The sequence below is a fragment of the Meriones unguiculatus genome, chromosome 18 (genome assembly GCF_030254825.1).
Source record: "Meriones unguiculatus strain TT.TT164.6M chromosome 18, Bangor_MerUng_6.1, whole genome shotgun sequence".
Lineage (NCBI taxonomy): Eukaryota > Metazoa > Chordata > Mammalia > Rodentia > Muridae > Meriones > Meriones unguiculatus.
Genome location: NC_083365.1, coordinates 29,826,220 through 29,898,308, shown reverse-complemented (window position 1 = coordinate 29,898,308; position 72,089 = coordinate 29,826,220). Strand labels below are relative to the sequence as shown.

At 38.5% G+C, this 72,089-nt stretch overlaps 4 protein-coding genes across 4 annotated transcripts; 1 reads left to right on the top strand and 3 right to left on the bottom strand.

Annotated features, from left to right (window-relative positions):
• Positions 1 to 11,476: 11,476 nt before the first annotated feature.
• LOC110543329 (olfactory receptor 4K3-like) lies at positions 11,477 to 12,441 on the bottom strand. Its single transcript, XM_021629687.2, has one exon. The coding sequence runs from the start codon at positions 12,436 to 12,438 to the stop codon at positions 11,500 to 11,502; it is 939 nt and encodes a 312-aa protein (XP_021485362.2). The 5' UTR covers positions 12,439 to 12,441; the 3' UTR covers positions 11,477 to 11,499.
• A 29,100-nt stretch (positions 12,442 to 41,541) lies between these two features.
• On the bottom strand, positions 41,542 to 42,483 carry LOC132648960 (olfactory receptor 4K3-like). Its single transcript, XM_060371553.1, has one exon. The coding sequence runs from the start codon at positions 42,478 to 42,480 to the stop codon at positions 41,542 to 41,544; it is 939 nt and encodes a 312-aa protein (XP_060227536.1). The 5' UTR covers positions 42,481 to 42,483.
• A 15,780-nt stretch (positions 42,484 to 58,263) lies between these two features.
• Positions 58,264 to 59,423, top strand: LOC110544730 (olfactory receptor 4F4). The gene is made up of 2 exons (XM_060371558.1): positions 58,264 to 58,320; positions 58,452 to 59,423. Exons 1-2 carry the CDS (start codon positions 58,264 to 58,266, stop codon positions 59,421 to 59,423), a joined length of 1,029 nt encoding a protein of 342 aa, XP_060227541.1.
• Positions 59,424 to 67,200: 7,777 nt separating this feature from the next.
• LOC110563963 (olfactory receptor 4K3-like) lies at positions 67,201 to 68,130 on the bottom strand. The gene has a single exon (XM_021661223.2). It carries the CDS (start codon positions 68,128 to 68,130, stop codon positions 67,201 to 67,203), a length of 930 nt encoding a protein of 309 aa, XP_021516898.1.
• Positions 68,131 to 72,089: the final 3,959 nt, after the last annotated feature.

The window sequence follows — 72,089 nt, the reverse complement described above, 5'->3', positions numbered from 1 at the left end:
TTGGAAAGTCGTCTTCCAACCCTTTACCCTCAGGTAATGTCTATCTTTGTGTCTTAGGTGTGTTTCTTGTATGCAACAGATTGCTGGGTTTTGTTTACGTATCCATTCTGTTAATCTGTGTCTTTTTATTGGAGAGTTGAGTCCATTGATGTTGAGAGAGATTAATGACCAGTGGCTGTTAGATCTCTTGATTTTGATGTTGGCTGTGGTCATCAGGTTGTGTGCTTGGTTGCTTTTTGTTTTACTGAACTGAGGTTATTTATTTCCTGTGTTTTCTTGAATGTAGCTAGCTTTCTTGGGTTGTATTTTCCCTTCCAGTGTCTTCTGTACTGCTGGATTTGTTTGTAGGTATTGTTGAAATTTGTTTTTGTCATTGAATATCTTGTTTTCTCCATCTATGAGGACTGAGAGTTTTGCTGGGTATTGTAGCCTGGGCTGACATCTGTGTTCTCTTAGGGTCTGCATGATATCTGTCCAGGCCCTTCTGGCTTTCATAGTCTCTGTTGAAAAGTCAGGTGTGATTCTAATGAGTTTGCCATTATATGTTACTTGGCCTTTTTCCCTTGCAGCTTTTAGTATTTTTTCTTTGTTCTGTATACTTACTGTTTTGATTATTATGTGGCGGGAGGATTTTCTTTGCTGGTCGAATTTGTTGGGTATTCTGTAGGCCACATGTATTCTTTTTTTTTTTTTTCTTTTTTTTTTCAATGCAGTTTATTCAGGAACCTTGAACAATCATCTGACCCTGGGGAAAGCCAGCCCACAGCTTACATAGCCTCTGGGTAGCCAACCCCAGCGTGCCATGTGGGCAATGCCGATAGGTCCACATACATGGAAGCAAGCCAGATCCTTGGCTTTAGCAAAATGTGGAGTTGTTCGTGACAGACAGCACTCACCATCGGGAAGGTGGAAGGCAGAAACCAGTTCCATCTTTAAGGCGCAGCATTACGCAGCTCTCTACAGTTCCCCCTTTTTGTTTTAGATGCATCAGGCAACAGTAGAGGTCTGATCTCTGATATTAGAAATAAATTGGGACTTTGTACTGATGTTCATTTAGGTGTCATCCACCCAAAGAGCATCAGACCAATCTGATACCTATTTCTCAGAGGCTGGACCTGGGGCATCAACTCGCATGCAATCAGACATGCTCGTTTCTGGGTCAAAAGCAGCTGACCCTGAGTGCAGTGCTTAGCCTCGCATCCTGAGCGTAACATTTTAGCTTTTTATGGTAGCCAACCATGCTTGGGGAGACTGTCCTGCTTCAATGGCTGTAAAGGCCTGAATGGTCATGGCTGCATTACACTGTTGTGAGACTCTAATCTTGCATATATACCACAGGGAAACCAAGGAGACCAACACCAGAAGGCCTGCTAACGCTCCCATGCCTGCCCATTCCTTCAGATGATTCATGGCTGCAGCAATCCATGATGATAATCCTGTGGCTAGTCCTGCGTCCACTCTGGTAGAATTTACTGTGACAATGGCCACTCTCAGTTGCTCCATCGTAGTATTGAATTCTCCAGTCCAATTACCTAAAATATAGCTAGACAATTGTTTAGACAGATTTGCAGCACAGGAAAAATTCTCATGTTGTATGCTAGTGACTCAAAGTCCAGCATACTTTCATTGACAGCCAAGTTGAGTGATTTGCCATAGGGTATCAATTTGCTCCTGCACGAGATCAATCCTCTGATTTAACACCATCAAGTCTCCTTTTAGTTGAGCATTAATTCCTTTTTGTACATCTAAGGCATGAGGTACATTGGCTAAAAGATTATTCGGGGTCTGAGCAGTCTACACAGTATGACTCATGGCTAATGCCGATGTGGTAGCTCCAACAGCCGCCAATGAGATGGAAGTAACAATGGCGGCTGTAATTCCAAGATCCCTTTTCTGTCTGACGAGAGTCATAGTGTGAGGGACATCAACGGGCACAAGCACCCAGCGAGGCATGCGAGTAACCAGGGCATGCCTAAATTTACTAGCATTCCAGCACTGGGCAAAAAAGCAAGTATCATTACCAAAATTACTTGGATCTTTCTGGCTAATCCTGAGTGAATTGTCCCAGAAGCAAAAAGAAACACATGGTGAGAAATGGGACCATCCCAAATTAGAAAGAAAAACAACTGGACCTTGAATAAGGGCCAGCTAATAAGAAAGAAGAACAAGTCAGGCAATTTAGGGGAGGTCTGTCCTTGGAGCTGTAAGTGGCCAGCTACAGAATGAAGAGATGGGAGAAGAGGGGAGGACTGTCCTTGGAGCTGTGAACTCCCCGCTACAGCTGCCAGCCTGCATTACTGCTATCTTTTCTGCTGACTAATCAATGTAAAGGTCTGATTTTTTTAGGTATACAAACTCTGTGCTTAGTATGCTTGGGGTCATTTCCTGCTTTGAAGGGATGACCCCCATCGCGATCGGAATAAGCTGCCTCTTGCTTTTGCATTGAACAGAGGTCTGTGAGTCTCTTTGGGGGAGGGAGCGGTACAGACCCTGCACCGGGAGTGCAGGTTTTGCAATGGTATATACTCACTCATATAGACATACAACATAGGACAAACCCACTAAAACCTGTACATCTAAAGAAACTAAGCAAGAGAGAGGACCCTAACTAAAATGTCCAATCCCCATCCGGAAAGGCAAAGAGGATGGGCATCAGAAGAAGAAGAAAACAGGAAACAACCTAGGAACCTACCACAGAGGGCCTCTGAAAGCTTCTGCCCTACAGACTATCAAAGCAGATGCTGAGCCTGATGGTCAACTGCTGGGCAGAGTGAATGGAATTTTATGTAAGAAGTGGGAAATAGTAAGAGCTGGAGAGGACAGGGTCTCCACAAGGAGAGCAACAGAACAAGAAAATTTGAACACAGGGAACTTCCCAGAGACTCATACTCCATCCAAGGTCTATTCATGGAGATAACCTAGAACCCCTGCACAGATGTAGCCCAGGGCAGTTCAGAGTCCAATTGGGTTACATAGTAATGTGATGAGGGATTGCCTCTGACATAATCTGATTGGCCTGCTCTTTGATCACCTGCCCCTGGGGGGGAGCAGCCTTACCAGGCCATAGTAGAGGACAATGCAGCCACTTTTGATGTGAACTGATGAACTAAGATCAGAAAGGAGAGGAAAACTTCCCCTATCAGTGGACTTGGGGAGTGGCATGCATGCAGAGGGAGGAGGGACGAGGGAGGGTGGGATTGGGAGGGGAGGAGGGAGGGGCTCATGGGGGGATGCAGAATGAATAAAGTGTAATTGATGAAAAATTTAAAAATAAAAGGGAAAAAATATTTTAAGAATCCTAAATGACTTTCAAAAGTGGAGGAAAACATGGAGTTAGTCAATTTACATGAAGCATGTTTCGCCCCTGGGGGCAATGATCTCCTGAACCTACTCAGACCTCGGACACCACCACTGCTAGTTCTAGAACTGATGCAGGATGTTACAACGAGAGGGTTAAGGCTTCCCATAATATTTCCTATAAGCCCACACCTGTTTGTTTATAGCCTCATGTATTCTTATTGGCCTCTACTTTAACTTGGAGAAATTTTCTTCAATGATTTTGTTGAAAATATTTTCTGGGCCTTGGAGAAGGGAGTCTTCTTTTTCCTCTATACCTATTATTCTTAGGTTTTGTCTTTTCATATTGTCTTGGATTTCTTGGACGGTCTGTGTCAGGAATTTTTTGGATTTAACATTTTCTTTGACAGATACATCAATTTCTTCCATTGTGTCTTCTGAGATTTTTTTCTTCCATTTCTTGTACTCTGTTGGTTATGCTTACCTCTGTAGTTCCTGTTTTCTTCCCTAAATTCTTTCTCTCCATTATTACCTCCATTTGTGTGTTCTTTAATTTTTCCAATTCTATCTTCAGGTCTTGAGTTGTTTTGTTTACTTCCTTCACCTGTCTGATTGTACTTTCCTGTTTTTCTTTTAGTTCCTTCAACTCTGTTTTATATATATACATATATATATATATATATATATATATATATATATTTCATTCAGTGCTTTAACATTTTCTAAAGGCCATAAACTGTTTGGCTGCAGCTTCCTCTATTTCTTTATGGATGGCAATATTCTGTTTGAGTTTATCTTCCTTTATGTCTTTATGTATCTTATTTGTTTCCTCTGTTATCATCTTCATGAGCATAGTTGTTAGGTCATCTTCTTGGATCTCAGTTATGCTGGGGTGTCCAGGGCTACTTGCCCCTGGGTAACTGGGTTCTGGAGATGTCATATTGCTTTGTCTTTTGTTGCTTGAGCTTGTATGCTGGCCTCTACCCATTTTGCTATTTTAGGTGTTTGGGGTTATTTTCTTGTGGTTCCTGGGGATCCTGTGGTGAAGAGAATCCCCTTTGCAGAAAGCTGGTTTTTCCTGAAGGAAGTCTTCTCAGCTTTTTGGGTATAGTCCCTGGATGGGTGCCGTTTTTTCAGGAGTTGCTGCTGCTCACCTTAGGGATAGAGACCTGAGTGGTAACTGTGGTCTCTGTTAGTCGAGAGGGTTCTCCTCTCACCCAGGGAAGTCCTGAAGACAGCTGCCCTATTTCTGGGTTTCTTGCTGTAAATTTAATGATCAGCTGCTGTGACCCATTTGGACATCTGGCACTCAGTAACTGTTTGTGCCTGTGTCTGGAGCACAGCTGTGGAGCTGAGTGATGGCAGCTAGGCCCCACCAGTCTGCTAGACTTTTTCCAGGGAAGGACTGGGTGATTTAAGTCAGTACAGCTTCCTTTCTTCCCTGTGGATTCTCTGGAGACAGGGACTCCCAGTCTCTTGTTTGCCCTGGTGCGCACTGCTCAGTCTCCACCAGCTGGCTGGCCTCAGAAACTGCCTGTGTCTGGAGCACAGCTGAGTGATGGGGGCTCAGTCTCTGCCAGCTGTCTGGCCCGCAGAAACTGCCTGTGTCCTGTGTCTGCCTTTCTGGCCTTTGGGAGCCTGGGCGTCTGCCTAAACTGGGTAATTTTCCCAAGACCTTTTCGGGGTGGGTGTGTCGGCTGAGTGCTCTGAGATCAGACCAGCCATTTCTCTCCCTGTGTGTTTGCACCAGACAGTGAAACTCATTCACTGGTGCCCTGGTGCCCACAGTTCTATCTCAGGCAACGAATCAGGCGCACAGGCAGGCAGGGCTCTGTGCCAGAGCCTGGGTCTCCAGCTCTGGCTCTGGGCTGGCTCCTGGTGCACCCATGGAACCTGAGTTTATCTGGTCACCCAGATAAACCTGCACCCCATGGTGCAGGAAACGATTGCACCATGGGCTTATCTCTCAACTGAAAATTCCAGTCTCTGATAGTGTGGTGCTCAAGGTTCAGTCTGGGACCATGACCAGAGACACTGGCTTGTGGCTCTGGGATGGCGTGGGGCTGGCGGTTGGCAGCCAAGCATCTGGTAGAACCAGGATCTCTTCCGAGGTTTAGCAGGGTGAGTTAAAAGCTGATTGAATCCCCACCGTGGGGTATCCTCTCACCTGGGAAACACAATCACTGTGTTTTATGGCCGCGAGTTCTGATTGCTGGTCACTGTGCTGATCCTGCCATGCTGCTGGTCAGAATGAGAGTCCTCCCGGAGCTGCCATCTTGCCCCTCCCAATAATCACAGATAAACTCTTAATGGAATATAAGCTTGCAAGCCCAGAAAAAGCTCCAAGCTCAAAAACTTGGCATTAGTCAAACACACCACAACCCAGAGAGTACTGAAGCAAGGACATGAAGAATACAGTCTTCTAACTCAAACTTAATTATCTACTGAGTTTGTGACATACAAAATCGTTTATTTCTGTCTGTATTACATCCTCAATACACTCAGTAGTATTATGTAATTTACATACTATTGTTTTGTCAAAGATGGTCATGAGATATTGATATTATAAACATTAAGTTCTACTGCTAATTGTATAGTTATATACAATTTTAAATTTTCATATTCTACACTCTTTCTGAAATAATTCATTGTATCTAGTAATTACTGTTTGGATTATTCAATATTTACTAATCAAATATTTATGACACCTACCAATATAATGAGTTTTATGAGTTTTAATTCTTGTTTCCTTTTTAATTTTTTACATTGTCTAAGACTTCATGTACAACAATGAATAAAAATGAAAGAAATGGATTTTTGCCTTACACTAAATTCCAAAGGAAAGCTGTAATTTTTTTTTGACAAATTCACCTATTTCCTCTAAGCTGAGAAATAAAAAGACATAAAGCATTCCATATTATGTTATGGACTTTAATGTTATTAAGATCACAGACATATTCTTCCCTAATTATTTAATTTTATTCTATTTTACTGTCAGCTTAATTGACATTTTAGCAAATCCATTCAAAATTAAACACTTTAAAAATTCAACTTTTGACTTGATAGTAATCATTAATTTTATGTGTAGATTGCTAACCCCAATAAAGAGCTGTTTGCCAAATGTTAGTGTAGGTATGTCTATAAAATTTGCCAAATGGTAGTATAGGTATGTCTATGAAATTTTTATTTTATGTCAGTACATTTTTGACAAAATTAATTATCATCTATAGTTCAAGGTCTTTCTTCAGCCACTAGAAAGTATTAAGAGAAAACAAGTAAAATTCTGCCTCCAGATAGTGTTAGAACTCATCAACTCCAAACATCAACCATGTCACCTCTTCCCTGTACCCAACCTAGATAACCTGCTAATTTTGTGATTCACAGCCTTTTATAGGTCCTTTTTGAGCCAACTTTTTCATAGTAAATGTGCACAAAATTATCTTTGTTTCTGCTTTAATACATTATCACCTGTTTATTGGTCTATTTTTTTTCATTGATTTCTGATCTTATTTGGTCAGAATTTGTTCTTTTGGCTTATTTGAAATTTTATACTTGGGCATCATTTGGATATAGACATAGGAGTGGTAAAGCTGGATCTTCAGGTAGCAAGAAAGTACACAGATGGTAGTTCAGTGTCCAAGTGGGTTCCATAGTAATGGGAACAGGGACTGCTTCTGACATGAACTGATTGGCCTGCTTTTTGATCATCTCCCCGTGAGGGGGGAGAAGCCTTACCAGGCCACAGAGGAAGACAATACATCCACTCCTGATGCGACCTAATAGACTAGGATCAAAGTGAAGAAAAAGAAACCCTCCAGTACCAGTGGACTTTGGGAGGAGCATGCGTGGAGAAGGGGGAGGAAGGGTGGGATTGGAAAGAGAGGAGGAAGGGAACTAGAGGGAGGATACAAAGTAAATAAAGTGTAATTAAAACTAAAATAAAATAAAAATTAAAGAAAAGAAAGTGCCATATTGATTTCCAAAGTGGTTGTACAAGTTTACATTCCCACAAGCAATGGAGGAGGGTTGCCCTTTCTCCACATCCTTTCTAGCATGTGGTGTCACTTGAATATTTAATCTTGGCCATTCTGTTGGATATAATATGAAATCTTAGGTTCCTTTTGATTTGCATTTTCCTGATAACTAAGGACATTGAACATTTATTTACGTGTTTCTCTGCCATTCAATATCCCTCTGTTGAGAATTCTCTGTTTAGTTCTGTATCCCACTTTTTTTGGGGGGAGCGACTTTTTTTGTTTTTATTTTTTACAATTTATTCCTTTTATATCACAACTGTAGCCCATCCCTCTTATCCTCCCGGTCCCACCCACCCTTCTTCATCCCCCCATCCCCTTCTTCTAGTCCATTGAAAGGGGGAGTTCTCATCCCCTGCCATCTGACTCTAGCTTATCAAGTCTCATCAGGGCTGCCTGGATCCTCTTCCTCTGTGGCCTGGCAAGGTCACATAGCCAGGGGAAAGTAACTAAAGAGCAGTCAACAGAGTGAGTTCATGACAGAGGCAGCCCCTTACTCAGCAACCCACATAGAGACTGAGCTGCCTATTGGCTACATCTGAGCAGGAAGTCTAGGTCCTCTCCATGCATGGTCCTTGGTTGGTGCATCAGTCTCTACAGGGCCTGCTGGGCTCAGATATTTTAGCTTTGTTGGTCTCCTTTTGTAGCTCCTATCCCCTCTGGGTCCTTCTATTCCTCCCTTCTTCCATAAGATTCCCTTCTCTCTGCTCAAAGTTTAGCTGTGAGTCTCAGCATCTCCTTCAATCCCTTGTTGGGTGGAGCCTTTCAGAGGACCCTCTATGGTAGTTTCCTGTCTTGTTCCCCCTCTTCCACTGCTTCGGGTGTCTATCCTATTTGCCATTTTGGATGATATTTACATATCCTCCCTAGAGTCCTCCTTGTTGTTTAGTTTCTTTAGGTATGTAGATTTTAATATGATTATCTTAATGTTATATAGTTAATATCCACTCATAAGTGGGTGCATACCATTTGTGTTTTTCTGGTTGTGGGATACCCCACTCAGGATAATCTTTTCTAGTTCCTTTCATTTGCCTGCAAATTTCATGATTTCCTTGTCCTTACTGTTACTGGCAAGTTCATCTATCCTGATGCTGGGGCATTCCTTCCTTCACTGAGGGCATTCCCTCACTTAGGGATTCAATGTAGATAGAAGACCAGCAGCTCTCAGGGATCCACAGGGACTCCAGCATTAGACTGGGACTGCTGAGATATCTAGTCTCCTGGACTGTACAAGCTACTGAGTCCTTGGCCTTTCCATCAAGAGACAACCATTGTTTGACTGGCTGAACTACAACCAGTAAACCATTCTACTCAAACACGCACGCACATGTGAACACACACATTCATTTTATTTTTTATATTCACTGGTGTTTTGCCTGTCTGTGTGATGATGTCAGATCCCCTGGAACTGGAGTTATAGACAGTTGTGAGCTTTCATATGGGGTTGGGAAATGGACCCAGGTCCTGTGGAACAGCAGACAGTGCTCTTAACTGCTGAGCCATCTCTCCAGCCCCCACACATTATTTTTTTCCACTTGTGTTCTTATACAGAACCCTGACTGAAACAGAAGCCAAGGTAGGTAGGGCATTAGGAACTAAGTCCCTTCAAATAGCCTGAACACTACTGTGGAATTCCATACCACAGTTGCAGGAAAGCAAACTCGTACAACCCCTCTGGATATCAATCTGGCACTTTCTCAGACAACTAGGAATAGCGCTTCCTCAAGATCCAGCCATACTACTCCTAGGCATATATCCAAACGAGGCTAACGTACACAAAAAGGACATTTGCTCAACCATGTTTGTAGCAGCTTTATTTGTAATAGCCAGAAGCTGGAAACAGCCCAGATGCCCCTCAACTGAAGAATGGATGCAGAAATTGTGGCATATCTACACAATGGAGTATTGCTCTGCAATGAAAAAGAAGAAAATCATGAAATGTGCAGTAAATGATGGTACCTGGAAAGGATCATGCTGAGTGAGCTGTCCCAGAAGCAGAAAGACACACATGGTATATACTCACTCATATAGACATAACATAGGATAAACCTACTAAACTCTGTACATCTAAAGAAACTAATCAAGAGAGAGGACCCTGACTAAAATGCTCAATCCCCATCCCGAAAGGCAAAGATGATGGACATCAGAAGAAGAAGAAAATGGGAAACAACCTAGGAACCTGCCACAGAGGGCCTCTGAAAGGCTCTACCCTGCAGACAGTGTATCCCACTTTTTATGAAATTTTTATTTTTTATATTAATTACAGTTTATTCTCTTTCTATCCCAGTTATAGCCCCTTCCATCATTCCTTCCCAACCATACCTTCTCTCCCTCATCTCCTCCCATGCCTCGCTCTGAGTCCACTGATAGGAGAGATCCTCCTCACCTTCTATCTGTCCCTAGCTTATCCGGTTGTCATCAGTATAGGCTGCATTGTCCCCCTCTATGGCCTGGCAACAGAGCTGCCCCCATCAGGGAGAGGCAATCAAAGAGCCAGCCACTGGGTTCATGTTAGAAACATTCCCTGTTCCCCTTACTAGATACCTGCATAGATACTGAGCTGCCATGGGCTACATCTGAGCAGAGGGTCTAGGTTATATCCATGAATGGTCCTTGGTGGGAGTATCAGTCTCAGAAAAGACCTCTGTGCCAGAGTTTTTTGGTTCTGTTACTCTCCTTGTGGAGCTCCTGTCCTCTCCAGGTCTTACTCTCTCACCCTTCTTTCACAAAATTCCCTGCACTCTGTCCAAAGTTTGGTTAAGAGTCTCAGCATCTGCTTTGATACACTGCTGGGTAGAGTCCTTCAGAGGCCCTCTGTGGTGAGCTCCTGTCCTGTTTCCTGTTTTCTCCTTCTTCCAATGTCTATCCCATTTGTCTTTCTGGGTGAGGATTGATCATCTTACCCATGGGCCTCCTTCTTGCTTAGCTTCTTTAGGTGTACAGATTTTGGTATGTTTATCATATATTACGTGTCGAATTTCCACTTATAAGTGAGTATATATCATGTATGCCTTTATGCTTCTGGGATACCTCACTCAGGATGATCTTTTCTATATGCCACCATTTGCCTACAAATTTCATGGTTTCCTTCTGTTTAATTGCTGAGTAATATTTAATTGTGTAACCGAACCACAACAGTATGGTACTGGCATACTTGTATAACTACATATAAATGAATAAAATATACTAGAAAGACTTTACTTAACTCTACACAATTAGAGTGACATGATTTTCACCAAATATACCAAAACTACATACTGGAGGAAAGAAAGAATCCTAAACAAGGAGAATGAGATGTGCACATGAAGAAGAATGAACTTCAACCTTTATTTGCATCCTTTAAAATACAACCTAAATAAAAAATACTTAATATAAGATCTGAAATTCCTAAAGTGGTCAAATAGCTATGGAGTTTTAACCAACATTATAAACTCTATCTTGTGGAAAAAGCATCCTAAACATAGTTTGTTACCCTATGAATCAATCAATTTATGAAAACAGACCTCATGGAGATTCTATTTCAGGATATATGATATTAAATAATAATTTAGAGTACAAATATTAGTATCAGATTGAGATAACATAGAAATCTCAGTAAACATTGTTGGACATTTTATTATGATACATATTCATCTGGCTTAAAATAAAAAACACAAAGTATAATAAAATGCTGCCTTGTTGAGTCTATAACTTGTTTGATCTTCTCTTAACATTTTCTGCCCACTCCTTTAGTTGTTTTTGTTTTGTTTTGTTTTTTTCTTGATAGCTGTGATCAGGCAAAAGTGATGATATTGGCCATTTGGCAAAGAAATAGAATTTTTGGGGCATGTGGTAATATACAGAATTATAATCAGGTAAATTTTACTAAGATGTTATTTATAAAGATAAACATATGAGTTTGGTCAACACACATTAAGGTAAACTCTATTAAAAACATAGAGGAACAGTTTTATGATATCCCTACAAGGAAAGAACATTCAAATTAGATTTAGAAAGAAATTTTAGAAAGAGGGTTGGTCAGTAAATGTCATATTTTTTTTAATTAGCAAGTTATATCTATATTAGGGTATTTGTACAAATTTTGAATATCAACTATATTTTCTGACTTAAAATCTATTTCAAACAGTCAGTTTCACTATGTTCAGTAATTCGGACATATATCTGGATATTAGAAATTTCCTTTGGGACCAAAGTAGTTGCTTATAAATCTTTTCATGGCATTTTTCATTTCTTTATTTCTCAGAGTATAAATACCTGGGTTGAGGAGAGGTGTGAAAACAGAGTAAAATACAGCAAGAAATTTATCCAACCAGGTGATATTGAGAGGCCACACATAGATGAAGATGCAAGGTGCAAAAAAGATGATCACCACTGTGATGTGGGCAGTGCACGTGGACAGGGCCTTATGAGCCCCAGCTTTAGAGCTCTGTCGTACAGTGATTAGGATATAAGTGTAGGATATGAGCAACAGAATAAAGCAGGTTACAGCCACAACCCCACAGCCAGCATTCATTAGAACATCCAAATTATCGGAATCTATGCAAGCTAGCTTGATTACCAATGGCATATCACAGAAAAAGCTGTCTATTTCCTTAGGTCCACAAAATGGCAGTTCCACAATCACTACCAGGTGACTCATGGCATGTACAAATCCAGTTGTCCAGGAAGTCAACACCAACCCAGTACATCTTTTCAGGTTCATGATGGTAAAGTAATGCAGTGGCTTGCAGATGGCCACATAGCGGTCATAAGCCATTACCACCAACAACACCATCTCTCCTGCAGCGATGCAGTGAGCAAAGAAGACCTGAGACATGCAGCCTGAAAAGGAAATAGTCTTGTTTTCCCTGAGAAAGTCTGTGATCATTTTAGGAGTGGTGACTGAAGAAAGCCACATATCAACAAAAGACAGGTTGGCCAACAGGAAGTACATGGGAGAATGCAGATGCGGGTCAGTGATGATTAAAACCAGAATGGCAATATTTCCAGAAACAATGAGAAGATAAATCATTAAAAATATCACAAAGAGTGAGAGCTGAATATTCCATGAGTTGGAAAGTCCCCAAAGTATAAATTCTGACACCACAGACTGATTGCCTTCACCCATTTTTCTCAGTATGTCTTCAGAAGTAACCTGCGAAGAAAGAAAAAAATATTAACTAGAGGTATGCTATAGGCAACTTTCTTTGTAGAATTAGACATTCGTATTGAAACTCATCTGAATAGAATTGGATAAATTGAAGATAAATCTAAGCCAAGAATGCGTAACATTGTGCTGCCTGAGGTGAAAGCTAATGAGTCAAGTGCAAGAAGAGAAGCATCATGTGTGACTGTTATTCACATGCTCTATCAGCAATTTCTTTTTAAGAGAGCAGTGAGTAAAGCAAGAGAGCAACGTAAAAACCCCAAAATGGATGCTGTTTCATTGAGAAAAACTGTCCAAATTTGTTACTAGCGTTCATGAAATTCCGAAAAAAAAAAATGCGGATTAAATTTGGCAACTGAAGGGGAAATACACCAAAATTCAATAAAAATGGTATTATAAGACATTACCATTTTGTCAGACTGTATAATGATTTCTTTGAGCATCAGTAGAATAATATCTGTGTCTTCTCTTGGATGGTGGAGGCTCCTGGGAGTCTATGGTGGTGACCCTAGCTGAGACTCCTAGAAGCAGAGGTTATGGAGCATGATGTGGCCCCCTATTGTGGACAGGTAGATTTACAGTAGAGGAAGAGAAACACCAACCCACCCATAAAACCTTCCACCTACCCAATCACTGACTTTCCTAATTTAAGTCCCATGCAAGGAGAGAGAGCCCACTCATGACAGTATTAATAATATTTTGCTATACTTACAGGCAGGAAACCGGCATAACTGTCATCTGAGTGGCTTCACCCAGCAGCTGATGAAAACAGATGCAGACAACCACAGCCAAAGAGTTGGCAGAGCTCAGAAAGTCTTATGGAAGAGGGAGAAGAAGGATTAAAAGAGCCAGAAAAATCAAGGATACCACAAGAAAGCCTACAAAATCAACTAGCCTGGGCCCAAAGGGGCTCATAGAGACTGAACCACAAGAAGAGAGTGTCTATGGGCTTGACCTAGGCCCCTCACACATATATAAAAGATGTACAGCTTAGTCCTCATGTGGGAACTCTTACAGCAGGGTCCCTGGCTTTCTCTGACTCTGCTGTCTTCCCATGGATCCCTTTCCCCTAACTGGATGACATTGTCTACCCTCAATAGAAGAGAATAATACCATTCCTACCACAACTTGATATGCCAAGGAGGGTTGATATTCTTGGGATGTCTCCTCTTCTCCTAGGAGAAAGGGCGGGTGATATTGGGGAAGTGGAAGGCAGAAAGAGGCCCTGGGAATAGAGGTGGAAGGGGGAGTGCTTATTGGGATATAAACTAAAGTAATTAATTAATTAATGAAAAATACAATTTTAGCTTAAAGCTCGAAAGAGCATGTTGAAAAAACCTTAGTTGGGGAGCATACAGAAGGTGCTATAACATACACACTGGCATGAGATATAAATACAAAATATAGGTTCACAGTTATTCATTAATAAATACATATAATAGATTTTGTTTGCTCAACTAAACTGATTAACAAATACTACTACAAATACCAGTGTAAATGGATTGAAAGCACAAGGCAAGTTAAGTCAGACCTGATCACTGCAAGTCACATTTACTTCAGTCTCAGCCATTTCTGACAGGAACTCAATGGCAGGCTCTTTGACCTCCCCACCTCTCAAGGGAGGAGCAGTCCTGCTAGGCCACAGAGGAGGACTTTGCAGCCAGTTTGAAGATACCTGATAAAACAGGGTCAGAAGAAAGGGGAGGATGTCTTTCCCAATCAGTGGACTTGGAAAGGGGCAGGGAGGAGATGAGAGAGGGAGGGTGGGATTGGGAGGAAATGAGGGAGTGGGATACAGCTGGGATACAGAGTTAGTAAAATGTAACTAATAATAAAAAAATTAAATTAAATTAAAAAAATTTAGCATAAGAAAGCCAGTAAGAAACACTCAAAAAAAAGAGAAAATATTAATCTTAAATTGCATAAACTAATCTTGAGACCACTTCAGATTTTGAAATACTTTAGTTTCATGACATAAACAACACCTATCATCATCCTATCACTAGTATGTATTTCCTTATTGTTTTGCTTTTCTACTGATCATCTATGTTATTGTAAAGAACAGAATGAACTACATAAATATGTCAACAAGGTTGTCCTTTGACTATCAGCCTTGGATGAATTGGAAGTTATACTTCCAGTGAGCAGCAGTTATTCCCCTCAAGGCAGGGTGCTTATGCTAATATAGTGACCAATACTGAAACCAGATGGTAAACAGTCATTGACCACTTTTTTTTTTCCCTTCAATAATTCTCATGGTGCTTTTCAACTTGGGGTCTCATTTTATCCCAGAGCAGGCGAACAATAAAATCCTTGATGCCATCATCAGAATTATTTTAAGTTCCTGATTTCTGTCATCACAAAAGTGTAGAGAAGGAATGCAAGACAAGTAAAAGTTATGAAGGCATCAGGCAGCACATCCATCTGCTAAAGAAAGCTGATGGAATAAGTAAATACACATGCCTTACAAAGATATGCCCAATATCTAAGCAAAATACGCTGATCATACAATGAAGAATTAGTATTCCTTGATATATATTTAATTTTGTTACATATCATAAAGTTTAGGGTCAAGTTGAACTTTTTGTTTATTTTTTGTTTGTTTTTTTTAAGTTATAATATAATGAAAATATTTCTCTCCTTTCTTCCCTCCAAATTCTCCCATATACTGTTCCTTGTTCTCTGTCAAATTCGTGGGAAAACAAGGTACCTTAAATCAACAGAGTGAAGCTCATAGGAATTCAAAAATAATGAAGAAGAAAGCAGAGGGCTACATGTGTCTTCACCAAGTCTTCAGCATGTAATAGTAGAGATTTCATTTTAATAATTATATGAGATTCTTGAATAGATGTGTGAGTTTCTGATTCTTATGCATTCTCTTGGGGCTCTTTAATTTTACAGTTGGCTTCTTTTATCCTACTTGGATATGAAAGTATTTGGTTTATCTTAATATTTTTTATTTTGTTATGCTTTGTTGTTATCTCTTAGAAGCCTGTCCTTTTTTTTTTTTTTTTTGTAATGAGAGACACAAAGGGAGAGGATCCAAATGAGAGACAATGTGGGTAGGAAGTCAGAGAAAAAAGGGAAGGGAAAAAGCATATTGAGACTATATTGTATGATTAAAAAAAATCTGAGTAATAAAAAAGGAGAAAAAGAAAATCACAGCCTACCTTTTATTAATAGTTTTATACATACAAATTATTCAGCCTGTGTAATGATACTTTTAAGTATGTTCTCAGGATGACCACTTGGTACTAGATATCCAGTTGGCGTGCTCTTTCCTGGGACACACTGCTTCTTATGCTCTCAGGAATCTTTATTTGGCTGTGATTTTTTTTGCATAGAATTAAGGATGCCTTGGATTTCACTCCTTCCACTATACCATGTCTCTTGGTGTTGGCTTTACTGAGCTCAATTTTTACAGTCATGGTAGAATTATGGCACTACCAAAGGAAATTATTAAGAAAGTGCATTCATTTACAGAGCATTGTCAAACTGTCCTTTGGGACCTCTGCTGCAAAGCAGAACCAAGTCTCAAGCAATGCCTTTTAAAGTGTCTCCTCAGCTGGGCACAGTGGTGCATGTCTGTGTTCCCAGCATTCAAGGAGGAAAAGGTCAGTGGGCCTCTGTGAGTTCGAGGTCAGACTGTTCTACAAAGTGAGTCCAGTATAGCCAAGACTACACAGAGAAAACCTGCCTCTAAAAAACGATGATAGATAGATAGATAGATAGATAGATAGATAGATAGATAGATAGATAGATAGTCTTCTCTAGTATTATAGAAGTAGGACAGTATTGTCATCAGATCTCTGTGAACGTAAAAATCTTACATAGCTGATACATAGTAGTGACTGTACATGATCAGTTCTGTTTTAATGCTGTTAATCAGGATGTTTTATATCCACATGATTTTTGAGAAGCTAGTAAAAATGATGCCAGATATTACAGGAGCTTAAATAATATTACACACTCAATTTAATGTGCTGTGAAATCATAGAATAAAATACACACATGGGCATTACACCTCTCTAATATCCAGAGCAAAATGGTGCACGAATTGTTCCCTTTAATCTTATTTCCTACTGTGTCTTGAAACAATATGATTCATAAAGTTATGGCCAATATTCTGATGTTCAGCTGAACTCTGTTTAAGATATACATGCTCATCTATATGTATATATAGTATATTTGAACATATGTATTTATATCTGAAAATATTTTTCTATTTGCACATACATATTGTACATATGGAAATGCATTTTTATAAATATATAAATATACATACATATATTTAACTTATTAGCAAATTTCCTAAAAAATCTAATGTTAGCTTTTACATTAATTAACATAAAAATTAATGAAGGTAAACAAGCTGAATTATCTCTCTAAAAATCTAAAAGCAACCTATACTATGTATATGTGAAATATACAAATGCATGATTCATATTTGATATTCAATTTTTTTCAGGAACATAATAACCACTTCACCCACTCCTCTTTTGCCCAGGACTTTTTTATCACGACTGTCAAAGACCTATTGAATACAATCATTTAAAGGGACTCTGCAATTTTTGCATTTAACTTAGTAGAAATTCTCTTAGAATATCTAATGTTTTTATGTTGAGAAATACAAAAAGAAACTGATTGAAGAAACTTGAATTATCTTTTTAAGATTCTAGAAGCAAACTGTTTATTTTCTTGTATTTTTCCATGCATTTCTGTACTGAATGCCCTTTTGAGCTGATTCCCACAATAACCACTCAGAATGCTTTTCTTTTTATGCCCAATTCTATTCTGAAAGTTTTCTTATCTGCTATGCACTCCTTGACTCAAAACTATTCTGTCTGGTTAACTTGAAGTGAATATTTGTGAAATGTTAACTGTATACTACTCTAATAGATTATCTGATTAAAAATGGCGAGCATCTGAGATAGAATCGAGCATTCATGGAACAGAAGTGGGGAAAAAAAACCCACAATATTGGACTCAAATAGAAGAAAGTCAAAAACACATTCTGAACTTAATATGCAACATATAATGGTAAAAAGAGATAACTAGAAATATTTTATTAATTACCTAAAAGAAGGATATCAGAGAGCTGACTTACCAAAATCACAGCTTTCTCTTGGGTCACATTTTCTTCCCATCTGATGTGGGTTTATGAAGACATTCATGCATATCAAGACGTCTTTCCACCTGACCCAAACCTTCTTCACTTCACTGTCCCCTGTGTGTTCCATGTCACCTTTTCTGTTTCCCGAACAAAATGAGAACCTAAGAAATAATTATCTTGGACATCCTTAGGGATTTCTCCATTAGCAATGATACTGAGTACTGCAAATTTGTGAAAATGGGAAGAATGACGAGTAAAACTTCCTATTAGTCATCTCAGCACTGATAATTTTAGTGAACTTTTTGAAATTATTCACTTCATTTATAAGGAATTTAAAAAACAGCTTGCAGCTGCCTGGTCTGTTCCTGTAACAATATAATCTAAGTGACTAAAGAATTTCAGATTTTGAGACCACGTGCTAATCATGAGAGATATGTCAAGAACAAAACCTGTGCAGTGAACATAATTCCCTAAAGCATAACCAAACCTTCAGCAGAGTGCAGGGAATCGTATGAAAGGGGCAGTTAGTATGACCTGGAGAGGACAGGAGCTCCACAAGGACCAAATGTACCTGGGCACGGGGGTCTTTTGTGAGACTGTATCTCCAACCAAGGACCATGTATGGATATAACCTAGAACCCCTGCTGGAATGTAGCCCATGTAGCTCAGTATCTAAGTGGGTACCCTAGCAAGGGGAACAAGGACTATTTCTAAAAGGAACTCAATGGCTGGCTCTTTCTAGGCCACAGAGGAGGACATTGCAGCCAGGCCTGAAATACCTGATAAGCTAGGGTCAGATGAAAGGGGGAGAGGTCCTATCAGTGGACTTGGAAAGGGGCAGGGAGATGATGAGGGAGGGAGAGTAAGATTGGGAGGGTACAAGTGAGAAGGATACAGCTGGGATACAAAGTTAATAAACTGTAACTAATATTAAAAAATTAAAAATTTAATATAAAAAAATAAAAGAAACAACCCATGGTGAAAAAATCTGGTCACATTACTGATGAAGCATGATCTGTAACTGTATGTGATATTAGCAGGTATGAACTGATGCAATAACTATGAACGCTATGGAATATAAACATTTCCTTTGTTGATTTTAGAAAATTGACTTGATATGGGGTTACAATAAATCCTGCTGATTGTAAAATAAAAGTACTACATGTGGATTTGTTTTTGCCTGTTAGGTAAAATTTATATTAATTAATTAATGTATTTATTTATTTATTTATTTATTTTTATAATTATTTTATTTACCCCCCCATTCGTTCCGCTCAGTCTTGCCACACTTACCCTTCTTCCTCCATCCCCTCACTATTTTTCATCAGAAAAGTGGAGCCCTCCCTACCCCATATTAACCTTCCCCAGCACATCCAATCACATCAGGTCTGAGCATATTTTCACCCCCTGAGGCCAGGCAAGGCAGCACTGCTAGGGGGAAGTGATCCAAAAGCAGGCAACAGAGTCCCTGTTAGAAAGAGCCCTCACCCCTCCACTTGCCAGGCATCCATATGAAACCCAAGTTGCTCTAGGTCCAGATCATGCATGCTCCTTAGTTGATGTCTCAGTCTCTGCAAGACCCCATGGGACTGGGTTAGTTGTCTCTGTTGGTCTTCTTGTGAGGCTCCTGTCCCCTCCATCTCCTTCCATCATTCCTCCTACACTTCCACAGGACCCCCAGATTTCCCCCACGTGTTTGGCTGTAAGTCCCAACACCTGTCTCCATCTTCTGCTGGCTGAACCCTCCCAGAGGACAGCCATATTAGGCTCCTATCTGCAAGTATAGCAAAGTATTCTTATTAGTGTCAGGAGATGGCTCTCTACAATCGAGTGGGTCTCAGGTTGGGCCTATTATTGTTTGGATTTTCCCTCCATCATTGTTTCCTCCTTATCCCTGCACTTCTTGTAGGCAGGGTAAGTTTTGGATCACAGATTTTGTCTGTGGGTTGTTGTCTTGCCTGGCTAGGAAGTGGTCACTTTCAGTCTTCTTGTCCACTCTCCCCCCTGTTAGGAGTCTCACCTAGAGTCACAACTATATCCTGCCAGGAGCCTACCCTGTCACAGGCCTCCAACTTGACAAAGAGATGACCCTCCCTCCAAGTTTCCCTTCTTTTTCCCAGCCCTCTTTCCTCCCACCCCACTTCTCCCCACATCTGATCTCCACCCTTTCTTTTCCTCCCCATTTCATCACCTGCCCAATTCCCTTATGCTATCTGTTCTACTTTCTGCTCTCTAGTCTATTTTTGTGTGACATTTCGGCACCCTCCCTTACCTATCTGTGAACTGTAGTGTGATTATCCTGTATAGGTCTAATATCCACTTATATGTGAATACATATCACGTGTGTCTTTCTGAGGTGTGTTACTTCACTTTGGAAGATCTTTTCTAGTCTCATCCACTTGCCTGCAAATTTCATGATTTCTTTGTTTTTGATTGCTGAGTAGTGTTCCACTGTGTAAATGAACCACAATTTCTATATTCATTCCTCAATTGAAGGATACTTAGGTTGTTTCTAGATTCTGGCTATTATTAATGGAGCCACTATGACCATAGTTGAGTAAATGTCCTTGGTATATGGTAGAACATGTTTTGAGTATATGCCCAAGAGTGGTACAGCTGGGTCTTAGGGTGGGTGGAACTTTCCCCAATTTTCTGAGAAAGTGCCAGATTGATTTCCAGAGAGGTTGAACAAGTTTACAGCAATGGAGAGTGTTCCCCTTTCTCCACATCCTCTCCAGCATGTGTTGTTACTTGAGTTTTTTTTTTTTTTTTTAATATTAGCCACTCTGACTGGTATAAGATGGAATCTTAATAATTGTTTAGATTTGTATTTCTCTGATGGCTAAGGACATTGAGCATTTATCTGTTTCTCAGCCATTCAAAAATCTTCTGTTTTGAATTCTGTGCGTGTGTGTGTGTGTGTGTGTGTGTGTGTGTGTGTGTGTGAAATCTTGGTTTAGCTTTGTATTCAATATTTTAATTGTATTATTTGATTTGTTGGTTTTAGATTTCTTAAATTCTTTCCATATTTTATATATCAGCCCTCTGTCTGATATAGGGTTGGTGAAGATCTTTTCCCAATTTGTAAGCTGCTGTTTTTTATTTCTATTGACAGTGTTCTTTGACTTACAGAAGCATCTCAGTTTCATGAGATCCCATTTATTAATTGTTGAGCTCAGAGCTTTTGCTGTTGGTGTTCTGTTCTGTTCAGGAAGTTGTCTCCTATGCCAGCGAGTTATAAACTTCTCCATGTTGCATTCTAGTAGGTTTAGAGTCTCTATTTTTATGTCAAGTTCTTTGATTTACTTGGACTTGAGTTTTGTGCAGGGTGATAAATATGGACCTATTTGCACTTTTATACACGCAGAAATCTGGTTAGACCCGCACCATTTGTTGAAGAAGCTTTCTTTTTTCCACTGTACGGTTTTGGCTTCTTCGTCAAAAATCAAGTCCCTGTAGGAGTGTGGGTTTATTTCTGAGTCATCCAATTTAATTCCATTGATCAACCTATCTGTTTCTATGCCAATACCATTCAGTTTTTACTACTATTGTTCTGTAGTATAGCTTGAGATAAGGGATGCTGATAGCACCATAAGTTCTTTGATGTTACAGAATTCTTTTAGCTATCCTGTGTCTTTTTTTTTAAACATGAAGTTAATAGTTACTCTTTGTAGGTCTATAAAAAATTGTATTAGAATTTTGATGGGAATTGCTTTGACTCTGTAGATGGCTTTCCGCAGGATGGCCATTTTTACTATACTAAGTCTACTAATCCAGGAACATGGAAGATATTTTCATCTTCTAAAATCTTCTTTGATTTCTCTCTGCAATGTCTTGAAGTTCTTGTCATACAGGTCTTTTATTTGCTTGGTTAAAGTTACACTAAGACATTTTATTTTATTTGTTGTCATTGTGAAGCATGTTTTTTACCCTATATATTCTCATCCCTTGTGTTGCGAGTATAAATGAGGGTTACTGATTTATTGAGCTAATTTTGTATACACACACTTCTATGAAGGTGTTTACCAGCTGTAGATATTATCTGGTAGAATCTTAGGGGTCACTTATGTACACTATTTTATCAGCTATGAATAGTGATACTTTGACTTCTCTTTCAATTTCTAGCCCCTGATCTCCTTTTCTTGTGTTATTGCTCTAGCTAGAACTTCAAGTACTATACTGAAGAAATATGGTGAGAATAAGCAACCTTGTGTTGTTCCTGATTTTAGCAGAAACACTTTAAGTTTCTACATTTAACTTGGATGTTGGCTGTTGGCTTGATGTATATTGTTGTTATTGTGCTTGGTGTGTGCTTGAATCCCTGATATCCCCAAATAGTTAAACATGAACTGGTGTTGGATTTTGTCAAAGGCTTTTTCAACATCTAATAAGATCATCATAAGATCATCGTGTGTGTGTCTGTATGTGTGTGTGTGTGTGTGTGTGTGTGTGTGTGTGTGTGTTTGTGTGTGTTGTTTATATGATGGATTATTTTGAAGGATTTTCTTATGTTGAACCACCCCTGCATGCCTGGGATAAAGCCTGCTTGATCATGGTGGATGCCATATTGTATGTTTTCCTGGATTTGGTTTGCGAGTATTTTATTGCGTATATTTTCATCAATGTTGATAGGGAGATTGGTCTGAAATTCTCTTTTTTTTTTGTGGGCTCTTTGTTTGGTTTAGGTATCAAGGTGTGTGTGGATTCATAGAATGAGTTTGGTATGTTCCTCTGAGGAGTATTGGTATTAGTTCTTATTTGAAAGTCTGGTAGTATTCTGCTCATAGCACAGTAGTTCTTTTGCTCTTTGGACATTGCATCTTCATTTATGCTTGGCCCTTTCCCATAAAGTCATTAGATAAATTCCTTGCTGTGTTTTATTCTGTGGTCACTGCTCTCTTGAATCCTATTATATACACATTGAGGAACACAGAGATGAAAACAGCAATGAGATGTCTAAGACAATGGAATTTAAACTTTGGGGTAAAGTCTTAGATCTTCTGTAACCATATGATTGAGATAATGAAAAGAAGTTACTAAATTCTCCAGCAGACCTTGTATCAATTATAAAATTCCAATTTACCTCACATACAAATTGCTAAAGAGGATCTAATAGTGCCTCAATTTATTGTATACGATCATAGCTTATAGTTTTAATATAGTTTCAAAATTAATACCATTAGTTCAAAATACATTTTCAATAATTGTAGAACAATTAAAGTAATTATTATTTTATTATTTGTGCATAACCATGACTTTCTGGATACTTTTATGTTTAAGATAATAAAAGATATAAACCGCACTATTTTACATTAAAGAAAATTTTATTTGGCTTATTTTTCATAGAAGCAAAAGAAAAGAAGTACTACTCACTTAACCCAAAAAAAAGTTCTCAAAAATAAGAGTTTATATGCCACCTACTGAGATTCATAAATAATATTACTACCTGGTAGCAATCTATGTATGATGTATCTCCTGCTACTATAATGAAGCATGGTCTATTAGTGCATTATCATGTATAATAGGAAGACTGAAATTGCTGACATGCTTTCATTTCAAGGCGCTTTACAAGCTGTGGTACAGAGAAATTCGTTGTCAAACAGTAAAAATATTAAGCGCATTGAAGTACCTTACCATGTTTGACACAAAGTATATGACTTACATACATCTACCATTTTCCATTATCAGAATTTTAATTAGTTAAAATTAATTAGTTAAAAGATGTTGGGTTCAATTCTACCTCAACTTTCCTAAACATGATTAAGAGTAATCATTTATCCTTTGTGAGGTTTGGTTCCCACATTAATAGAAAGGAGATCGTGGTATGTATTGTATATGGTTGTTACAGAAGCAATGAAATAGCATATGTAAAACAATAGAAACATGTGGCATATTCACCACTCAATGACCGTTAGATAGTGTCGTGATAGCCAAGTCAATCCATATGTTAATAGAGTCAAAGGTTTTCACCCTTTGGCATTCCACAACTCATTTCAGGGACATGACATTTTTCAGTCTCAGTAGATATTCATTTGGGATATTGTATTCCAATGAATACATTGAAAATGTATTCATTTATGTGCAAATGTGTATACTTGTGTGTGCACATACTCTGCCATCATAGGAAGAAATTCTAAATGTCAGGAAAGATGTAAAGGAAACTGTAAGTTTTTTTATTTTATTTTTCTTATTAGTTACATTTTGTTAACTCTGTGTCCCAACTGTATCCTGCTCCCTCATTCTTTCCCCAACCCCACACTCTCTCCCTGGTCTCCTCCCTGCCCCTTTCCAGGTCCACTGATAGGGATTCTGGCAACTTTTGACCTTTGCCATGATTTTCTTGGAAGCAGGCTGAAGTTAAACATCACAAATCTGTAACAACCAACATAAATGAATAATTATGATATGAGTGAATAAATAGGAATGGAAATTTAGATAATAAAGAGTTAAAATTATGCCTACTCAAGAGGAAATTAGTACAAAATAATCACAAGGCTAATAAAACACATTAAAAAACAGCATTCTAATAGCTCTATCAAAAGTTATTAATAAAGTGGTGGAATCTCTAGGATAACTTGCAAAAGAAGGTATTCAATCTCTGCAGCATATTGCAGAATAATTTCTAAATGGACCGAAGATCTGAACATGTTTAAAACTGTATGAACAATTTATAATGATTTAGTAGCTTTATAATTTATAAGTATAGTAAATGTTTTAATACAGATTATTTAAAACTAACTTTTACCTTACGCTAAACTATCTAAAAAGAAAATAAATGAGAGACTTAATAGCATCCAAGGAGTAGTAACTTTAATACTTAAATAATAAAAGTAATTATATATATTATGTAGCTTTCATGAACAACCTAATAGAAAATTAGCAAAAATGTTAAGCTTACAGTATATAAAAGATGAAAACGATATTTACAAGAACTATTTTCAAAAAGTTTCATGTAAAATATAAACAAGCTAAAATTGCATTTAAATGTCATCTCTGGCCTATAAAGTATCTTATGTCAATATTTAATAACACAACCAAACAGTAGAGCTGATAAAAATAGTAACACCATGCATATCTCTAAAAAGCTTTTTGTTTCTCACTTAAAAGTGCCTAAATAATTTTGTTGCAATAAAGCCAAACAAATGAAAAACACAGAAGAAGAACAGTCTGCCAGTAACAAGAAATGACTCATATGAAAATCACTGATATGGTCGACTGATAACAATGAGTATAACAGGTTGAAACAGAACTACATAGAAGCATCCATGAAATAATTATTAAAATAAAATAACATATTTTCCCTTCAAATTAACCTAATAAGCTAAAATTAGTAGGTAAAAGTTTTGCCATAATATAATATAGATAAGCAGAAAATTTGAAAATACAGATCATGTAGCAAAATTTTAAATTAAGTAATCACAAGCTTAATTAATAAAGACATAATAAGCTAGGGTCAGATGGAAGAGGAGGAGGATTCCCCCTATTAGTAGACTTAGAGAGGGGCAGGGAGGAGATGGGATACAAAGTGAATAAAGTGTAATTAATATAAAAAAAATTTAATTTAAAAATATGGTCTGCCTCATTATATTCTACAGGAGAGTAACAAGACAGAAATATGTAAAAACTGATTCAACAAAAGAAAAATTAAAGCATGGAATAATTAATTGGAAAAATTATCTAGACTATTCATCAAATTCAAGAAAAGAACGGGTACAGTTTGAAATGCTGAAAAGACATCAATATTTACAACAATGAGTTTTGTCAATATCCTGATTTGTGCAAGCCAATTTTCATAAAGTTTTAAGATAATCTACAAAATTTGTGTAAGAAGGAGGTGTATGTTTATGCCAAATATATACATCCAGAGACAGTAGCACATAAATGATAAAGAGGATGGATGGGTAAGAGAAGGAGGAAAATAAGATAGGATAAGAGGCAGAGAAGAGAGAATGGAAGCTGAGAACCAAGATAACAAAGAATAGAAATGCTCATTGATATTAGCACAGCATCTTGTTTAATATTTCATCTCACAGATAAACTCTTTTTTTATTAATTACACTTTATTCATTTTGTATCCTGCCATTAGTCCCTCCCTCCTCCCCTCCAGATCCCACCCTTCCTCCCTTTTCTGCATGCATGCTCCTCCCCAAGACCAAGTGATAGGGGAGGTACTCCTCTCCTTCCTTCTGATCTTAGTCTATCAAATCACATCAAATCACATCTTCTTCTGTGGCCTGGTAAGGCTACTCCCTCCTCAGGGGGAGGTGATCAAAGAGCAGGCCAATCAGATTGTGTCAGAGGCAGTCCCTCTTCCTGTTACTATGTAACCCACTTGGACACTGAACTGCTATGGGCTACATCTGTGCAGGGGTTCTAGGTTATCTCCATGAATAGTCCTTGGTTGGAGTAAGAGTCCTGGGAAGTTCCCTGTGTTCAAATTTTCTTGTTCTGTTGCTCTCCTTGTGGAGTTCCTCTCCTCTCCAGCTCTTGCTATTTCCCCCTAATTACATAAAATTCCATTCATTCTCAGGGCAGTTGGCCATCAGGCTCAGCATCTGCTTTGATAGTCTGCAGGGCAGAGGTGTTCAGAGGTCCTCTGTGGCAGGGTCCTAGGTTGTTTCCTGTTTTCTTCTTCTGGCTTTCAGAGGCGAGGCCCTCTGTAGTAGGTTCCTAAGTTGTTTCCTGTTTTCTTCTTCTTGTGATGTTCATCCTCTTTGCCTTTCAGGGTGGGGATTGAGCATTTTAGTCAGGGTCCTCTCTTTTGCTTAGTTTGGTTAGATGCACAGATTTTAGTGGGTTTATCTATGTTTTTTGTTTATATGAGTGAGTATATACCGTGTGTGTCTTTTTGCTTCTGGGAAAACTCACTCAGGATGATCTTTTCCGGGTCCCACCATTTACCTGCAAATTTCATGATTTCTTTATTTTTCATTGCTGAGTAATACTCCATTATATAGATGTACCACAGTTTCTGCATCCATTCTTCAGTTGAGGGGCATCTGGGCTGTTTCCAGCTTCTGGCTATTACAAATAAAGCTGCTACAAACATGGTTGAGCAAATGTCCTTTTTGTGTAGTTGGGCCTCTTTTCAGTATATGCCTAGGAGTGCTATGGCTGGATCTTGAGGAAGCGCTATTCCTAGTTGTCTGAGAAAGTGCCAGATTGATTTCCAGAGTGGTTGTAAAAGTTTACATTCCCACCAGCAGTGGAGAAGGGTTCCCCTTTCTCCACAACCTCTCCACCATGTGTTGTCACTTCAGTTTTTGATCTTGGCCATTCTGATGGGAGTAAGGTGAAATCTCAGGGTTGTTTTGATTTGCATTTCCCTAATGGCTAATAAGGTTGAGAATTTCTTTAAATGCTTCTCTGCCATTCAATATTCCTCTACAGAGAATTCTCTGTTTAGCTCTGTTCCCCATTTTTTAAGTGGATTACTTGGTTTGCTGCTTTTCATCTTCTTTAGTTCTTTATATATACTGGATATGAGTCCTCTATCCGATAAAGGGTTGGTGATGATTCTTTCCCAATCTGCAGACAGTCCCTTTGTTTTGATGACTGTGTCCTTTGCTTTCCAGAAGCTTTTCAATTTCAGGAGGTCCCATTTATTGATTGTTGCTCTCAGAGCCTGTGCTGTTGGTGATCTGTTCAGGAAGTTTTCTCCTGTACCAATGAGTTCTAGGGTATTTGCACTTTTTTTCCTAGCTGATTTAATGTGTCTGGTTTTCTGTTGAGGTCTTTGATTCACTTGGACTTCAGTTTTGTGCAGGGGGATAAGTATGGATCTATTTTCATTTTTCTACATGTAGACATCTAGTTCGACAAGCACCATTTGTTGTAGATGCTGTCTTTTTTCCATTGTATGGTTTTGGCATCTTTGTCAAAAATCAGGTGTCCATAAGTGTGTGGGTTTATTTCTAGGTCTTCTGTTCGGTTCCATTGATCCACCATTCTGTTTCTCTGCCAGTACCATGCAGTTTTTATAACTGTTGCTCTATAGTACAGCTTGAGATCAGGGATGAAGATACCTCCAGAAGATCTTTTATTGTAGAGGATTGTTTTAGCAATTCTGGGTTTCTTGTTATTCCATACGAAGTTGAGAATTTTTCTTTCCAGGTCTGTAAAGAATTGTGTTGGTAATTTGATGGGAATTGCATTAAATCTGTAGATTGCTTTTGGTAAGATGGCCATTTTTGCTATGTTAATCCTGCCAAGCCTTGAGCATGGGAGATCTTTCCATCTTCTCATATCTTCTTCTAATTCTTTCTTCAGAGATTTGATATTTTTTTCATACAAGTCTTTGACTTGCTTGGTTAGGGTTACACCAAGGTACTTTGTGTCATTTGTGGCTATTGTGAAGGGTGTTGTTTCTATAATTTCTTTCTCAGCCCTTTTGTCTTTTGTATACAGCAGTGCTACTGATTTTTCTTTTTGAGTTAATTTTGTATCGAGCCACTTTGCTGAAGGTGTTTATCAGCTGTAGGAGTTCCTTGGTAGAGTTTTTGGGGTCACTCATGTATACTATCATATCATCTGCAAATAGTGATAATTTGACTTCTTCCTTTTCAATTTGTATCCCCTTGATCTCCTTCAACTGTCTTATTGCTCTAGCAAGGACTTCCAACACTATGTTGAAGAGATATGGAGAGAGTGGGCAGCCTTGTCTTGTCCCTGATTTCAGTGGGATTGCTTTAAGTTTCTCTCCATTCAGTTTGATGTTGGCTATAGGCTTGCTGTATATCGCCTTTACTATGTTTAGATATGTGCCTTGTATCCCTGATCTCTCCAATACTTTGAACATGAATGGATGTTGGATTTTGTCAAAGGCTTTTTCAGCATCTAGGGAGATTATCATGTGATTTTTTTCTTACAGTTTGTTAATATGGTGGATCACATTGATGGATTTCCGTATATTGAACCACCCCTGCATACCTGGGATGAAGCCTACTTGGTCATAGTGGATAATATCTTTGATGTGTTCTTGGATTCGGTTTGCAAGTATTTTATTAAGTATTTTTGCATCAATGTTCATAAGGGAGATTGGCCGGAAATTCTCTTTCTTTGTTGAGTCTTTGTGAGGTTTAGGTACCAAGGTGACTGTGGCTTCATAGAATGAATTTGGTAATATTCTTTCTGTTTCTATTTCGTGGAATAGTTTGAAGAGAATTGGTGTTAGCTCTTCTTTGAAGGTCTGGTAGAATTCTGCGCTGAAGCCATCTGGTCCTGGGCTTTTTTTGGATGGGAGACTTTTGATGACCGCTTCTATTTCTTTGGGGGATATAGGTCTATTTAGTTGATTTACCTGGTCCTGGTTCAGCTTTGGTAAGTCAAATCGATCAAGAAAATTGTCCATTTCATTTAGATTTTCAAATTTTGTGGCATATAGACTTTTGAAGTAAGTCCTAATGATTGTTTGGATTTCCTCAGTGTCTGTAGTTATATCCCCCTTTTCATTTCTGATTTTGTTGATTTGGGTGGTGTCTCTCTGCCTTTTAGTTAGCCTGGCTAAGGGTTTGTCGATCTTGTTGATTTTCTCAAAGAACCAGCTCTTGGTTTCATTGATTCTTTGAATTGTTTTATTTGTTTCCAATTGATTGATTTCAGCCCTGAGTTTGATTATTTCCAGCCGTCTACTCCTTCTTGGTGTGTCTGCTTCTTCTTTTTCTAGGGTTTTAAGTGAGCCATTAGGGTGCTTGAATGAGCTGTCTCGAATTTCTTCTTGAAGGCACTTAGTGCTATGAACTTTCCTCTTAGCACTGCTTTCATTGTGTCCCACAAGTTCGGGTATGTTGTGTCTTCATTTTCATTGATTTCTAGAAAGACTTTAATTTCTTTCTTTATTTCTTCCCTGACCCAGCTGTCATTTAGTAACAAGTTGTTCAGTTTCCATGTGTGTGTAGGCTTTTTGTTATTTCTGTTATTGTTGAGGTCCAGCTTTATTCCATGGTGATCAGACAAGATACATGGGATTATTTCAATCTTCTTGTATCTGTTGAGGCTTGCTTTGTGACCCACTATGTGGTCTATTTTGGAGAAGGTTCCATGAGGTGCTGAGAAGAAGGTAAATTCTTTTGTGTTTGGGTGTAAAGTTCTGTAAATGTCTGTTAGGTCCATTTGATTCATGACCTCTGTCAGAGACATTGTTTCTTTGTTTAATTTCTGTTTGGTTGACCTGTCCTTTGTTGAGAGTGGGGTGTTGAAGTCTCCCACTATTAATGTGTGTGGATCTATATGTGCTTTAAATTTTATCAATGTTTCTTTCACAAATGTGGGTGCCCTTGTATTTGGGGCATAGATGTTCAGGATTGTGATGTCTTCCTGGTGGAATTTTCCCTTGATGAGTATGAAGTGTCCTTCCCCATCTCTTTTGATTAATTTTGGTTGAAAGTCTATTTTATCAGATATTAGAATGGCTACTCCTGCTTGCTTCTTGGGTCCGTTTGCTTGGAAAGTCGTCTTCCAACCCTTTACCCTCAGGTAATGTCTATCTTTGTGTCTTAGGTGTGTTTCTTGTATGCAACAGATTGCTGGGTTTTGTTTACGTATCCATTCTGTTAATCTGTGTCTTTTTATTGGAGAGTTGAGTCCATTGATGTTGAGAGAGATTAATGACCAGTGGCTGTTAGATCTCTTGATTTTGATGTTGGCTATGGTCATCAGGTTGTGTGCTTGGTTGCTTTTTGTTTTACTGAACTGAGGTTATTTATTTCCTGTGTTTTCTTGAATGTAGCTAGCTTTCTTGGGTTGTATTTTCCCTTCCAGTGTCTTCTGTACTGCTGGATTTGTTTGTAGGTATTGTTGAAATTTGTTTTTGTCATTGAATATCTTGTTTTCTCCATCTATGAGGACTGAGAGTTTTGCTGGGTATTGTAGCCTGGGCTGACATCTGTGTTCTCTTAGGGTCTGCATGATATCTGTCCAGGCCCTTCTGGCTTTCATAGTCTCTGTTGAAAAGTCAGGTGTGATTCTAATGAGTTTGCCATTATATGTTACTTGGCCTTTTTCCCTTGCAGCTTTTAGTATTTTTTCTTTGTTCTGTATACTTACTGTTTTGATTATTATGTGGCGGGAGGATTTTCTTTGCTGGTCGAATTTGTTGGGTATTCTGTAGGCCACATGTATTCTTTTTTTTTTTTTCTTTTTTTTTTCAATGCAGTTTATTCAGGAACCTTGAACAATCATCTGACCCTGGGGAAAGCCAGCCCACAGCTTACATAGCCTCTGGGTAGCCAACCCCAGCGTGCCATGTGGGCAATGCCGATAGGTCCACATACATGGAAGCAAGCCAGATCCTTGGCTTTAGCAAAATGTGGAGTTGTTCGTGACAGACAGCACTCACCATCGGGAAGGTGGAAGGCAGAAACCAGTTCCATCTTTAAGGCGCAGCATTACGCAGCTCTCTACAGTTCCCCCTTTTTGTTTTAGAGGCATCAGGCAACAGTAGATGTCTGATCTCTGATATTAGAAATAAATTGGGAATTGTACTGATGTTCATTTAGGTGTCATCCACCCAAAGAGCATCAGACCATTCTGATACCTATTTCTCAGAGGCTGGACCTGGGGCATCAACTCGCATGCAATCAGACATGCTCGTTTCTGGGTCAAAAGCAGCTGACCCTGAGTGCAGTGCTTAGCCTCGCATCCTGAGCGTAACATTTTAGCTTTTTATGGTAGCCAACCATGCTTGGGGAGACTGTCCTGCTTCAATGGCTATAAAGGCCTGAATGGTCATGGCTGCATTACGCTGTTGTGAGACTCTAATCTTGCATATATACCACAGGGAAACCAAGGAGACCAACACCAGAAGGCCTGCTAACGCTCCCATGCCTGCCCATTCCTTCAGATGATTCATGGCTGCAGCAATCCATGATGATAATCCTGTGGCTAGTCCTGCGTCCACTCTGGTAGAATTTACTGTGACAATGGCCACTCTCAGTTGCTCCATCGTAGTATTGAATTCTCCAGTCCAATTACCTAAAATATAGCTAGACAATTGTTTAGACAGATTTGCAGCACAGGAAAAATTCTCATGTTGTATGCTAGTGACTCAAAGTCCAGCATACTTTCATACTTTCATACAGCATACTTTTCAGCCAAGTTGAGTGATTTGCCATAGGGTATCAATTTGCTCCTGCACGAGATCAATCCTCTGATTTAACACCATCAAGTCTCCTTTTAGTTGAGCATTAATTCCTTTTTGTACATCTAAGGCATGAGGTACATTGGCTAAAAGATTTTTCGGGGTCTGAGCAGTCTACACAGTATGACTCATGGCTAATGCCGATGTGGTAGCTCCAACAGCCGCCAATGAGATGGAAGTAACAATGGCGGCTGTAATTCCAAGATCCCTTTTCTGTCTGACGAGAGTCATAGTGTGAGGGACATCAACGGGCACAAGCACCCAGCGAGGCATGCGAGTAACCAGGGCATGCCTAAATTTACTAGCATTCCAGCACTGGGCAAAAAAGCAAGTATCATTACCACAATTACTTGGCTCTATCTGGCTAATCCTGAGTGAGTTGTCCCAGAAGCAAAAAGAAACACATGGTGAGAAATGGGACCATCCCAAATTAGAAAGGAAATCAACTGGACCTTGAATAAGGGCCAGCTAAGAAGAAAAAAGTACAAGTCAGGCGATTTAGGGGAGGACTGTCCTTGGAGCTGTAAGTGGCCAGCTACAGATTGGAGAGATGGGAGAAGAGGGGAGGACTGTCCTTGGAGCTGTGAACTCCCCGCTACAGCTGCCAGCCTGCATTACTGCTATCTTTTCTGCTGACTAATCAATGTAAAGGTCTGATTTTTTTAGGTATACAAACTCTGTGCTTAGTATGCTTGGGGTCATTTCCTGCTTTGAAGGGATGACCCCCATCGCGATTGGAATAAGCTGCCTCTTGCTTTTGCATTGAACAGAGGTCTGTGAGTCTCTTTGGGGGAGGGAGCGGTACGGACCCTGCACCGGGAGTGCAGGTTTTGCAATGGTATATACTCACTCATATAGACATACAACATAGGACAAACCCACTAAAACCTGTACATCTAAAGAAACTAAGCAAGAGAGAGGACCCTAACTAAAATGTCCAATCCCCATCCGGAAAGGCAAAGAGGATGGGCATCAGAAGAAGAAGAAAACAGGAAACAACCTAGGAACCTACCACAGAGGGCCTCTGAAAGCTTCTGCCCTACAGACTATCAAAGCAGATGCTGAGCCTGATGGTCAACTGCTGGGCAGAGTGAATGGAATTTTATGTAAGAACTGGGAAATAGTAAGAGCTGGAGAGGACAGGGTCTCCACAAGGAGAGCAACAGAACAAGAAAATTTGAACACAGGGAACTTCCCAGAGACTCATACTCCATCCAAGGTCTATTCATGGAGATAACCTAGAACCCCTGCACAGATGTAGCCCAGGGCAGTTCAGAGTCCAATTGGGTTACATAGTAATGTGATGAGGGATTGCCTCTGACATAATCTGATTGGCCTGCTCTTTGATCACCTGCCCCTGCGGGGGAGCAGCCTTACCAGGCCATAGTAGAGGACAATGCAGCCACTTTTGATGTGAACTGACAGACTAAGATCAGAAAGGAGAGGAGAACCTCCCCTATCAGTGGACTTGGGGAGTGGCATGCATGCAGAGGGAGGAGGGAGGAGGGAGGGTGGGATTGGGAGGGGAGGAGGGAGGGGCTCATGGGGGGATGCAGAATGAATAAAGTGTAATTGATGAAAAATTTAAAAATAAAAGGGAAAAAATATTTTAAGAATCCTAAATGACTTTCAAAAGTGGAGGAAAACATGGAGTTAGTCAATTTACATGAAGCATGTTTCGCCCCTGGGGGCAATGATCTCCTGAACCTACTCAGACCTCGGACACCACCACTGCTAGTTCTAGAACTGATGCAGGATGTTACAACGAGAGGGTTAAGGCTTCCCATAATATTTCCTATAAGCCCACACCTGTTTGTTTATAGCCTCATGAATTCTTATTGGCCTCTCCTTTAACTTGGAGAAATTTTCTTCAATGATTTTGTTGAAAATATTTTCTGGGCCTTGGAGAAGGGAGTCTTCTTTTTCCTCTATACCTATTATTCTTAGGTTTTGTCTTTTCATATTGTCTTGGATTTCTTGGACGGTCTGTGTCAGGAATTTTTTGGATTTAACATTTTCTTTGACAGATACATCAATTTCTTCCATTGTGTCTTCTGAGATTTTTTTCTTCCATTTCTTGTACTCTGTTGGTTATGCTTACCTCTGTAGTTCCTGTTTTCTTCCCTAAATTCTTTCTCTCCATTATTTCCTCCATTTGTGTGTTCTTTAATTTTTCCAATTCTATCTTCAGGTCTTGAGTTGTTTTGTTTACTTCCTTCACCTGTCTGATTGTACTTTCCTGTTTTTCTTTTAGTTCCTTCAACTCTGTTTTATATATATATATATATATATATATATATATATATATATATATATATTTCATTCAATGCTTTAGCATTTTCTAAAGGCCATAAACTGTTTGGCTGCAGCTTCCTCTATTTCTTTATGGATGGCAATATTCTGTTTGAGTTTATCTTCCTTTATGTCTTTATGTATCTTATTTGTTTCCTCTGTTATCATCTTCATGAGCATAGTTGTTAGGTCATCTTCTTGGATCTCAGTTATGCTGGGGTGTCCAGGGCTACTTGCCCCTGGGTAACTGGGTTCTGGAGATGTCATATTGCTTTGTCTTTTGTTGCTTGAGCTTGTATGCTGGCCTCTACCCATTTTGCTATTTTAGGTGTTTGGGGTTATTTTCTTGTGGTTCCTGGGGATCCTGTGGTGAAGAGAATCCCCTTTGCAGAAAGCTGGTTTTTCCTGAAGGAAGTCTTCTCAGCTTTTTGGGTATAGTCCCTGGATGGCTGGCGTTTTTTCAGGAGTTGCTGCTGCTCACCTTAGGGATAGAGACCTGAGTGGTAACTGTGGTCTCTGTTAGTCGAGAGGGTTCTCCTCTCACCCAGGGAAGTCCTGAAGACAGCTGCCCTATTTCTGGGTTTCTTGCTGTAAATTTAATGATCAGCTGCTGTGACCCATTTGGACATCTGGCACTCAGTAACTGTTTGTGCCTGTGTCTGGAGCACAGCTGAGCAGCTGAGTGATGGCAGCTAGGCCCCACCAGTCTGCTAGACTTTTTCCAGGGAAGGACTGGGTGATTTAAGTCAGTAAAGCTTCCATTCTTCCCTGTGACTCTTGGAGACAGGGACTCCCAGTCTCTTTTTGGCCCTGGTGCACACTGCTCAGTCTCCACCAGCTGGCTGGCCTCAGAAACTGCCTGTGTCTGGAGCACAGCTGAGTGATGGGGGCTCAGTCTCTGCCAGCTGTCTGGCCCACAGAAACTGCCCGTGTCTGCCTTTCTGGCCTTTGGGAGCCTGGGCGTCTGCCTAAACTGGATAATTTTCCCAAGACCTTTTCGGGGTGGGTGTGTCGGCTGAGAGCTCTGAGATCAGACCAGCCATTTCTCTCCCTGTGTGTTTGCACCAGACAGTGAAACTCATTCACTGGTGCCCTGGTGCCCTCAGTTCTATCTCAGGCAGCAAATCAGGCGCACAGGCAGGCAGGGCTCTGTGCCAGAGCCTGGGTCTCCAGCTCTGGCTCTGGGCTGGCTCCTGGTGCGCCCATGGAACCTGAGTTTATCTGGTAACCCAGATAAACCTGAGGGGTTATCTGGGTGACCTAAGGTCGATCCCAATCGTTTCCTGCACCATGGGGTTATCTCTCGACTGAAAATTCCAGTCTCTGATAGTGTGGTGCTCAAGGTTCAGTCTGGGACCATGACCAGAGACACTGGCTTGTGGCTCTGGGATGGCGTGGGGCTGGCGGCTGACAGCCAAGCATCTGGTAAAACCAGGATCTCTTCCAAGGTTTAGCAGGGTAAGTTAAAAGCTGATTGAATCCCCACCGTGGGGTATCCTCTCACCTGGGAAACACAATCACTGTGTTTTATGGCCGCGAGTTCTGATTGCTGGTCACTGTGCTGATCCTGCCATGCTGCTGGTCAGAATGAGAGTCCTCCCGGAGCTGCCATCTTGCCCCTCCCAATAATCACAGATAAACTCTTAATGGAATATAAGCTTGCAAGCCCAGAAAAAGCTCCAAGCTCAAAAACTTGGCATTAGTCAAACACACCACAACCCAGAGAGTACTGAAGCAAGGACATGAAGAATACAGTCTTCTAACTCAAACTTAATTATCTACTGAGTTTGTGACATACAAAATCGTTTATTTCTGTCTGTATTACATCCTCAATACACTCAGTAGTATTATGTAATTTACATACTATTGTTTTGTCAAAGATGGTCATGAGATATTGATATTATAAACATTAAGTTCTACTGCTAATTGTATAGTTATATACAATTTTAAATTTTCATATTCTACACTCTTTCTGAAATAATTCATTGTATCTAGTAATTACTGTTTGGATTATTCAATATTTACTAATCAAATATTTATGACACCTACCAATATAATGAGTTTTATGAGTTTTAATTCTTGTTTCCTTTTTAATTTTTTACATTGTCTAAGACTTCATGTACAACAATGAATAAAAATGAAAGAAATGGATTTTTGCCTTACACTAAATTCCAAAGGAAAGCTGTAATTTTTTTTGACAAATTCACCTATTTCCTCTAAGCTGAGAAATAAAAAGGCATAAAGCATTCCATATTATGTTATGGACTTTAATGTTATTAAGATCACAGACATATTCTTCCCTAATTATTTAATTTTATTCTATTTCACTGTCAGCTTAATTGACATTTTAGCAAATCCATTCAAAATTAAACACTTTAAAGATTCAACTTCTGACTTGATAGTAATCATTAATTTTACGTGTAGATTGCTAACCCCAATAAAGAGCTGTTTGCCAAATGTTAGTGTAGGTATGTCTATAAAATTTGCCAAATGGTAGTATAGGTATGTCTATGAAATTTTTATTTTATGTCAGTACATTTTTGACAAAATTAATTATCATCTATAGTTCAAGGTCTTTCTTCAGCCACTAGAAAGTATTAAGAGAAAACAAGTAAAATTCTGCCTCCAGACAGTGTTAGAACTCATCAACTCCAAACATCAACCATGTCACCTCTTCCCTGTACCCAACCTAGATAACCTGCTAATTTTGTGATTCACAGCCTTTTATAGGTCCTTTTTGAGCCAACTTTTTCATAGTAAATGTGCACAAAATTATCTTTGTTTCTGCTTTAATACATTATCACCTGTTTATTGGTCTATTTTTTTTTTCATTGATTTCTGATCTTATTTGGTCAGAATTTGTTCTTTTGGCTTATTTGAAATTTTATACTTGGGCATCATTTGGATATAGACATAGGAGTGGTAAAGCTGGATCTTCAGGTAGCAAGAAAGTACACAGATGGTAGTTCAGTGTCCAAGTGGGTTCCATAGTAATGGGAACAGGGACTGCTTCTGACATGAACTGATTGGCCTGCTTTTTGATCATCTCCCTGTGAGGGGGGAGAAGCCTTACCAGGCCACAGAGGAAGACAATACATCCACTCCTGATGCGACCTAATAGACTAGGATCAAAGGGAAGAAAAAGAAACCCTCCAGTACCAGTGGACTTGGGGAGGAGCATGCGTGGAGAAGGGGGAGGAAGGGTGGGATTGGGAAGAGAGGAGGAAGGGAACTAGAGGGAGGATACAAAGTAAATTAAGTGTAATTAAAACTAAAATAAAATAAAAATTAAAAAAAAGAAATTGCCATATTGATTTCCAAAGTGGTTGTACAAGTTTACATTCCCACCAGCAATGGAGGAGGGTTGCCCTTTCTCCACATCCTTTCTAGCAGGTGGTGTCACTTGAATATTTAATCTTGGCCATTCTGTTGGATGTAATATGAAATCTTAGGGTCCTTTTGATTTGAATTTTCCTGATAACTAAGGACACTGAACATTCATTTACGTGTTTTTCTGCCATTCAATATCCCTCTGTTGAGAATTCTCTGTTTAGTTCTGTATCCCACTTTTTTTGGGGGGAGCGACTTTTTTTGTTTTTATTTTTTACAATTTATTCCTTTTATATCACAACTGTAGCCCATCCCTCTTATCCCCCCGGTCCCACCCACCCTTCTTCATCCCCCCATCCCCTTCTTCTAGTCCATTGAAAGGGGGAGTTCTCATCCCCTGCCATCTGACTCTAGCTTATCAAGTCTCATCAGGGCTGCCTGGATCCTCTTCCTCTGTGGCCTGGCAAGGTCACATACCTAGGGGAAAGTAACTAAAGAGCAGTCAACAGAGTGAGTTCATGACAGAGGCAGCCCCTTACTCAGCAACCCACATGGAGACTGAGCTGCCTATTGGCTACATCTGAGCAGGAAGTCTAGGTCCTCTCCATGCATGGTCCTTGGTTGGTGCATCAGTCTCTACAGGGCCTGCTGGGCTCAGATATTTTAGCTTTGTTGGTCTCCTTTTGTAGCTCCTATCCCCTCTGGGTCCTTCTATTCCTCCCTTCTTCCGTAAGATTCCCTTCTCTCTGCTCAAAGTTTAGCTGTGAGTCTCAGCATCTGCTTCAATCCCTTGTTGGGTGGAGCCTTTCAGAGGACCCTCTATGGTAGGCTCCTGTCTTGTTCCCCCTCTTCCACTGCTTCAGGTGTCTATCCTATTTGCCATTTTGGATGATATTTACATATCCTCCCTAGAGTCCTCCTTGTTGTTTAGTTTCTTTAGGTATGTAGATTTTAATATGGTTATCTTAATGTTATATAGTTAATATCCACTCTTAAGTGGGTGCATACCATTCATGTTTTTCTGGTTGTGAGATACCTCACTCAGGATAAACTTTTCTAGCTCCTTTCATTTGCCTGCATATTTCATGATTTCCTTTTCCTCGTTTTTACTGGCAAGTTCATCTATCCTGATGCTGGGGCATTCCTTCCTTCACTGAGGGCATTCCCTCACTTAGGGATTCAATGTAGATAGAAGACCAGCAGCTCTCAGGGATCCACAGGGACTCCAGCATTAGACTGGGACTGCTGAGATATCTAGTCTCCTGGACTGTACAAACTACTGAGTCCTTGGCCTTTCCATCAAGAGACAACCATTGTTGGACTGCCTGAACCACAACCAGTAAACCATTCTACTCAAACACGCACGCACATGTGAATACACACATTCATTTTATTTTTTATATTCACTGGTGTTTTGCCTGTCTATGTGATGATGTCAGATCCCCTGGAACTGGAGGTATAGACAGTTGTGTGCATTCATGTGGGTGTTGGGAAATGGACCCCGGTCCTGTGGAACAGCAGACAGTGCTCTTAACTTCTGAGCCATCTCTCCAGCCCCCACACATTAATTTTTTTCAGTTGTGTTCTTATACAAAACCCTGACTGAAACAGAAGCCAAGGTAGGCAGGGCATTAGTAACTAAGTCCCTTCAAATAGCCTGAACACTACTGTGGAATTCCATACCACAGTTGCAGGAAAGCAAACTCGTACAACCCTCTGGATATCAACTTTCTCAGACAACTAGGAATAGCGCTTCCTCAAGATCCAGCCATACTACCCCTAGGCATATATCCAAAAGAGGCTCACGTACACAAAAAGGACAATTGCTCAACCATGTTTGTAGCAGCTTTATTTGTAATAGCCAGAAGGTGGAAACAGCCCAGATGCCCCTCAACTGAAGAATGGATGCAGAAATTGTGTTATATCTACACAATGGAGTATTGCTCTGCAATGAAAAACAAGGAAATCATGAAATGTGCAGTAAATGATGGTACCTGGAAAGGATCATGCTGAGTGAGCTGTCCCAGAAGCAGAAAGACACACATGGTATATACTCACTCATATAGACCTAACATAGGATAAACCTACTAAAATCTGTACATCTAAAGAAACTAATCAAGAGAGAGGACCCTGACTAAAATGCTCAATCCCCTTCCCGAAAGGCAAAGAAGATGGATATCAGAAGAAGAAGAAAATGGGAAACAACCTAGGAACCTGCCACAGAGGGCCTCTGAAAGGCTCTACCCTGCAGACAGTGTATCCCACTTTTTATGAAATTTTTATTTTTTATATTAATTACAGTTTATTCTCTTTCTATCCCAGTTATAGCCCCTTCCATCATTCCTTCCCAACCGTACCTTCTCTCCCTCATCTCCTCCCATGCCTCGCTCTGAGTCCATGGATAGGAGAGGTCCTCCTCACCTTCTATCTGTCCCTAGCTTATCAGGTTGTCATCAGTATAGGCTGCATTGTCCCCCTATATGGCCTGGCAACAGAGCTGCCCCCATCAGGAGAGGCAATCAAAGATCCAGCCACTGGGTTCATGTTAGAAACATTCCCTGTTCCCCTTTCTAGATACCTGCTTAGATACTGAGCTGCCATGGGCTACATCTGAGCAGAGGGTCTAGGTTATATCCATGAATGGTCCTTGGTGGGAGTATCAGTCTCAGAAAAGACCTCTGTGCCAGAGTTTTTTGGTTCTGTTACTCTCCTTGTGGAGCTCCTGTCCTCTCCAGGTCTTACTCTCTCACCCTTCTTTCACAAAATTCCCTGCACTCTGTCCAAAGTTTGGTTAAGAGTCTCAGCATCTGCTTTGATACACTGCTGGGTAGAGTCTTTCAGAGGCCCTCTGTGGTGAGCTCCTGTCCTGTTTCCTGTTTTCTCCTTCTTCCAATGTCTATCCCATTTGTCTTTCTGAGTGAGGATTGATCATCTTACCCATGGGCCTCCTTCTTGCTTAGCTTCTTTAGGTGTACAGATTATGGTATGTTTATCATATATTACGTGTCTAATTTCCACTTATAAGTGAGTATATATCATGTATGCCTTTATGCTTCTGGGATACCTCACTCAGGATGATCTTTTCTATATGCCACCATTTGCCTACAAATTTCATGGTTTCCTTCTGTTTAATTGCTGAGTAATATTTAATTGTGTAACTGAACCACAACAGTATGGTACTGGCATACTTGTATAACTACATATAAATGAATAAAATATACTAGAAAGACTTTACTTAACTCTACACAATTAGAGTGACATGATTTTCACCAAATATACCAAAACTACATACTGGAGGAAAGAAAGAATCCTAAACAAGGAGAATGAGATGTGCACATGAAGAAGAATGAACTTCAACCTTTATTTGCATCCTTTAAAATACAACCTAAATAAAAAATACTTAATATAAGATCTGAAATTCCGAAAGTGGTCAAATGGCTATGGAGTTTTAACCATCATTATAAACTCTATCTTGTGGAAAAAGCATCCTAAACATAGTTTGTTACCCTATGAATCAATCAATTTATGAAAACAGACCTCATGGAGATTCGATTTCAGGATATATGATATTAAATAATAATTTAAAGCACAAATTATAGTATCAGATTGAGATAACATAGAAATCTCAGTAAACATTTTTGGACATTTTATTATGATACATATTCATCTGGCTTAAAATAAAAAACACAAAGTATAATAAAATGCTGCCTTCTTGAGTCTATAATTTGTTTGATCTTCTCTTAACATTTTCTGCCCACTCCTTTAGTTGTTTTTGTTTTGTTTTGTTTTTTTTCTTGATAACTGTGATCAGGCAAAAGTGATGATATTGGCCATTTGGCAAAGAAATTGAATTTTTGGGGCATGTGGTAATGTATAGAATTATAATCAGGTAAATTTTACTAAGATGTTATTTATAAAGATAAACATATGAGTTTGGTCAATACACATTAAGGTAAACTCTAATAAAAACAGTTTTATGATATCCATACAAGGAAAGATAATTCAAATTAGATTTAGAAAGAAATTTTAGAAAGAGGGTTGGTCAGTAAATGTCATATTTTTTTAATTATCAAGTTATATCTATATTAGGGTATTTGTACAAATTTTGAATATCAACTATATTTTCTGACTTAAAATCTATTTCAAACAGTCAGTTTCACTATGTTCAGTAATTCGGACATATATCTGGATATTAGAAATTTCCTTTGGGACCAAAGTAGTTGCTTATAAATCTTTTCATGGCATTTTTCATTTCTTTATTTCTCAGAGTATAAATACCTGGGTTGAGGAGAGGTGTGAAAACAGAGTAAAATACAGCAAGAAATTTATCCAACCAGGTGATATTGAGAGGCCACACATAGATGAAGATGCAAGGTGCAAAAAAGATGATCACCACTGTGATGTGGGCAGTGCACGTGGACAGGGCCTTATGAGCCCCAGCTTTAGAGCTCTGTCGTACAGTGATTAGGATATAAGTGTAGGATATGAGCAACAGAATAAAGCACGTTACAGCCACAACCCCACAGTCAGCATTCATTAGAACATCCAAATCATCGGAATCTATGCAAGCTAGCTTGATTACCAATGGCATATCACAGAAAAAACTATCTATTTCCTTAGGTCCACAAAATGGCAGCTCCACAATCACTACCAGGTGACTCATGGCATGTACAAATCCAGTTGTCCAGGAAGTCAACACCAACCCAGTACATCTTTTCAGGTTCATGATGGTAAAGTAATGCAGTGGCTTGCAGATGGCCACATAGCGGTCATAAGCCATTACCACCAACAACACCATCTCTCCTGCAGCGATGCAGTGAGCAAAGAAGACCTGAGACATGCAGCCTGAAAAGGAAATGGTCTTGTTTTCCCTGAGAAAGTCTGTGATCATTTTAGGAGTGGTGACTGAAGAAAGCCACATATCAACAAAAGACAGGTTGGCCAACAGGAAGTACATGGGAGAATGCAGATGCGGGTCAGTGATGATTAAAACCAGAATGGCAATATTTCCAGAAATAATGAGAAGATAAATCATTAAAAATATCACAAAGAGTGAGAGCTGAATAGTCCATGAGTTGGAAAGTCCCCAAAGTATAAATTCTGACACCACAGACTGATTGCCCTCACCCATTTTTCTCAGTATGTCTTCAGAAGTAATCTGCAAAGAAAGAAAACTTATTGACTAGAGGTATGCTGTAGGCAACTTTCTTTGTAGAATTAGACATTCGTATTGAAACTCATCTGAATAGAAATGGATAAATTGAAGATAAATCTAAGCCAAGAATGCGTAACATTGCTGCTTGCGGTGAAAGCTAATGAGTCAAGTGCATGAAGAGAAGCATCATGTGTGACTGTTATTCACATGCTCTATCAGCAATTTCTTTTTAAGAGAGCAGTGAGTAAAGCAAGAGAGCAACGTGAAAACCCCAAAATGGATGCTGTTTCATTGAGAAAAACTGTCCAAATTTGTTACTAGCGTTCATGATATTCCGAAAAAAAAAATGAGGATTAAATTTGGCAACTGAAGGGGAAATACACCAAAATTCAGTAAAAATGGTATTATAAAATATTACCGTTTTGTCAGACTGTATAATGATTTCTTTGAGCATCAGTAGAATAATATCTGTGTCTTCTCTGGTATGGTGGAGGCTCCTGGGAGTCTATGGTGGTGACCCTAGCTGAGACTCCTAGAAGCAGGGGTTATGGAGCATGATGTGGCCACCTATTGTGGACAGGTGGATTTACAGTAGAGGAAGAGAAACACCAACCCACCCATAAAACCTTCCACCTACCCAATCATTGACTTTCCTAATTTGAGTCCCATGCTATGAGAGAGAGCCCATTCATGACAGTATTAATAATATTTTGCTATACTTACAGGCAGGAAACCGGCATAACTGTCATCTGAGTGGCTTCACCCAGCAGCTGATGAAAACAGATGCAGAGAACCACAGCCAAAGAGTTGGCAGAGCTCAGAAAGTCTTATGGAAGAGGGAGAAGAAGGATTAAAAGAGCCAGAAAAATCAAGGATACCACAAGAAAGCCTACAAAATCAACTAGCCTGGGCCCAAAGGGGCTCATAGAGACTGAACCACAAGAAGAGAGTGTCTATGGGCCTGACCTAGGCCCCTCAAAAATATATAAAAGATGTACAGCTTAGTCCTCATGTGGGAACTCTTACAGCAGGGTCCCTGGCTGTCTCTGACTCTGCTGTCTGCCCATGGATCCCTTTCCCCTAACTGGATGACATTGTCTACCCTCAATAGAAGAGAATAATACCATTCCTACCACAACTTGATATGCCAAGGAGGGTTGATATTCTTGGGATGTCTCCTCTTCTCCTAGGAGAAAGGGAGGGTGATATTGGGAAGTGGAAGGCAGAAAGAGTCCCTCGGAATAGAGGTGGAAGGGGGATTTCTTATCGGGATATAAACTAAAGTAATTAATTAATTAATGAAAAATACAATTTTAGCTTAAAGCTCGAAAGAGCATTTTGGAAAAACCTTAGTTGGGAAGCATACAGAAGGTGCTATAACATACACACTGGCATGAGATATAAATACAAAATATAGGTTCACAGTTATTCATTAATAAATATATATAATAGATTTTGTTTGCTCAACTAAACTGATTAACAAATACTACTTCAAATACCAGTGTAAGTGGATTGAAAGCACAAGGCAAGTTAAGTCAGACCTGATCACTGCAAGTCACATTTACTTCAGTCTCAGCCATTTCTGACAGGAACTCAATGGCAGGCTCTTTGACCTCCCCACCTCTCAAGGGAGGAGCAGTCCTGCTAAGCCACAGAGGAGGACTTTGCAGCCAGTTTGAAGATACCTGATAAAACAGGGTCAGATGAAAGGGGAGGATGTCTTTCCCAATCAGTGGAAAGGGGCAGGGAGGAGATGAGAGAGGGAGGGTGGGATTGGGAGGAAATGAGGGAGTGGGATACAGCTGGGATACAGAGTTAGTAAAATGTAACTAATAATAAAAAATTAAATTAAATTAAAAAAAAATTAGCGTAAGAAAGCCAGTAAGAAACACTCAAAAAAAAAAAGAGAAAATATTGATCTTAAATTGCATAAACTAATCTTGAGACCACTTCAGATTTTGAAATACTTTAGTTTCATGACATAAACAACACCTATCATCATCCTATCACTAGTATGTATTTCCTTATTGTTTTGCTTTTCTACTGATCATCTATGTTATTGTAAAGAACAGAATGAATTACATAATTACGTCAACAAGGTTGTCCTTTGACTATCAGCCTTGGATGAACTGGAAGTTATACTTCCAGTGAGCAGCAGTTATTCCCCTCAAGGCAGGGTGCTTATGCTAATATAGTGACCAATACTGAAACCAGATGGTAAACAGTCATTGACCACTTTTTTTTTCCCTTCAATAATTCTCATGGTGCTTTTCAACTTGGGGTCTCATTTTATCCCAGAGCAGGCGAACAATAAAATCCTTGATGCCATCATCAGAATTATTTTAAGTTCCTGATTTCTGTCATCACAAAAGTGTAGAGAAGGAATGCAAGACAAGTAAAAGTTATGAAGGCATCAGGTAGCACATCCATCTGCTAAAGAAAGCTGAAGGAATAAGTAAATACACATGCCTTACAAAGATATGCCCAATATCTAAGCAAAATACGCTGATCGTAGAATGAGGAATTAGTATTCCTTATATATATTTAATTTTGTTACATATCATAAAGTTTAGGGTCAAGTTGAACTTTTTGTGTTTTTTTTGTATTGTTTCTTTTGTTTTTTAAAGGTTATAATATAATGACAATATTTCTCTTCTTTCTTCCCTCCAGATTCTCCCATATACTTTTCCTTGTTCTCTGTCAAATTCATGGGAAGAACGAGGTGCCTTAAAACAACAGAGCAAAGCTCATAGGAATTCAAAAAGAATAAAGAGGAAAGCAAAGGGCTACATGTGTCTTCACCAAGTCCTAAGCATGTAATACTATAGATTTCATTTTAATAATTATGTGAGACGCTTGAATAAATGTGTGAGTCTCTGATTCTTGTGCCTTCTCTTGGGGCTCTTTGATTTTACAATCAGCTTTTCTTATTCTACTTGGATGTGATAGTATTTGGTTTATTTTAATATTTTTTTATTTTGTTATGCTTTGTTGTTATCTCTTAAAAGCCTGTCCTTTTTTTGTCATGAGAGACACAAAGGGAGAGGGTCCAAATGAGAGAAGTTGTGAGTAGGAAGTCAGAGAAATAAGGGAAGGGGAAAGCATATTGAGACTATATTGTGTGATTAAAAAAAATCTGAGTAATAAAAAAGGAGAAAAAGGAAATCACAGCCTACCTTTTAATTAATATTTTTATACATACAAATTATTCAGCCTGTGTAATGTTACTTGTATGCATGTTCTCAGGATGATTACTTGGTACTAGGTATCCAGTTGGCGTGCTCTTTCCTGGGACACACTGCTTCTTATGCTCTCAGGAATCTTTATTTGGCTGTGATTTTTTTGCATAGAATTAAGGATTCCTTGGATTTCACCCCTTCCACTATACCATGTCTCTTGGTGTTGGCTTTACTGAGCTCAATTTTTACAGTCATGGTAGAATTATGGCACTACCAAAGGAAATTATTAAGAAAGTGCATTCATTTACAGAGCATTGTCAAACTGTCCTTTGGGACCTCTGCTGCAAAGCAGAACCAAGTCTCAAGCAATGCCTTTTAAAGTGTCTCCTCAGCTGGGCACAGTGGTGCATGTCTGTGTTCCCAGCATTCAAGGAGGAAAAGGTCGGTGGGCCTCTGTGAGTTCGAGGTCAGTCTGTTCTACAAAGTGAGTCCAGTATAGCCAAGACTACACAGAGAAAACCTGCCTCTAAAAAACGATGATAGATAGATAGATAGATAGATAGATAGATAGATAGTCTTCTCTAGTATTATAGAAGTAGGACAGTTTTGTCAGCAGACCTCTGTGAACGTAAAAATCTTACATAGCTGATACATAGTAGTGACTGTACATGATCAGTTCTGTTTTAATGCTGTTAATCAGAATGTTTTATATCCACATGATTTTTGAGAAGCTAGTAAAAATGATGCCAGATATTATAGGAGCTTAAATAATATTACACACTCAATTTAATGTGCTGTGAAATCATAGAATAAAATACAAACAAGGGCATTACACCTCTCTAATATCCAGAGCAAAATGGTGCATGGATTGTTCCCTTTAATCTTATTTCCTACTGTGTCTTGAAACAAAATGATTCATAAAGTTATGGCCAATATTCTGATGTTCAGCTGAACTCTTTGTTTAAGATATACATGCTCATCTATATGTATATATAGTATATTTGAACATATGTATTTATATCTGAAAATATTTTTCTATTTGCACATGCATATTTTACGTATGGAATATGTAAATATATATATATATATAAATGCACATTCTTGTATTTAACTTATTAGCAATTTTCCTAAAAATCTAATGTTAGCTTTTACATTAATTAACATAAAAATTAATGAAGGTAAACAAGCTGAATTGTCTCTCTAAAGGTCTAAAAGCAAACTATACTATGTATATGTGAAATATACAAATGCGTGATTCATATTTGATATTCAATTTTTTTCAGGAACATAATAACCACTTCACCCAGGACTTTTTTATCACGACTGTCAAAGACCTATTGAATACAATCATTTAAAGAATCTCTGTAATTTTTGCATTTAACTTAGTAGAAATTCTCTTAGAATATCTAATGTTTTTATGTTGAGAAATACAAAAAGAAACTGATTAAAGAAACTTGACTTATCTTTTTAAGAGTCTAGAAGCAACTGTTTATTTTCTTGTATTTTTCCACGCATTTCTGTACTGAATGCCCTTTTGAGCTGATTCCCACAATAACCACTCAGAATGCTTTTCTTTTTATGCCCAATTCTATTCTGAAAGTTTTCTTATCTGCTATGCACTCCTTGACTCAAAGCTATTCTGTCTGGTTAACTTGAAGTGAATATTTGTAAAATGTTAACTGTATACTACTCTAATAGGTTATCTGATTAAAAATGGCGAGCATCTAAGGTAGACTCGAGCATTCATGGAACAGAAGTGGAAAAAATACCCCACAATATTGGACTCAAATAGAAGTAAGTCAAAAACACATTCTGAACTTTATATATAACATATAATGGTAAAAAGAGATAGCTAGAAACATTTTATTAATTACCTAAAAGAAGGATATCAGAGAGCTGACTTACCAAAAATCACAGCTTTCTCTTGGGTCATGTTTTCTTCCCATCTGATGTGGGTTTATGAAGACATTCATGCATATCAAGACGTCTTTCCACCTGGCCCAATCCTTCTTCACTTTACTGTCCCCTGTGTGTTCCATGTCACCCTTTCTGTTTTCCGAACAAAATGAGAACCTAAGAAATAATTATCTTGGACATCCTTAGGGATTTCTCCATTAACAATGATACTGAGTACTGCAAATTTGTGAAAATGGGAAGAATGACAAGTAAAACTTCCTATTAGTCATCCCAGCACTGATAATTTTAGTGAACTTTTCGAAATTATTCACTTCATCTATAACTTATTTAAAAAACCGCTTGCAGCTCCCTAGTCTGTTCCTGTAACAATATAATCTAAGTGACTAAAAAATTTCAGATTTTGAGGCCATGTACTAATCATGAGAGATATGTCAAGAACAAAACCTGTGCAGTGAACATAATTCCCTAAAGCATAACCAAACCTTCAGCAGAGTGCAGGGAATTAAATGAAAGAAAGGGTAGTTAGTATGACCTGGAGAGGACAGGAGCTCCACAAGGACCAAATGTACCTGGGCACAGGGGTCCTCTATGAGACTGTATCTCCAACCAAGGACCATGTATGCATATAACCTAGAACCCCTGCTCGAATGTAGCCCATGTAGCTCAGTATCTAAGTGGGTACCCTAGCAAGGGGAACAAGGACTATTTCTAAAAGGAACTCAATGGCTGGCTCTTTGACTTATCCCCTCCCCGAGGTAGGACCCGCCTTCCTAGGCCACAGAGGAGGACATTGCAGCCAGGTCTGAAATATCTGATAAGCTAGGGTCAGATGAAAGGGGGGGAGGTCCTCCCCTATCAGTGGACTTGGAAAGGGGCAGGGAGATGATGAGGAAGGGAGAGTGGGATTGGGAGGGAGTGATGGAGCAGGTTACAGCTGGGATACAAAGTTAATAAACTGTAGCTAATATTTAAAAATTAAAAAATTTAATATAAAAAATGAAAGAAACAACCCATGGGACAAAAATCTGGTCACATTACTGATGAAGCATGATCTGTAACTGTATGTGATATTAGCAGGTAAGAACTGATGCAATAACTATGAACTCTATGGAATATAAACATTTCCTTTGTTGATTTTAGAAAATTAAGGAGTGTACCTCTTAAAAATGTACTTGATATGGGGTTACAATAAATCCTGCTGATTGTAAAATAAAAGTACTACATGTGGATTTGTTTTTGCCTGTTAGGTAAAATTTATATTAATTAATTAATGTATTTATTTATTTATTTTTATAATTATTTTATTTACCCCCCATTTGTTCCGCTCAGTCTTGCCACACTTACCCTTCTTCCTCCATCCCCTCACTATTTTCCCCCAGAAAAGGGGAGCCCTCCCTACCCCATATTAACCTTCCCCAGCACATCCATTCACATCAGGTCTGAGCATATTTTCACCCCCTTAGGCCAGGAAAGTTAGCACTGCCAGGGGGAAGTGATCCAAAAGCAGGCAACAGAGTCCCTGTTAGAAACAGCCCTCTCCCCTCCACTTGCCAGGCATCCATATGAAACCCAAGTTGCCCTAGGTCCAGATCATGCATGCTCCTTAGTTGATGTCTCAGTCTCTGCAAGACCCCATGGGACTGGGTTAGTTGTCTCTGTTGGTCTTCTTGTGAGGCTCCTGTCCCCTCCATCTCCTTCCATCATTCCCCCTACACTTCCACAGGACCCCCAGAGTTCCACCACGTGCTTGGCTGTAAGTCCCAACACCTGTCTCCATCAGCTGCTGGCTGAACCCTCCCAGAGGACAGCCATATTAGGCTCCTATCTGCAAGTATAGCAAAGTATTCTTATTAGTTAGTATCAGAGGATGGCTCTCTACCATCCAGTGGGTCTCAGGTTGGGCCTATTATTGTTTGGAATTTCCCTCAATCATTGTTTCCTCCTTATCCCTGCACTTCTTGTAGGCAGGGTAAGTTTTGGATCACAGATTTTGTCAGGGGTTGTTGTCTTGCCTGGCTAGGAAGTGGTCACTTCAGTCTTCATGTCCACTCTCCCCCCTGTTAGGAGTCTCACCTAGAGTCACAACTATATCCTGCCAGGAGCTTACCCTGTCACAGGCCTCCAACTTGACAAAGAGATGACCCTCCCTCCAAGTTTCCCTTCTTGTTCCCAGCCCTCTCACCTCCCACCCCTCTTCTCCCCACATCTGATCCCCACCCTTTCTTTTTCTCCCCATTTTATCTCCTGCCCAGTTCCCTCTCCTCATCCACTTGAGCTATCTCTTCTACTTTCTCCTATCTAGTCTATTTTTTGTGACATTTCGGCACCCTCCCTTAGGCTCTCCTTGTTACCTATCTGTGAACTGTAGTATGATTATCCTGCATAGGTCTAATATCCACTTATAAATGAATACATATCATGTGTGTCTTTCTGGATGTGGGTTACTTCACTTTGGAAGATTTTTTTCTAGTTCCAACCATTTGCCTGAAAATTTCATGATTTCTTTGTTTTTAATAGCTGAGCAGTCTTCCATTATGTAAATGTACCACAATTTCTATATCCATTCCTCCATTGAAGGACACTTAGGTTGTTCCAGATTCTGGCTATTACAAATACAGCCACTATGAACATAGTTGAGTAAATGTCCTTATTATATGGTAGAGCATGTTTTGTGTATATGCCCAGGAGTGGTACAGCTGGGTCTTAGGGTGGAATTATCCCCAATTTTCTGAGAAAGTGCCAGATTGATTTCCAGAGAGATTGTACAAGTTTACAGCAATGGAGAGTGTTCCCCTTTCTCCACATCCTCTCCAGAATGTGTTGTTACTTGAGGTTTTTTAATATTAGCCACTCTGACTGGAATAAGACAGAATCTTAAGAATTGTTTGGATTTGTATTTCTCTGATGGCTAAGGACATTGAGCATTTATTTGTTTCTCAGCCATTCAAAAAAACTTCTGTTGTGAATTCTTTGTGTGTGTGTGTGTGTGTGTGTGTGTGTGTGTGTGTGAATTCTTGGTTTAGCTTTGTATTCAATACTTTAATTGTATTATTTGATTTGTTGGTTTTAGATTTCTTAAGTTCTTTCTATATTTTAGATATCAGCCCTATGTCTGATGTAGGGTTGGTAAAGATCTTTTCCCAATTTGTAAAGTGCTGGGTTTTGTTGGTTTGTTTGTTTGTTTTTTTCTATTGACAGCATCCTTTGACTTACAGAAGCTTCTCAGTTTCATGAGATCCCATTTATTAATTGTTGAGCTCAAAGCCTTTGCTGTTGTTGTTTTGTTCTGTTCAGGAAGTTGTCTCCTATGCCAGCGAGTTACAGACTTTTCTCCATGTTGCATTCTAGTAGGTTTAGAGTCTCTAGTTTTATGTCAAGTTCTTTGATCCACTTGGACTTGAGTTTTGTGCTGGGTGATAAATGTGGACCTATTTGCACTTTTATACATGCAGAAATCTGGTTAGACCAACACCATTTGTTGAAGATGCTTTCTTTTTTTCACTGTACAGTTTTGGCTTCTTTGTCAAAAATCAAGTCCCTGTAGGAGTGTGGGTTTATTTCTGAGTCATCCAATTTGGTTCCATTGATCAACCTATCTGTTTCTATGCCAATACCATTCAGTTTTTACTACTATTGTTCTGTAGTATAGCTTGAGATAAGGGATGCTGATAGCACCATAAGTTCTTTGAGTGTACAGAATTCTTTTTTTTTTTTATGTTACATCAATGTTAATTTACATAGTTTGATTTGAATACAGATTTTTCAAACAAATTAGATGATATAGACTTGCCTCGTTAAATTTTTTTTTTCAATGCAGTTTATTCAGGAACCTTGAACAATCCTCGGACCCTGGGGAAAGCCAGCCCACAGCTTAAATAGCCTCTGGGTAGCCAACCCAGGCGTGCCACGTGGGCAATGCAGATAGGTCCACATACATGGAAGCAAGCCAGATCCTCGGCCTTAGCCAAATGTGGAGTTGTTCCTGACAGAGAGCACTCACCATCGAGAAGGTGGAAGGCGTAAACCAGCTCCATCTTTAAGGCATAGCATTCCGCAGCTCTCTACAGTTCCCCCTTTTTGTTTTAGATGCATCAGGCAAGAGTAGAGGTCTGATCTCTGATATTAGAAATAAATTGGGACTTTGTACCGATGTTCATTTAGGTGTCATCCACCCAAAGAGCATCAGACCCGTCCTATACCTTTTTCTCAGAGGCGGGACATGGGGCATCAACCCGCATGCAATCAGACATGCTCTTCTCTAGGTCCAAAGCGGCTGACCCTGAGTGCAGTGCTTACCCTCACATCCTGAGCGTAACATTTTAGCTTTTTATGGTATCCAACCATGCTTGGGGAGAATGTCCTGCTTCAATGGCTGTAAAGGCCTGAATGATCATGGCTGCATCACACTGTTGTGAGACTCTAATCTTGCATATATACCACAGGCAAACCAAGGAGACCAACACCAGAAGGCCTGCTAACGCTCCCATGCCCGCCCATTCCTTCAGATGATTCATGGCTGCAGCAATCCATGATGATAATCCTGTGGCTAGTCCTGCGTCCACTCTGGTAGAATTTACTGTGACAATGGCCACTCTCAGCTGCTCCATCGTAGTATCGAATTCTCCAGTCCAATTACCTAAAATATAGCTCGACAATTGTTTAGACAGATTTGCAGCACAGGAAAAATTCTCATGTTATATGCTGGTGACTCAAAGTCCAGCATATTTTCATTGACAGCCAAGTTGAGCGATTTGCCATAGGGTATCAATTTGTTCCTGCACGAGGTCAATCCTCTGATTGAACACCATCAAGCTTCCTTTTAGTTGAGCATTAATTCCTTTATGTACAACTAAGGCATGAGCTACATTGGCTAAATGATTGTTCAGGGTCTGAGCAGTCTGCCTAGTCTGACTCATGGCTAATGCCCCGGTGGTAGCTCCAACAGCTGCCAATGACATGGTAGTAACAATGGTAGCTGTAGTTCCAAGATCCCTTTTCTGTCTGAAGAGAGTCATAGCGTGAGGGGCATCAACGGGCACAGGCACGCAGTGAGGTATGCGAGTAACCAGGGCATACCTAAATTTACTAGCATTCCAGCATTGGGCAAAAAAGCAAGTATCATTACCACAATTACTTGGCTCTATCTGGTTAATAATGAATAAAAATGGGGGATATAGACAAACAGGTGTGGGCTTATAGGAAATATTATGAGAAGCCTTAACCCCCTCGTTGGAACATCCTGTGTCAGTTCTAGAACTAGCAGTGGTGGTGTCCGAGCTCTGAGTTGGTTCAGGAGACCATTGCCCCCAGGGGAGAGACGTACTCCATGCCAGTTGACTAACTCCATGTTTTCCTCCACTTTTGAAAGTCATTTAAGGTTCTTAAATTATTTTTCCCTTTTTTATTTAAATTTTTCATCAATTACACTTTATTCATTCTGCATCCCCCCATAAGCCCCTCCCTCCTCCCCTCCCAATCCCACCCTCCCTCCTCCCTCTGCTTGCATGCCACTCCCCAAGTCCACTAATAGGGGAGGTTCTCCTCTCCTTTCTGATCTTAGTCTGTCAGTTCACATCAAAAGTGGCTGCATTGTCCTCTACTATGGCCTGGTAAGGCTGCTCCCCCCCCAGAGGGAGGTGATCAAAGAGCAGGCCAATCAGATTATGTCAGAATTCTTTTAGCTATCCTGTGTCCTTTTTTTTTTTCACATGAAGTTAAAAGTTGCTCTTTGTAGTTCTATAAAAATTTTGTTAGAATTTTGATGGGGATTGCTGTAGATCGCTTTCCACAGGATGGCCATTTTTACTATACTAAATGTACCAATCCAGGAACATGGAAGATATTACCATCTTCTAAAATCTTCTTTGATTTCTTTCTGCAATGTCTTGAAGTTCTTGTCATACAGGTCTTTTATTTGCTTGGTTAAAGTTACACTAAGACATTTTATATTATTTGTTGTCATTGTGAAGGGTGGTTTTTACCCTATTTCTTTTTCAGCCCTTGTGTTGCGTGTATAAATGAGGGCCACTGACTTTATTGAGTTAATTTTGTATCCAGACACTTCGATGAAGGTGTTTACCAGCTGTAGGAGTTCTCTGGTAGAATCTTAGGGGTCACTTATGTACACTATTTTATCAGCTATGAATAGTGATACTTTGACTTCTTCTCTTCCAATTTCTAGCCCCTGATCTCCTTTACTTGTCTTATTGCTCTAGCTAGAACTTCAAGTACTATACTGAAGAAATATGGTGAGAATAAGCAACCTTGTCTTGTTCCTGATTTTAGCAGAAACACTTTAAGTTTATACATTTAACTTGGATGTTGGATATTGACTTGATGCATATTTTTGTTATTGTGCTCAGGTGTGTGCTGAATCCCTGATCTCCCCAAATATTTAAACATGAACTGGTGTTAGATTTTGTCAAAGGCTTTTTCAACACCTAATAAGATCATCATAAGATCATTGTGTGTTATGTTTGTGTGTGTGTGTGTGTGTGTGTGTGTGTGTGTTTGGATTGTTTATATGATGGATTATGTTGTAGGATTTTCTTATGTTGAACCACCCCTACATGCCTGGGATAAAGCCTGCTTGATCATGGTGGATGCCATATTTGATGATTTCCTGGATTTGGTTTGCAAGTATTTTATTGAGTATTTTTTCATCAATGTTGATAGGGAGATTGGTCTGAAATTCTCTTTCTTTGTTGGGTCTTTGTGTGGTTTAGGCAACAAGGTGAGTGTGGCTTCATAGAATGAGTTTAGTATGTTCCTCTGTTTTAGGAGTATTGGTATTAGTTCTTATTTGAAAGTCTGGTAGAATTCTGTGCTAAAATCATTTGGCCCAGGACTCTTTTTCGTGGGGAAACTTTTGATGACTGCTTTTATTTCCTTGGTAATTATAGGTTTATTTAACCACTTACCAAAGACCACTTACCTGGTCTTTGGTAATTGGTTATCAAGAAAATCATCCATTTCGTTTAGATTTTCCAGTTATGTGGCTTATAGGTTTTTGAAGTACAATCTAATAATTCTTTGAATTTCCTCAATCTTTGTTGTTATATCCCCTTTTCATTTCTGATTTTATTTGGATACTCTCCCTTTGTCTTTTAGGTGATTTAGCTAAAGATTTGTCTCCATCAAAAAATTCATATATTTCATGATTTCCTTATTTTTCATTGCTAAGTACTACTCCATTGTATAGGTGTACCACAAATTCTGCATCCATTCTTCGGTTGAGGGGCAAGAATCTGGGCTGTTTCTAGCTTCTGACTATTACTACAAACACGGTTGAGCAAATGTCCTTTTTGTGTACCTGAGCCTCTTTTGGATATATGCATGGCAGTTAAATGGTGGGACCTGGAAAGGATCATCCTGAGTGAGTTGTCCCAGAAGCAAAACTCATATAAACATACAACATAGGATAAACCAGCTAAAATCTGTACATCTAAACTAACTAAGCAAAAGAGAGGACCCTAACTAAAATGCTCAATCCCCATCCTGAAAGGCAAAGAGGATGGACATCAGAAGAAGAAGAAAACAGGAAACAACCTAGGAACCTGCCACAGAGGGCCTCTGAAAGCCTCTGCCCTGCAGACTATCAAAGCAGATGCTGAGCCTGATGGCCAACTGTTGGGCAGAATGAATAGAATTTTATGTAAGAAGTGGGAAATAGCAAGAGCTGGAGAGGAGAGGAACTCCACAAGGAGAGCAACAGAAGAAGAAAATTTGAACACAGGGAACTTCCCAGAGACTCATACTCCAACCAAGGACTATTCATGGAGATAACCTAGAACCCCTGCACAGATGTAGCCCATGGCAGTTCAGTGTCCAAGTGGGTTACATAGCAATGGGAAGAGGGACTGCCTCTGACATAATCTGATTGGCCTGCTCTTTGATCACCTCTCCCTAAACGGGGAGCTGCCTTACCAGGCTACAGAAGATGACAATGCAGCCACTTCTGATGAGAACTGATAGACTAAGATCAGAAAGAAGGAGAGGAGGACCTCCCCTATCAGTGGACTTGGAGAGGGGCATGCATGCAGAAAGAGGAGGGAGGGTGGGATCGGGAGGGGAGGAGGGAGGGGCTTATGAGGGGGATACAAAATGAATAAAGTGTAATTAATAAAAGTTAAATAAAAAATTAAAAAAATTGTATATTATAATAGCACAGTCTTGCTGGCTTGGTAGTCTTCCTCAAAGAATTTCATGATTTACAGAAAAAGACGTGTACAATTTAGAGGACATCAGACTTATTTTCTAAAGTTACATGTAATTTAGAAGTATTAGGTGTTTATCTCAGCTCATTCTAAAGTCTTCATGGTAATTAAAGCTGAAAAATAAAGAAAACCAGAAGTACTAAGATTTTTAATATTAGACAGGAAGTTTTTTATGTGTTCTCCACATACTGTTCATTAATGGCTATTCCATTCTTATGAAATCTAAATGTAACCATTCACTGCCTGATTAATATGTTTAGAATTTCTCAATGTTTTCTAATTTATTTTATTCTTTGGCTCTCAAACTTTTATTGAGTGAGATGGTAAAATTATCCAGTAGTCCAAAAAATGTGACAGTGTCCCTTAACTCAGGAATAGAACATGTTTCCTCTAAAGGCCAAGGGAAAACCTGCAACACTATGAGTCACTTTGCCAAGTAAGCCTCAGGCTGTTTCTTGATCCTCCATGGGCTTCTGGTTACTTCATGAAATCAGTTTGCTCAGGAGGACAGTTCACATAAAAACCAATCTCCCTGAAATGTTACTGCTTTGAAAGTGTGTAAAAGACAGACTCTGTGCTGTTCTATCTCTTAAAACTCCTACCATCTCCTCAAGTTATGAAAGAGGTAAGCGGAATGACAAAATTGAAATTCATCAGTAGAAACAACTATGGGTTAGCAATTTATTGGTATTTAAATGTTTCTATCGGTAGAACCTCGTTCTGCAGAATTCAGTTATGTTTAATTTTTGTTTTTCCTTCAGAAAAACAAATGGGAAATCCTGTAACATGAGTAATACTGAAACATAATCCTTGCTAATGGTGTTCTAGTAGCAATAAATATTGACTCTAACAGCACAAATTGTTGTTGACAAATTACTTCATCTCTATTTGGTGATATTATATAATACCTCTGCTCTCCAAATCTAGCATTTTTTTCTGTTTTTTTGTTTGTTTGTTTGTTTGTTTTGAATAGAAAAAATACCAGGGAATCCTGGTTGTTAACATTTCTTCCATGTAGAAGCTGTAAAATACATTGTTCCAACTGTGGAAGTTTTGAGAACTATTAATTGTGTTGTACCATTTTGAAAAGAGAAAAATAAAGACCAAGGAATTTCTCTTAATATAAACAGAATCAAGCAGTGGATCAGAGCTTAAACCCGAAGTCATGATTCCCATCCCAAGGAGAATGAATAAATATGTTTTAAAAAGTAAATCAAAGTAAAAGGTGCTTATAAAAGACTACAAAATTGTAATTATGGAATTCAAAGGTAGGCAATAAAAGTATTTTCTCCTTAGTCGTGCTTGGTCCTTAATTATTATCATATAAGCAATGTGGGAAATGCAGGAGAATTCCTTAACTAAATGAAAATGTAATCATAGAATCCTTAAATTTTTCTGAAACCTCTTGAGTTTTTTTAACATTCCCAAATGAATTTTGAGGCGACGGGCTAGCAAATGGACACTAGATAAAGAATCTGTTTCATTGCTCTCCACTTACCAACATAGTTTTGCAAATGTGACCCATGGGAAACCATAGGGTTTCTTTTATTATGAAAATTCCATTCTTAATTCTTAATTTCTACTATGGTGAATTTTGATTTTCAAGAAGATGAGAACCCTTGAACCATCTTCATCCTTGAGATATTTCCCATGCAGATATGAACTGGATTTTTTCCTTCTTTATATTCTCTAGTCTCAAAATATTTCAACATTTTGAAAAAATTAAAACTCAAAACATAGAATGCACAGTGAGATTTTTGTTTTGCATAGCAGGATTCTAAACAAAGTTTAAATGATCTAGTAACAACAAAATGTATCTCACAATAAGAATCCTATTGTTGGGTATTGTCAGTGTTCAGATAATTATATTTTGACTAGATTAAGAGAATATGAACTAAAAATCTTTTTAATAAATTATTTTATGATTAGATATGTTCTTATATTTGGAAAAATGATAATCACTAAATTTTCATAAGACTTTGATGCACAGTCATCTGATTATTTAATTAGATGGGGATAAGAAAAAAGATGTGGAATGATGGAGAGTTAAACATAACTTATAAGTACAATTGGTTGTGAGTAAATAAATCTCCAAACAAGTAACAATTAACAGCATTCTTCCAAAAAAATTCTAAAATATAATTTTCTATATCTTCATAGCTCCCATAGACTTAGTCATCATATCCATCTCTGTCTATTATCTTATAAATGTGGGCTCCATCATGTATTTTTAAAAAACTCTATATTTTTACTTATTTTTGTCTTTTATATTTTCCACATTTTGTTCCATTTTGGCAAAATCATTTTTCTCCTAAGCACTTTAACATTAAAAAGGTAAGGAATGTTCTATACATATCAGTGTCTTGACATTCAAAGATAAAGAAGTCTTTCTTTACAGCAAAGTGGAGCATTGACATCAACATTGTGTTAGGATGGAGTCTATAACCATGGAGATTTGGGAGGCTTGGATACCTGAAGAACAAGAAAAGCAAGGAAGCAGTATAGTATAAATTATGACTTTTACTTATAGTTTGGGGGGTTATGCAATAGAGCATAGAAATTTCTTAATGAGTGAGCAGAGGATAGAAACTCTATGTATCAACTCTGACTTCCTTTTCTTTGTCTTTTCTCCAAGGCCAGTGCAGAGACTCTCTTCTGGAATGAATCATCAAGGGAAACAAATCAATCTGTGGTGACCGAATTTATTTTTATTGGACTCTCCGATTCTTGGGAACTTCAGATCTTTCTGTTTGCATTCTTCTTTGTTTTCTATGTAGGAATTGTGTTTGGAAACGTTCTTATTGTCATAACTGTGGTATCTGATTCCCACCTCCACTCCCCTATGTACTTCCTGTTGGCCAACCTTTCATTCATTGATCTGTGTCTCTCCTCTGTCACAGCCCCCAAGATGATTGCTGATTTTTTCTGCAAACGCAAAGTCATCTCTGTCAAGGGCTGCTTTGCACAGATATTCCTCCTTCACTTCTTTGGGGGAAGTGAGCTGGTGATTCTCATCGCCATGGCCTTTGACAGATATGTAGCAATTTGTAAGCCTCTACGCTACATGACAATTATGTGTGGTAATGTATGTGTTGGCATTATGGCTACTGCATGGGGAATTGGCTTTCTACACTCAGTGAGCCAATTGGCCTTTGCAGTGAACTTACCTTTCTGTGGTCCCAATAAGGTTGACAGTTTTTATTGTGACCTTCCTAGAGTGCTCACACTTGCCTGTGCAGACACATATAGGTTGGACATCATGGTCATTGCCAACAGTGGTGTGCTCACTGTGTGTTCTTTTGTTCTCCTAATCATCTCCTACAGTGTCATTCTGATGACTATTCAGCGCCGCCCCTCTGATAGGTCATCTAAGGCTCTGTCCACACTGTCTGCTCATATCACAGTAGTTCTTTTGTTCTTTGGACCTTGCATCTTCATTTATGCTTGGCCCTTTCCCATCAAGTCATTAGATAAATTCCTTGCTGTGTTTTATTCTGTGATCACTCCTCTCTTGAATCCTATTATATACACATTGAGGAACGCAGAGATGAAAACAGCAATGAGACGTCTGAGACAATGGAATTTAAAGTTTGGTGTGAAGTCTTAGATCTTCTGTAACCATTGAGATAGTGAAAAAGAGAAGTTACTAAATTATTCAGCAGACCTTATGTCAATAATAAAATTTCATTTTATTATTGCTAAAATAAGTGCTAAAAGAGCCTCATTTTAGCCTATGTTATCATAGCTTATATTTTTATTCAGGTACACAATTAATACCACAACTCAAAGTAACATCTCACTAATTTTAGAACAGTTAAGGGTATTATTTTGTTATTATTTGTTCACAACCGACTTTCTGAATATTTTGAGGTTTGAGATAGTAAAAGATATAAGCTGGACTATTTTACTTTAAAGAAAATTTTATTTGGCTAATTTACATGGAAACATAGTGAAAGAATTATTAGCTATGATAGTAAAAATGTGCTCAAAAATAAGAGTTTATATGCCAACTACTGAGTTTCCTAAAAAATATTCCTACCTGGTAATTTTCTATAATTATATAAATTTCTATAAAATTTATATAAATTTCTATAACAGACTATAGTCTATTAGTGCATTATGGGGGGGTAGCAAGGCTGACCTTTCCAATATTATTTGTCTACAAGTTGTTTGAAAACCTGTGATATAACAATTCATTGTAAAGCAGTAAGAGGAACTGAGTGTTCCAGGCTCTTACCATGCTGACACAAAACATGTGACTTACATACATCTAGCATTTTCCATTTCCGGAGTTTTAAAGTTAAAAGATTGTGGTGCAATTCCTCTTAAATTTTACTAAACACAATTATGAGTGTTTGTTTATCATTTGTAAGGCATGGTTCCTATACTGACAAAATGGAGATCATGATATGCATCACATATAGTTATTATGAGAAGTAATGAAATAATACAGATATATAAGGCAATATTAATCTGTGACATATTCATGGTAGAATTATAGTATCCATACTCGTCCTCTAGGTTAACCTAAACAAGAGTTTTCAAACTTTGCTATTTAACAACTTAGTTTAGGGACATTACATTTTCCACACTTAGTAGATGTTCATTTGGGACATTACAGTTTCAATGGAAATGTGTACATTTATATACAAGTGGGTTTATTTTATTGCATATTTATGTGCCTAAAAATAAATGAGAGAATTAGCAAGAGTAATAACTTTATTATTTAAAGAACAGCCATTATTATATATAAGTAATATTCATAAACTCCACAATCTAATAGAAAATTGGACAAAATATATAATCTTACAGTTTATATGCAAGATGAATCAAGATAAATATCATATTTGTAAGAAAAATGTTGAAGTTGTTTCATGATAAAATATATGCATGCAAAAATTATATTTAAATATCATCACTGACCTATAAAATACACGATTTCAATATTTCAATATAACTTAAAGATGAAGATATAGAGAAAGAAGAATTTCTAATTACATTGTTAGTGATAATCAAAATGGCATAACTTCATGTCAATAACGAAAGATAACATCTAACTAATCTTTATTGTAGAAATATGACTTCAATCCAAGAGCTATCTTATCAAAAGTGCATAAAACTTAGCCATGAGACTAAAAACATTGAAACTTCACATCAAGTGACAAACTAGTAAATGATAAACGAGGAAATAATGCTGAAATGAAGAACAGTGACCATTCTTCACTTAAGTTAAATAACAGTCTAGTAAATGACTACAAAACAAATTAGTCAATTTCCCAGACACAACACTGGAGCAATATGCAAACCATAGACACATTAAGTAATGTTAAAGGCCAAAGGATCTGTACAAAATGCAAATTTTATGTTAAAACAGAGATACATGTGTTACATTCATAAATATTTAATAGAGCATTTAAATGATAAACTTGTTTCCTTTTTAGCATGAATAAGTAAGGATATAAACTACAGTTTACTGAATATATCTTATTTTATAGATTTTATTTGGGAATCAAAGATGGTTTACTTAATTAAAAATAAAATCATTAACACTAGGATGATGCTGTCCAAGCAAGAACAAATACTTTAGTTCAACTCTCTTAACTCATGTGGAAAAGCTAAACTTAATTGTATATGCTTGTAATCTCAGCTCTGAACTTACTAGCCAGACAGCTTAGTCTAACAAAGAGTAAAAGACACTGTTTTAAAAATCATGCTGAATATCTTCAGAGATGTGCTGTGACCTCTACAAATATATGCACATATGCATACATAGTTCCACACACATCAGGCTATGTCCACAAGCATACACGCACATGTACACACACACAAACGTACACACACGGTGAGGGCACAGACAAACAGGGAGACATAGAGAAACAGACAAAGAAACAGAGAGAGAGAGAGAGAGAGAGAGAGATTATTTTTCTGTGTCTGGGAACCCCAAATATATTGTTCCCTTCATTCACTAATCTATTTTTCTCTCTCTCTGCCAAATACAAGAATAGTTTTATTCTATCTATCTATCTATCTATCTATCTATCTATCTATCTATCTATCTATCTATCTATTACAATTTATTCACTTTGTATCCCTGCTGTGGAAGCCTCCCTCATCTCCTCCCAGTCCCAGCCATCCTCCCTCTTCTTACCCTATGCATTTTCAATATTCCCCTGATAGGACCGCCTCCCTTTCTAACCCTAGCCTATCAGGTCTCAGTAAGGCTGCCTGCATCTTCTTCTTCTGTGGCCTGGGAAGGCTGCACCCCTAACCCACAGCGGGAGGTGATCAAAGAGCCTGCCACTAAGCTTGGGTCAGAAACAGGCCCTGCCCTCATTACTAGGAAACCCACTTGGAAACAGAACTGCCTAAGTTGGGCTTACTCTGAGCAGGAGGTTTAGGTCCTCTCCATGCATGGTCCTTGTGTTTAATTGCTGAGTAGTATTCCATTGTGTAAATGTACCACACTTTCTGTATCCATTCCTCCCTTGAGGGACATCTAGGTTGTTTCCAGATTCTGGCTATTACAAATAAAGCTGCTATGAATATAGTTGAATAAATGTCTTTATTGAATGGTGGGGCATATTTTGGGTATATGCCTAGGAGTGGTATAGCTGGATCTTGAGGTAGCACTATTCCTAATTTTCTGAGAATGCTGGTGGGAATGTCAATTCGTACAACCACTTCGGAAATCAATCTGAAACTTTTTCAGAAAACTGCGAATAGTGCTACTTCAAGACCCAGTTATACCCCTCCTGGGCATATATATCCAAAAGATGTTCAACCACACAACAAGGACATTTACTCAACTATGTTTATAGCAGCTTTATAATAACAAGAATCTGGATGACAACCTAGATGTCCTTCAATGGAGGAATGGATGCAAAAACTGAGGTACTTTTACAAAATGGAATACTACTATACAATTAAATACAAGAAAATCATAAAAATTGTGGGCAAATGGATGAAACTAGAAAAGATGCTAGAAGGTATCCCAAAAGAAGCAGAGTGACATACATGGTATACACTCATGTATAAGTGGATATTAGCTATATTATATAGGATAAACATACTAAAATCTATAGGTGTATCAAACCTTTCTAATTGTCCATAGGACTGGTTTCAAAATTGCCTATTGATGAAAAGTAGTTAATATTCAGGTGTTTGTTTGTTTTTTGTTTAGAGAATACCACATATAATCTTTTATAAATTTATATTAACTACACTTTATTCACTTTGTATCCTCCTGTATCTCCCTTCCACCTCCCCTCAAAATCCCTCCCTCCTTCCCCCTTCTCCACTAATGCCCTTCCCCAAGTCCACTAATAGGGGAAGTCTTCCTTTCCTTCCTTCTGATCCTAGTCTATTAGGTCTCATCAGGAGTGGCTGCAGTGTCTTCTTCTGTGGCCTGATAAGGCGGCTCCCCGCTCAAGGAGAGATGATCAAAGAACAGGCCAAACATTTCATGTCAGAGACAGTCCCTGTTCCCATTACTATAGACCCCACTTGGACACTGAACTGCCATGGGCTACATCTGTGCAGGGGTTCTAGGTTATTTCCATGCATGGTCCTTGGTTGGAGTATCAGTCTCAGAAAAGACCCCTATACCCAGATTATTTTGTTCTGTTGCTCTCCTTGTGGAGCTCCTGTCCTACGCAGGTCTTACTATTTCCCACTTCTTTCATAAGACTCCCTGCACTCTGCCAAAATGTTTTCCATAAGTCTCAGCATCTGCTTTGATAGCCTGCATGGTAGAACCTTTCAGAGGCCCTCTGTGGCAGGCTCCTGACTTGTTCCCTGTTTTCTCCTTTTTCTAATGTCCATCCTCTTTGCCTTTCTTAATAGGGATAGAACATTTTAGCCAGAGTCCTCCTTCTTGATTAGTTTCTTTAAGTGTACAGATTTTAGTAGGTTTATCCTATATTATATGTCTAATATACAATTATGAATGAATATATACCCTGTGTGTCTTTCTGTTTCTGGGATAGCTCATCAGGATGCTCTTTTCCAGTTCCCACCATTTACCTGCAGATTTCATGATTTCCTTGTCTTTAATTGCTGAGTATTATTCAATTGTGTAGATATACCACAATTTCTGTATTCATTCCTCAGTTGAGGGACATCTGGGTTGTTGCCAGCTTCTGGCTATTACAAGTAAAGCTGCTACAAACATGGTTGAACAAATGACCTTATTGTGTACTTGAGCCTCTTTTGGATATATGCCTAGGAGTGGTATAGCTGGATCTTGAGAAAGCGCTATTACTAATTGGTGGAGAAAGCACCAGTTTGATTTCCAAAGTGGTTGTACAAGTTTACACTCCTACCAGCAAAGGAGGAGGGTTCCCTTTCTCCACAACGTCTCCAGCACGTGTTGTCACTTGAGATTTTGATCTTGGCCATTCTGATGGGTGTAAGGTGAAATCTCAGGGTCGTTTTGATTTGCATTTCCCTGATGACTAAGGAGCATTTCTTTACGTGTTTCTCTGCCCTCTCTCTCTCCATATCTCTTCAACATAGTTCTTGAAGTCCTAGCTAGAGCAATAAGACAATTGAAGGATATCAAGGGGATACAAATTGGAAAGGAAAATGTCAAAGTATCACTATTTGTAGATTACATGATAGTATGCCTGAGTGATCCCAAAAATCCTACCAGAGAGCTCCTATACCTGATAAACACCTTCAGCAAAGTGGCAGGATACAAAATTAACTCAAAAAAAATCACTATCCCTCTTGTATACAAAAGAAAAAACAGCTGAGAAAGAAATTAGAGAAACAACACCCTTTACAAAGGGCATAGCCACAAAGCTACAAAGGACATAAAGTACCTTGCTGTGACCCTAACCAAGAAAAGTCAAAGACTTGTATGAAAAAAATTCCAGTCTCTGAAGAAAAAAATAGAATATATCAGAAGACGGAAAGCTCTCCCATGCCCATGGCTTAGCAGGATTAACATAGTAAAAATGGCCATCTTACCAAAAGCAATCTACAGATTCAATGCAATTCCCATCAAAATACCAACACAATTCTTTACAGACCTTGAAAGAAAAATTCTCAACTTCATATGGAATAACAAGAAATCCAGAATTGCTAAAACAGTCCTCTACAATAGAAGATCTTCTGGCGGTGTCTCCATCCCTGATCTCAAGCTGTACTGTAGAGCAACAATACTAAAAACTGCTTGGTGCTGGCATAGAAACAGAATGGTGGATCAATGGAACCGAACAGAAGACCTAGAAAACCCACAATTGTGGACACCTGATTTTTGACAAAGATGCCAAAACCATACAATGGAAAAAAGGCAGCATCTTCAATAAATCTAGTCCTGGTCTAACTGGATGTCTACATGTAGAAAAATGCAAATAGATCCATACTTATCACCCTGCACAAAACTAAAGTCCAAGTGGATCAAAGACCTCAATATAAAACCAGACACGCTAACCCTGTTAGAAGAAAAAGTGAGGAAGAGCCTGAAACTCATTGGCACAGGAGACAACTTCCTGAACAGAACACCAACAGCACAGGCTCTAAAAGCAACAATCAATAAATGGGACCTCATGAAACTGAAAAGCTCCTGTAAAGCAAAAGACACTGTCATCAGAACAAAACGACTACCTACTGACTGGGAAAGGATCTTCACCAACCCTATATCTGACAGAGTGATAATATCCAGTTTATATCAAATAATCAAGTAATCCAATTAAAAATTGGGGTACAGACCTAAAGAGAGAATTCTTGATAGAAGAATATCAAATGGCAGAGAAACACTTAAAGAAATGCTCAGTTTCACATATACTCTTAAAAAGCTTTCTTCCCTACCAGTGGACTGGGGAAGGGGCATGGGACAAGGGGAAGGGAGGGCAGGATTGGGAGGGGATGAGGGAGGGGACTACAGCTGGGATACAAAGTGAATAAATAGTAATAAATTTTTAAAAATTAAAAAAAAAAGCTTTCTTTTTGTGCCCTTGTCTTTCCAAAGTCAAGTAACCTATATGGAGTAAAAGATTCTAATTCAACCATCCATTGATGAATGTGGGCTATTTCAATTAAAGTCATTAAGTATGGTGAATTGAACATAACACATCACAACTACTTAGAGAAACCCTATATAAACAATTAATACAAAAGTCCTCTCCAATCTGACTTGGAGAAGACATAATTAACCTCCAACTTATGTACAATATTTTTAATATTGTAATAATTATTATAATATTTAAATAATTAATTAGAACACAGTCCTAATGGAGATTAAATTTTAGGATATTATACAATATTAAATACACAATGTTAAATAAATTATCAATTATTATGACACTTTATTTGTTTGATTAAAAAGATACAAAGTAAAGTTTACTGCTATTCCTTGTGAAGTTTATCACTTTGTTCATTTTTTTTTTAAATGTTTCTGTCCACCAAATTAGTGCTTTGGAGGTAGCTGGGATAAGGCAAATTGATGATGGCCAATTGATAAAGGAAGTGAAAGACTTGAGGCATGTATTGATGCACAGAATAATACGCAGGTAAATTTTACAAAGATTTTATTCACAAAAATAAAGATGTGTTTGGTCAATAAGTGACGAGTTAAATTTTATTAAAAAACAAATAGTTTAATAACTTTAAAATTGTATTATTAAGATCATTCATATTTAGATTTTAAGACAAAGGATTCACAATCTTTTGCTGGATGACCAGTAAACGTTGTTGTAATCTGCTTAAATTTTATAGCCCCTCTGTTGAGAACCGTTTTATTTCTTAGCATAACACCTGTTAGCACCTGATATAGCTTTTAGCTTATCAGAAGTCATTTTGTCTCCAAGTCTCCATTTTGATTATGTCTCTATGGTTTCATTTCTCAAACTTCGTATACTTTGTTACCTGGATGCTGTATGGAGTCCCTCAACTTCAGAACCAACCAAATTAAAGATCAGTTAGAAATGCTTTGTTTAGCTACTCAAAATGATGTAACATTGCTTTCTAATCTGGATACCTGGTTGCATTTTTGTTACCTGGTTGTTACCTAGTTGCGGTTCATTTCCTATACTTGGTTACATTTTTGTTATCTGGTTGCTAGTTGGTTGCAGTTTTTCTTGTAAAAATCTGCTTTAGGAGTAGGCCAATGTCATAGTCTGGCTTCAGAGTCCAGATTATGGCCTTGGCCACTTTTCTGTTTAGTGTACAATAAAGCCATGTTGATTTGAGTCTGTTGTCTGAGTGGTCAGTGAGCAGCTATTACTAAACCCATAACAATGTCATGTCCTTTAGAAATATTATATTATTTCCATATGAGGATATTGGTCAAACACATACTGTATTTCCTAATTTTAAAATCTGTTTCATACAGTCGGTCTCATTGTTTAAATAATGAGTTTATGTTTCTGCATATTAAAAATTTACTTTAGGACTGAAAAGTTGTTAATGAACCTTTTCATAGCATTTTTCATCTCTTTATTTCTCAGAGTATAAATAGCTGGGTTGAGGAGAGGTGTGAAAACAGAGTAAAACACAGCAAAAAATTTGTCCAACCAGGTGATATTGAGGGGCCACACATAGATGAAAATGCAGGGCACAAAAAATATCATCACCACCGTGATGTGGGCAGTGCACGTGGACAAGGCCTTAGATGCCCCAGCTTTAGAGCTCTGTCGTACAGTGATTAGGATATATGTGTAAGACATGAGCAACAGAATAAAGCAGGTTACAGCCACAACCCCACAGTCAGCATTCATTAGTTTATTTAAATCATGTGAATCGATGCAGGCTAGCTTGATTACCAATGGCATGTCACAGAAAAAACTGTCTATATCCCTGGGGCCACAGAAAGGGAGTTGCACAATCACTGCTATGTAACTTATACCATGTATAAAGCCAATGATCCAGGAAGTCAACACCAACCCAGTGCATCTTTTCAGGTTCATGATGGTGAAGTAATGGAGTGGTTTGCAGATGGCCACATAGCGGTCATAAGCCATAACCACCAACAGCACCATCTCTCCTGCAGCGATGCAATGGGAAAAGAAGACTTGGGACATGCATCCTGCAAAGGAAATGGTCTTGTTTTCCCTGAGAAAGTCTGTGATCATCTTAGGAGTAGTGTTTGAGGAAAGCCACATATCGATAAAGGACAGATTGGCCAATAGGAAGTACATGGGGGAATGCAGATGGGCATCAGTGGTGATTAAAACCAGGATGACTATATTTCCAGAAACAATAAAGATATAAAGCATTAAAAATATCACGAAGAGTAAGGTTTCAATACTCTGCGAGTGGGCAAGTCCCCAGAGTATAAATTCTGACACCACAGACTGATTGCCTCCATCCATTTTTTCAGTATGTCCTTAAAAACAACCTGCAAAGAAAGATTATCAACCAGTCTATTTCTTCATGGAACTTGACATTCACCTTAAAATTTACCTGAATAAAATAAATAGAAATCTAAGCTAAATGTGAGAAATCTAAGCCTATACATTGCTGCCCAAAGTAGAGGGGGATTTTTACCCAGCAACATGGCTGCTCCGGCAAGGGAACATATCCAATGACTTTTTAGGTGTATGTGATCTGGCTAAAATACAGCCAAGCTCTGTATTACAGTATGCTTTGGCTAGAATACAGACACGCAACTGGTACACATCCTGAATCCCAAACAATGCAGGTAAAGTTAGTTTATACAAGTAAATAGTCATGTTTGAAAGTGACATTTAATTGAGGTGTAAACAAAGTAACAAATCAGAGAAAGATTTGACTGAATTAGTCAGAGTTAGGATACACACAACTCCCACAAGATCAGGACAGGAAAGAGAGGTGCTTAAGAGCACTGTAGCAAGAGAGGATTTTGACAGTTTCTTACCAGGGCAGTTTTACAGAGCCAGGTTGCAGAGAGAACAAGCTTGACACAAGTGAAGACAGAATGAGCCAGGGAATAAGGAACCAGATGATTAAAACATACTGCCAGAATTAGATGACAGGCAGAGCAATTCAGTCAGAACCAAGAGAAGCCAGTTTGAATCAATCAGCTTGGAGAGGAGTTTAGGTCAGAACAACTGAGTGTACCAGCCTTCAATGTTTCAGAAAGAGCTAAAAACAAAACAACAACAGAAAACAAAAACAAAAACAAAAAAAGAAACAACAACAACAACAACAACAAAAACCTTGGTTCTTATATCTTCCCTTCATCTGAGGAAATAAAAACAATATTTATACCAAAGTGAAAGTTAATGGGCCTGTTGTAACCTGCTTAAATTCTATAGCCCCTCTGTTGAGACCTACTTTAGCTCTTAGACTAACTGTGGCTCCTCTGTTAACATCTGCTGTAGCCTTTAGCATATTAGAAGCCATTTTGCTTCCATGTCTCCTTTTTGATCATAAAGTGAAATTCAGTTCAATTTCTCAGGCCCACATTCCTGAGACCAGGATACAATTTAATAGTTCAATATTTACTTCTTAGAATAAAACAATACATGATAAACTTGTATTCTGCTTGAGTTAAGGATGAAAACATCCTGTCATGTTCCTTATTTCCATAAAACTCCCTTATCCTAAATTCCAGCTAGCTGAAAGTGCTTCATCTAGCTACCTAGATACAACATAATACACTTGGAACAAAATAGATTATGTTTAGCTGATCCAAATGATGTAATTCTATCCCAACCACCTCCACCTTTCCATACACACTTTCTATACCTAGCTACCTGGTAACAGTTTAAAAAACAAACAAACAAACAAAAACAGAATGGCATCATGCCCTAGATTCTGAGTCCAGATTATAGCCCTGACCAGTCAGTTTTTGTTCAGTGCTCAATAAACTTCCGTCAATCTGAGTCTGGTGTCTGAGTGGTCAGTGTGCAGTTATTCTTGAACAAGCCAAGAGCAACTTACCCAGAAAAGAACCATCAGGAGTGACTGGTATACACATGCTCTCTCAGGAAATTGTTCCTACAGGAAAGCAATGAAGAAAGTAAAACAGCAACATGAAAACGTAAAAATTTTTGTAGTTTCTTTAAAAAAATAATGGCCAGAATTTGTCACTTGCACTGATAGGATATTACCGTTTGGGGTATCATGTATAATTATTTCATTGAGTATTAGTAGAATTATTTCTGTGACATCAATAAATTAAAATTTTAGCTTGAAGTTATAAATTAGATGCTGGAAAACTTCAGAGGGTAAGCATACAGGATGTCATGTAAGATATACACAGATATCATGTTCAAATGTATAAAACAGATTTGTGTTTATTCGTTAATAAATGTGTGTCCTGGGTGTGGTGGTGCATGCCTTTAATCTAAGCACTCGGGAAAGCAGAGGCAAAAGGATCACTGTGAAGTCAAAGGTAACCTTGTGTAAAAATCGAGTCCAGGGCAACCAGGCTACACAGAAAAACCCTGTCTACAAAACAAACAAATAAACATATGTCATCAAATCTATTTATTCAACTAAACTGATTAACAAATATTATCACAAATACCTGTAGGAATAGATTGACCAAAGCACAAGGCAAATCATATTCAGACCTGAGCTCTGAAAGTGACACTTAGTTCAATTTTAGAATTAGAAAATAGTGATCTCCAATTGTATAAACTAAACTTTGGAGCCCTTAGAATTTGAAATATTGTTGTTTTGACATAAATAATATATCTACATCCTATCACCATCTATCATCATCTTATCAGTATATTTTTCATTATTTCACTGGTTTACTGATTATTTATGTGGTTGTAAAGAAAAGAATATATCACATAAACATGTAAGCATAGCTGTCTTTCACTGCCAGCCTTGGATGAATTAAAGTTATCCTCTCAGTGAGCAGTAGTTATTCACCTCAATGCCCAGGCAAAACATTTATTTTGATAGAATAGACAATACTCAAGCCAGATGGTGAATAGTCATTGCCCATTTTCTTCTGCCTCTGGTGGTGCTTTTCAACTTATGGGTCTCACTTTATTCTAGGGCAGGTAAGCAATGAAACCCCTGATGTCATCTTCAGAATTATTTTACACTCCTGTTTTCTGTGGACTCAGAAGGATGGAGTATGGATGAAAGACAAAAATTTATGAAAATATCAGGTAACACATCCATCTGCTGGAGAAACATGATGGAGGTAAGTAAACACACACTCCTTACAAAGATATGCCAAATATCTAAGGAAAATACATTGCTTATACAGTGAAGAGTTCCTGTTCCTTGTTTTTTTTTTCCATGTGTCACAATTTTCATATCAATCAACTTTTGGGGGACACTTTTATTATTTCTTTTCTTTTCTAAGATTTTAACATAATTGAGCTGCTGCAGTGCACACCTTTAATCCCAGCACTTGGGAGGCAGAAGCAGGTAGATCTCATGAGTTTGAGGCTAGCATGGTCTACATAGCGAGTTCCAGGATAGCCAGAGCTACACAGCAAAATCCCTTCTTAGTTCCCCCATTCCTAAAAAAAGATGGTAATATATATTTCTCCCTTTCCTTCTCTCTTTCTAGTTTCTTCCAAATATTCTTCACTTTCACGGCTTCTGTATGTATGTTTGTTTTTACATAAAAATGTACATACATACATACATAATACATAATGTGTTACATGCAAACTGTGCTTATGTATGTACATAAGTATATATACATATGATGTTCCTCTACATCAACTTCTCAGCATGTATGATGCTCCCAGGGGGGGTATGTTTTCAGGGTTGACCATTTGGAATTGGAGAACCATTGTGCTCTTTCCATGGGAAGTCTATTCTCAAACTCTCAGTAGTCCTTAATTGTCTGTGACTCTGACGAGGCCTGCTGGGCATTTCCCCCTGGTACAATAGACTGTGGCATGTCTATTGGTGCTGAGTTTATTCAGTTCACTTTTGGCAATCATTGTATAACTGTGCCACAAATAAAAATAATTATTGAGGGAGCATTCATTTACAGAGCTGCATCAGGATATCTTTTGGAACCTCTGCTGCAAAGTAGAAGCAAGTCCCAAGTAATGCCTATTAAATTGTCTCTTAGTATTAGAGATGCAGGACACAATTGTTGTAAGACCTCTGTGAGTGTCAAAGTCTTACACCTGCTTTCTGCATTATCAGACCTGTTTTAATGATATTATTCAGAATTTTTGTTCCCACACGATAATTGAGAAGCTAGTAAAAACGGTGCCAGATATTACAATAGCTTAAATAATATCACATACTCAATTTAATGTGTTGTGAAAATATAGAATAAAATGTACATACAGGAATTAAGCTAATCTAAGATCCAAATACAATGATAGATAAGTGATTTTTCTTTAATCATATTTCCTAG

Coding starts and splice junctions, on each gene's coding strand:
- LOC110544730 (XM_060371558.1), top strand. CDS start 58,264: ATGGAGATTTGGGAGGCTTGGATACCTGAAGAACAAGAAAAGCAAGGA. Junction 58,321..58,451: donor AAAAGCAAGGAAGCAGTATA/GTATAAATTATG, acceptor CTTTTCTCCAAG/GCCAGTGCAGAGACTCTCTT.
- LOC132648960 (XM_060371553.1), bottom strand. CDS start 42,480: ATGGGTGAGGGCAATCAGTCTGTGGTGTCAGAATTTATACTTTGGGGA.
- LOC110543329 (XM_021629687.2), bottom strand. CDS start 12,438: ATGGGTGAAGGCAATCAGTCTGTGGTGTCAGAATTTATACTTTGGGGA.
- LOC110563963 (XM_021661223.2), bottom strand. CDS start 68,130: ATGGATGGAGGCAATCAGTCTGTGGTGTCAGAATTTATACTCTGGGGA.